At 46.5% G+C, this 60948-nt stretch overlaps 3 protein-coding genes and 1 pseudogene across 6 annotated transcripts; 3 read left to right on the forward strand and 1 right to left on the reverse strand.

The window, feature by feature from the left end:
• Window positions 1–7382: 7382 nt before the first annotated feature.
• Window positions 7383–31361, reverse strand: LOC115391394 (plasma membrane calcium-transporting ATPase 1-like). Its single transcript, XM_030095634.1, has 21 exons — window positions 31256–31361; window positions 29257–29542; window positions 24126–24323; window positions 22151–22408; window positions 21847–21972; window positions 20959–21129; window positions 20841–20861; window positions 17903–18046; window positions 16597–16811; window positions 15231–15473; window positions 14377–14618; window positions 14072–14309; window positions 13173–13352; window positions 13005–13092; window positions 12204–12310; window positions 11935–12126; window positions 10884–11097; window positions 9218–9429; window positions 8999–9106; window positions 8668–8856; window positions 7383–7787 (listed from the first exon to the last, which is right to left on the reverse strand). Exons 2-21 carry the CDS (start codon window positions 29444–29446, stop codon window positions 7398–7400), a joined length of 3726 nt encoding a protein of 1241 aa, XP_029951494.1. The 5' UTR covers window positions 29447–29542; window positions 31256–31361; the 3' UTR covers window positions 7383–7397.
• A 1908-nt stretch (window positions 31362–33269) lies between these two features.
• deaf1 (DEAF1 transcription factor) lies at window positions 33270–41626 on the forward strand. Of its 4 annotated transcripts, none has more exons than XM_030095639.1 (13): window positions 33270–33715; window positions 35040–35134; window positions 35439–35565; window positions 35816–35965; window positions 37501–37640; window positions 37757–37822; window positions 37889–37933; window positions 38008–38131; window positions 38213–38356; window positions 39708–39994; window positions 40075–40173; window positions 40600–40686; window positions 41234–41625. In XM_030095639.1, exons 1-13 carry the CDS (start codon window positions 33523–33525, stop codon window positions 41333–41335), a joined length of 1659 nt encoding a protein of 552 aa, XP_029951499.1. In that variant the 5' UTR covers window positions 33270–33522; the 3' UTR covers window positions 41336–41625. The 4 variants fall into 4 exon arrangements, with proteins under 4 accessions (XP_029951499.1, XP_029951500.1, XP_029951498.1 ...); XM_030095640.1 differs by having other exon boundaries at window positions 37757–37819; window positions 40597–40686; XM_030095638.1 differs by having other exon boundaries at window positions 40597–40686; window positions 41234–41622.
• An 8332-nt stretch (window positions 41627–49958) lies between these two features.
• On the forward strand, window positions 49959–54930 carry LOC115391508 (mitogen-activated protein kinase kinase kinase 14-like). The gene is made up of 6 exons (XM_030095782.1): window positions 49959–49983; window positions 52856–52965; window positions 53065–53203; window positions 53290–53390; window positions 53477–53552; window positions 54920–54930. The coding sequence occupies exons 1-6, from the start codon at window positions 49959–49961 to the stop codon at window positions 54928–54930; spliced, it is 462 nt and encodes a 153-aa protein (XP_029951642.1).
• A 4271-nt stretch (window positions 54931–59201) lies between these two features.
• Window positions 59202–60200, forward strand: LOC115391402 (ATP-sensitive inward rectifier potassium channel 15-like; annotated as a pseudogene).
• Window positions 60201–60948: the final 748 nt, after the last annotated feature.

Genomic DNA, 60948 nt, shown 5'->3' on the forward strand with positions numbered 1-60948 from the left:
GGTTCTGAGGGAGAACATTTAGGTCACTGACTTCTATCCCATATGTTAAGACCAGATCCAGGGTGTGCTTGTGACTATGAGTGGATTCATCAACATTTTGAGTGAAACCGATACTATCTAATACTGCAATAAACGCATTACTCAAACTATCACCAGAATCATCCACATGGATGTTAAAGTCACCTATTATAAGGATCTTGTTATGAGTCAATACTATATTGCTTAAAAACTCTGAGAACTCAGTTAAAAAGTCAGAGTAAGGACCAGGAGGTCGATACACAATAATTAATAGCACAGCTTTTTGATTCTTCCAATTTGGACAAGTAAGCGTTAGTATTAAGCTTTCAAAAGAGTTGAATTTAACATTAGTTTTGGGTTTAAGAAGAAGACTGGAGTGGGAAATCACTGCCACACCTCCACCTCGACCTGTTGATCTAGCTGTTTGGAAATTAACATAGGTTGGAGGGGTACATTCATTGAGCCTCACATAATCATCTTGCTGGAGCCAAGTTTCTGTTAGAGCAAGGAGATCAATGTTATTGTCACCGATAAGGTCATTAACTAACAGAGATTTAGTGGAGATTGCTCTAATGTTTAGTAGACCACATTTTATGTATTTCCTACTGGAAAAGTTATTTTGTCTTGTACAGATGTTAAGCTTTTTACCCATTGACTTTTTTTTAATGCTTTGAGCACTTTGGACAGACTCAGTCTCTGTTAGCCTAGGTAAACCTCCATGCTTGACTTGTAAAAATCCGGGAGCAGGATTAGTGACGGGATCAACAAGATCAACAGAGGAGTGTTCTACACGACTGCTCTGCGCCCGGGGCTCATAGCTGGATTGTCAATTTAGAGTTCGAAGCCGAAAATTACAAGGAAAGCTGTTTTCTTTAAATGCTGACGAGTCAACTAATGCAAACATGGACAAGATCCTGAATGTCTTGGTCAGACACTTTGACGAGGATATAGGTAAAGTACAAACCCAACATCTGGCCTCAAGAAAAGCCAACATTGCAGATGCAACCACACAAACACATTGACAGATATCCTCCAGTCCAAAGGATTAAAGTGGGATCAAGTTGTGTCTATTCTGCTAGATAATTGTCATGTTGTGAGAGGAAAACAGTCTGAAGTGGAGACTCAAGTAAGACAGCAAAATCCATCACTTCTGGACATCAGTGGAGACACTGTCCACATGGTGTCAAATGCTGCGAAGGCCATGTTGAGTCCATTCCAAGGATATGTGGAGACATTTTGCACAGATGTCTACTATGACATTGAAAAATTACCCAAACAAAGGTAAATCTTTGGAGAGTTCCAATCCTTGCTGCATTTTGAAAACAAGAAAAGCTTAATGCGTCCCATCAGCAGTAGGTTCCTGCAAATTCTGGAAGTGTGCAACAGATTACGTGACCTTATCGATCCACTGATTGTGCACGACTACAGCATCCTGCCTGCAGCTGATCAACATAAACACATGATTAATATTATAATATTATATATATTATAATATATAATATTATAATTTATATAATATAAGACACGCATCTGTATGCTTTTCTCAGAGTTTGACAAGCTCACAGCCATGGTGGATCTATACAGAGGTATCCTCACTTTAAGTGAAAAGAATTTTGAGAAATTACAGCCAAACATTTTCACAACCATTTTAGAATTGGTCAACAGGCCTAAGGAAGAACGAACTGGTGTATGTTTGAGACTGAGTCTAAATGACTGTCTCAAATTTTGCATTTGTATAGTGTTGTATCTATGTCGTAATACCTATTCTGACAAACACCCTTGAAACAAAACTAATAATAAAAGAAGAAAATGCGTCTTTGCTTTGTTATCAGAAGATAATTTGTTCAAAATGTTCAACCACTTTTAAATCAAGTTTTATTGTGTTCTACAGGTGTACTTCCAACTTTCCTTTTCTGAAGAGGTTGCAGGTTGAGAAGCCCATGGTCCATGCGCTGCATTCTGAGATGATGATGCTGATCCGGGAACTTTTGTCCAAGTTCATGAAGCCTGCCACCATCCCCTCCAAGGTGAAGGCCTTGTTAAGGGTTGGTGTTCAGGACAGAAGCCTGCAGTACCCTGACAAAAGGTTGTCTGTGGGGAGGTTCAGCTACTTTGCCTTGACCAAAGCCAGAGTGGAGAAGAAGCACTGGGTGCAGGGTGTCTACAATTCTCTCAGAGAAGGCTACATCAAGGCAGCAACATTTCTCCAGAAAAACCTTCCTCTCAGCAATAATATCATGTCTTTGTCTGCACTATCACCATCATTAATTGCTCACGAAACAATTCAGGATGCATCCATCACCTTGGCCAAAGCCTTGCCAAATGCCGTGACATCAGAGGAGGTGGGTCAACTTAGTGAAGAAGTGCGGGCTTACCAGGTTGACCCAGATCTAGGAGCACAGGGCAGAGGCTTTAATGACAGCACTGCCCAAAATGATGTGGACTGGTGGAGTGGGATCTTTGCGTTGAAGACAGGAGGAGGAGAGATGAGATTCCCCATCTTATCCAAGTTAGTGAAGGCTGTACTGTCATTGTTCACTGGGCCTCTTGTAGAAGGATCATTTGATATTATGGATGACATAATTGAAAAATGATAGAGCCAGACTGAATGTTGAGACCTATGAAGGCCATTCTCTGACTCTGACATTGAGATCAGATCAATGAGGAGAAGGTGCTACTCTTCATATGAGATATACAAGGCACATATGAAGGAAAAGAAAGAGCAAATTGAAAAACAAAAGGAGAGGAAATTGAGAGAAGCTGTAAAAGTCCTCTCAGCCATTAAGGTGACAAAGGTAACAAAAGCTTCCACATTTTCTGCTACTAAAGCCTCCTCCTCTGCTGGAGCCAGAGCACCAGGAGCCTCCAAAGCTTCCTCTTCAGCTGGAGTCACAGCAACACCACAGAAAACCCAGAAACGAACATCGAGTGTGCTTGAATTATTTGGTTTTACCTCCAGAAAACAAAAGAAATAATTAAAAATTTTGTTTAGTTCTGTCACTATTGCACTTTTGTTAATTGTTCTATTTATAATTGTTCTGTCCTGTTCCTGAGGAATAAAACCTGAACAGAGAAGATTTGTAGATTGTTACTTGTTTGACTACATTACAAACTGAGCCAAGCCCTGCAAAAAGCATCAGTTTAATTGAATAGAACAAAATATTTAAGTTAAAAGCAAACAGCAACAATAAATAAACCGCTCAAAAGAACTTAAATGCTGTATTAGAGAAACTGAGAGACTAGTACAGCATTTAACCTTTTTTCTTGAAATCTTTGGGAAACTATTGCGCGAAAAAGGTGTCATTCTTAAAGCGATACCTCAACATTTTGGCAAATTGGCCCATTTAGCACAATTCCTTAGTCATTTCGAACAGCATACTTACTTTTTTTGTGAGGGCGAGCTGTTGTTTATTCAGAGGTGAGTCGGGGAAGGTTTTCGGGAGGGACACAATGGAAGTGGATGGTATTTTTGTTCCCCCTAGTCAAACTCATCAAATATAAAATCCAACAACCCCAAAACACTTTGGTGGACACGTTATAATCCACACATTCACTACGCTGTGGAACACCAACAAATAATATTGTAGCGTTACGACACTGAAGCAAATACTGGGAACTACTTTTTCTTTTGAAATCACTACGCCCAGACGCCACGTTTAGTAAGTAGTTCCGTCTTAGCAATCTTCGCATAAACAACTCAATCTGGTAATTTTGCATTAATATTTCACAGCTGCCTTTTTACAAACCTATTGGTAGTATTTTTTTCAATTTTCTATTTATATCATAGTGACTGAGTCATAATGCTGCTACTGTCTGCAGTTTGTTCTGTTTAGATTATTTGTCAGGATATTTTGCTCTTATCTGGTTTTAACTAGTGCTGGGCTGACACCTAAAGATTTTCACAGTCACAGACTAAGAACTGAAAGGGCAGCATGAGGGTCCTCCCTGTAAGTCTCATCCCACTCCTAGTCATTACCTTCCGTTGTGGTTTGACACTATAATGAATAAATACTGATTTCTAGATTGCTATATGTGTCATTTTTAGTCCTGAGTTCATAGTTATGTGCTTTTATTTGTTAACTGCTGTCAAGGAATATGACTCTCTTAGTATGCATGAGAGGAAATATTGCAAGAATTGTGGACTTGTGTGTGTCTGTATTGTAGTGGGCTGGTCTGGACAGAAAATGCCAGGGCCGAATTTTTGTCCCAGTCCACCCCTGGTGAGACATGTTTCACAATTAATGTGTTTTTATTTAAATGTGGGGTTAAAATTAAGGAAGAGTTTTCACAGTATCCGCAGTCTGTAGCAGTAGCCTCATACTTATAACTTAAGCCACAAGTGTTTGTATTTCCTTTACTTGCCTCGTATTAAATGCTATTATGCTCAACATGAAAATGGCTGAATTATTGAATGTGGTGTTTTCCAGGTTTGAAAAGTGCTTGGATTTTGGAGAAAGTGCTTGAAATTATAATTTCATTGTACTCTCACATCTGGCTGAATAATTCACTTTTCAGGGTCTGAGAAAGTCAAATTCAATAAAGAAACCAGAAGATATTCAAATCTATGAAGCTGAAATTAGACAATGTTGACTTTTCCTTTTAATCCTATCAATAGGCCCAAACATTCCTGTAACAAGTGATTAATACATTGGTTCTTTGGTCCATAACATGTCAGAAAATGTTAAAAAAGTTAGTCAGTGTTTCTTAAAGTCCAACATGACGTCCTCAAAAGTCTTATTTAGTCCATAACTCAAAAGGAGAAAATATTAACTTTTGGAAACACAAATCACAGAATAAGGCTTTCTTTTTTTTTTAATGGCTCAACTCAATTATCAAAATACTTGGAGAATAATTTCATAATAAATTAATATCTGATTAATGTATTGATGTAGCTCTAATAAGACGCCAAGTCTAACTACAGACACATTCTGAAACAGCAATATTTGTTCTATTTTCCTTTAATTTGTCAATCGTTGGTATATTTCTGTGATTAAATACTTTTGGTTGTTTACAGCAAATAAATGTTGCTGCCTGTAAGTCATTCTCTCTCTCTCTCATGTGAAAAACAAAAACTCTCTTTCTGTTTGGTACCTCCTTCAATCTCTGGTCCTCCACCAGAGGCCTGGGAGTTTGTGTCAAGATGTGGGTGGAAGGCCCAAGTGCAGGCGTCCCGGTGAGGGAAACTTCTTATTAGACATTAAGATCACAAGGGGAACTGAACCGGGACAGCCGACATGAGGAACACAAGGGCTGAACTGGCGCTGGACAGAATCTGGAGACAGACGCACAAGGACAGCAGGGCATAAATGGGGAGGACACAGGTGTAACACATGAAGGTGATTGGCCAGGAGGACATGAGGAGGGGCAGACAGACAACAGGTGAAGCACATCAGACTAACGATGCTGGGATCCAGGGAGGGACACGGACGGGGTGCAAAACCAAACACAGACAACAGGAGGGGCCAAATCACACGGACACGTGCACGCAAGCGCCTGGAGGCAGATTCACAGAACGCATAGCGAAGCACCCAGAACTCACGGAGGGGAAGACATGGACACAGGGAAGAAGGGAGACCCAGCCAAAGGGGCAGGACACAGCGGGTCCTGACAGCAAGGGGGTTTTGCAGGATCTACCAGAGGCCTGGGAGCTGGAGGGTTCTGCAGGATCTCAGCTGTTCCCAGCACTGCGCTCCTCAGGACAGAGGTCTCACATGTTGTTCTCGGTATTTCCTGGAGCCATGCATCCAGCTTGGGGGTTCCTGACCCTACTGCCCCCATCACTACTGGCACCACTGAGGCCTTCACAGCCCTCATCTTCTCCAGCTGCTCTTTCAACCCTTGGTATTTCTTCCAGATGGAAATGATTACCTGTGCCTGGCCTATTTTCATAGACCAGGCACAGGTACTGTGCACCTACCCTGCACTGCGCTCTGCCACAAAATTAGAACCCACAATCATGCACAAATGTTGTGCAGTGAGTTGTTCATGGCTTGTTATTTTAGCCAATATTCTTGAGTATTGTCATACATTATGTTGATTGGTCGTCTGTCGGCTTTTCACATCTGAATTACGACTTTCCATAATCCCAGTTAGAGGTCTCTATAACATCATTTTTCCATGCCATAGTTCCATCTCTTGATATCTACACTGTTATTCTGGCTGGATAAAACTCATTTTAAGGTATCTTGAAAAACAAAGATGGATATCTTGAATTAAGGGCATTTGTAGACATCTGTAAATGGAATTAAGGATATCTGTAATTCAGATGTAGATCTCTGCTGTGTGAGTTGTGGATATCTGAAATTACGATTGTGTATAGGAAGAATGACATTGTAGATATCTGAAATGTTATTTTTGAGTGGGAAGAATTTCTAGTAGTGCTTTGAATAAATGTTAAAATGACTTTCCATCAGGCATACCACAAAGAACTGCGCTGTCCTCCGTCCTGTCCCTGCTGGGTGATAAAACGGAGACGTCTGGTGTGTTTGTCATCACAGTTTCTTCATGGACGAAAACAAAAAGAAGAGATTCCAGGGTTTTTTTTTTCAAAACTTTTAATATTTTGTGGTTTGACATCTTTCAAAACAACAGCCTAAAACTTAAAAAAAAATACTATAATACAGTCCAACATTGAACACTTATGTCAACCGTTCTGTCTACAAACAAAGAAACAAACATGTGAGTAAGTGTCACTAAACATCTGGTCTCAGATCCTCAAAGTACAACCAGAGACCTGCACTGTGAAACAGAGTTAATATCCAGGAAGTGGCTCCACTTCACCGGACAGATCATTTAGACACTGAAATCACCCGGTGGTTTACCCAGAGCCCTGATGGTCCTGAAGTCACCTGGTGGTTTACCCAGAGCCCTGATGGTCCTGAAGTCACCTGGTGGTTTACCCAGTGTGCTGATGGTCCTGAAGTCACCTGGTGGTTTACCCAGAGTGCTGATGGTCCTGAAGTCACCTGGTGGTTTACCCAGAGCGCTGACTGATGTTACTGAGCTGCATCCTGGTTTCACAGTACAGGCCTCTGGACACAAAGCTAACCCGAACTCATGGGAAACGCTGTGCCTTCCAACGAGCTCTCGCTACTTCCACATGAAAATATGTACACGTCAGGAACATTGGTCGATCACCTCACAAACACACTTATCCTAAACGACGACAGTGGAGTCCATGCCTATTGAAGCAGGAAGCGTCAGTCTGTGCGAGCCGAACAAGACGGCTAACATTTCTGCTTCCTGGATCCTAAAAAAAAAAAAAAAACCCAGCAGGGGGCGTCCTGAGGAGGCTCAGACGAGTCCACTTTGAACAAGAGTTTTTCATTCCTGGAAACAACCTCAGCAGCATTCCTCGGGAAGAGGAAGTGAGCGAGGCTTCAGAGCGAGGTCTCCAGGCTGTGCAGGGGGCTCCCCGGACACGGCGGCAGCCCCGCCGAGTTGGGGGGGATCAGGCCGGGGCGGGACGGGTCCTTGTGCAGCGGCACGACGCGGTCCAAGGTGTTGTTGTTGGGGGATGAGGGGACGTGCGGCAGGTGGGACAGCGAGGACAGGGCGGGCAGTTCGGTCAGCGGCGGCGGGACGGAGTTCCGCTTGGTGGGGGGCTCGTCCCCGCTCTCGTTCTCGTCGATCATGGGGATCTGAGGCTCAGAGTCCTCGATGCGGAACTCGGGGTGGTTCATGAAGTTGTGGATGGAGCTGCGAGACTCAGGGGTCTCCAGACCCTCGTAGGGCGACACGCTGTCTCTGAAGGCTTTCACCACACGGATCTGAGACGGAGACAGAGAGGTCAGACTCAGACACGCCAATAGAGCAGACACTTTGGATACATTTCAACATTGGGGTTAGTGGCCAATCACTTCAGACCCTGTTTACACATTTCAACTGAAAACGAATGATCATTTCAGAAAAGTTTTGCGTTTATACGCCAGTGTTTGGTCCAACTGCAGAAACACTGAAAACAGTTTTCATGTTGTGCAACGAGTGGTTGATGGGTGTTTTTGAAAACCACACATACATGCAAGTACAGTATAAATATTAACAATGGGAGACCACTAACAATTGTGTGGACAGACCACCAAGTTGGATTGTTATCACATGGACAGTCAACTAAAACTACCAAGTCCAGTAGACTATTGACTGGGACCAGGACAAGGACCAGGAGAATATGGACTTGAAGTCATGGCATTCTGGAGGCAAATATTGTTCTTATTGTCTATCCACTCAAACACATGCTGAGGGCTCTAAACTCCTGGAAAACTGCCTGAAAGAGACACTTGCAATACTGTCAGGAAAAAATCTGGCTCAGTTCTTTCTGTTTGTACCAAATTGGTCTGGGACCCAGGGAGAGCGCTGGCTGGACTACCCAGGATGTTTTTGGCCTGTCCAGTCCAACAGAAGCCACTGTGTTTGCGGTTTACTTTAGTCTGTCCTCACTCTGCCTATTGTTGCATTTGAGTGTGTAGTTTTCAGAGCCTGTAACCTTTGATGACTGTTTGAAGACAGACTAGTTCACATGTACACAACTCACAAGTCTGCAGGTGCATGTGGGACCGTTTGGTGTGAATCTGACCACCGCCCCCATAGAGAATAGGTAGCAGGGATACGATGCAATAAGAGTAATGCTCATGTGTGTCGGAGGAAGCGTACCTGGGTCTGGATGCGTCCAAGGCTGCGGCACCACAGCACCTGGCCTTTCTTCAGCTCCATCTCGGCGTGGTCGATCTCGTCCAAGTCTTTCATCTCCTCCAGCTCCTCCTCGGGGATCTCCTCCTGCTGTGTGCCGTGGCCTGCCGTGGCCAGGAACTTCAGCCATTTGGTGGGGACGGAGGACACCATCTGAGACAGAGCACCGACATCGGCATCGTCAAGCAACCTGCGACTGTTGAGGAGTGACGAGGACAAACGCAACGTGGGAGGATGGCTGTGCAGGACGCAGATTAACAGCGGATGATGGCTTCTTTTTTCTGAGTGAACTCGCCTGTCCCCACAGGAGGCTGCTGAAGCCGAAGAGGATGCACCACAGCCACTGTTCGATGGTCAGGCCCACGCAGCTGAAGGGTTTCCCTCCAAACTGTACGATCACGAACTGCAGGAGATACGGAGCGTCAACGATTTAACAGAGGGGTTTTTTTTGACTGCTCAACACTCGACGCCCCACCCTGAAGCCCCGCCCCCTGCCCCCCCTTGCTGACATTACCTGCGTGACGAGAGTTCCCAGGATGATGGAGCAGAAGATGGGGTTCCTGAAGACGCCTTCAAAGACATTTCTCTCGCCGTGGATCTTGCGGGCGTTGAACTCGTTGAAGATCTGCATGAGGACGAAGGTGTTGAAGATGATGGTGTAGTGCTCGGAGGGCGGGGCATGGAGGGGGGCGTTCCTGCCGCTGTCGATGTCGAAGATGACGTCTCCTGTGAGGGGGGAGGAGTTTTAAAATCTGTCTCAAGGATGCACTGATACAAGAATCATTACTGGGTATTGAGTCCGATACTGCACGGAGTTTGCCTTGTAAACCAGACCCGCCCACTCCTCATCCGTTTGGATTTTGGAGATGAGCTCAGTCTGGGTAGGAGCCCATAGAAGGGGATTTCACGCAGTCCCGAAACGGCCGAGCCAATCAGTGTTGCCGCTTTTTGTTTTCAATTTTTTTTGGCGAATTCCGGTGGCTAAACCGGAAGTGATGCTATCGCTGCGCGTATCGGAGATGACGGACTTTAACCTTAACCATCATTTGAAAGCTGCAATCAGTAAAGTTACAGTAAAAATACCAAGAATTACAACAATCAAGCAAGAGCAAGAGTCTGCACTTGGTCAGTTTCTAACAGGAAAAGACGTTTTTGCGTGTGTTTGCGTGTAAGGAAGCTAGAGCTAATGAGCTAATGCTAATCCTTAGAGAAGCGAATGCATTTTGATGACGTATTTGTTTTAAAGCGCTGATTGGCTGAAGTGCGCTGTCAGTCAAAGGAGTAACTGACACCCCCTTCAAGAAGTTTCAATGGGCTCCTATCCAGACTAAGCTTAACTCCAAATCCAAATGTGGATGAGGAGTGGGCGGGTCTGGTTTACGAGGCTAGCACGGAGTACTCGTACTCGTGAAGGCTGCCTAATACAACTTGGAGAGTACTACATATCATCAAGTACAAGTGGTTCCCAACAACTCATAGTTTTCACACATCATTTGAGTACTGAGTATGAATTAGGCTCTATTGGCTTTTAACAAGTACTCATATCGATACTCTGTATTGGCGAGCAGCTCATACTCACCAATAGCTCTATAGGGGACACTGGAGCAAACTCACTATTTCCCACAGTTTGGCTAATCTACTCTGTGAAAACTTTGAATATCATATATAGTGTAATATTACAATTCAAAAAGGAGTAAGAAACTTGTGTAACAGTGGATGAAAACTGTTTAAGATGTGTGAATGGATGTAACCTACATACCAAAAGGGTGGAACTTTGTGTAGTGTGTGGATTATTCTTTCCTCCAACCCTAACCCTACAGAAAGTATCAAATGCTCTGTTTTCCTCATGTCAAATCCAGCATCTTGACTGCATATTAGACTTTTTCTTGTCTGGACCTGCAACCTCACAACAGATCCACAGTCTCCCCGTTGTTTATCTAACAGCCGGCCGTGAATATCTCCGACCAGCACTTTTTCTGACATGTTGCCAGTGGTTGTGATTAGAGACGTCCCACCAGCTGGTTTCTTCAACATAAATTTGAATAGTCATCCATTCATCCATCCATCTTCCATCCATCCATCAAGGAAATCTCTTCTCTGATTGAGAATGTTCACATGTTGAGCAGGTCCACCTCTCTGTCTGTATCATCTGAGAGAAAACCTGCTGAAAGTTCACTGACCGAGAAAGAGCAGGATGAAGATGGTGGTCAGCTGGTAGATGGCGTGTCCCAGGATGTTCTTCATCATGGTGCGCGAGATGAGCGGCTTCTGGCGGCCGTACGGGCTCCTCAGCAGCAGCGCCTCGGTGGGCGGCTCGGTGGCCAGAGCCAGCGAGGCGAAGGTGTCCATAATGAGGTTGACCCACAACATCTGCACGGCCTTCAGAGGGGAGTCCTGGAAACACACAGCGACAGTGAGCGTGAGCGGTCCACTGTCTGTTCACTGACACGTCTGCCATGTGGCACATGCAGAGAATGCAGAGAACAGTAAGATGTAAGCCCATCTTCATGGTAAAGACAGACTCAGTCTCTGTATGAAGGAAATGTCTCCCTGTATGCAGATGACACAGTAAATGTTAGTAAATGTTCTCTTTGTTGGAGAAGAGCTGCTAAATTCTAAAAAAGTGGGCAAAACAAACACTTTGGATCCTCAATTGTTGTTCTCGTCACACTAGTGATTTTCAGATGAAGACGGGTGTTTTGAAAACTCTGAAAGCTTTTCCCAGTGACCCTCCATGCCATCATCGTATAAATAAACCATATCAATGCAACAAGAGTCCACTGTTTTCACCCAACTCCACTGAACTGCTGCACTCCCTGTAGATGGCAGGACTGCTGCTACTGCACAAGCCCGTGGTGAACAGAGAGGGAAGCGGCTTAAAGGGAATAGAGAGATGAGATGAACAACAAGTACAAGTGAGGGTGAAGACCTCCACCCTGCAGAGGAAAGTCATTTCAGCTGATTGTATCCTCCACGTGACGCACAGGTGAGGGTGGAGACACAGAATGGCAATAAACAGAGTCAGCTCCTCTTCACCACAACAGTCCGGTACGTTGACTTTATTCCCCTCTCAAACAGAAGGTAGCTCCTCCACCTACCCAGAGAGTCCATTCTTTGAGAGAACCATCACTTGGATGATTTTCTGAAGCGCCCTTGCTTAATGAAACCTTTTCCTCTACAGATCAGATGAAAAAGCCTCTATAAAGTAAGAATGCTCAGTCGACGCCTCACCTGGGTGATGCAGGCTCCGGTGAAGGCCACGGTGACCGCCACCACGTTGACCGTGAGCTGGAACTGCAGGAACTTGGAGATGCTGTCGTAGACGTTCCTGCCCCACATGACGGCCTTCACGATGCTGCTGAAGTTGTCGTCGGTCAGGATGATGTCGGACGCCTCCTTCGCCACGTCCGTCCCGGCGATGCCCTGCAAACAGGACAGGTCACTCCATCTGCTTCTCAAACTTCTTTCTCTGTGTTTGGTGACTTAAAGGATGTCATTACCATAGCAAAGCCAACATCTGCCTTCTTCAGGGCGGGGCCGTCATTCGTCCCGTCTCCGGTTACCGCGACGACCTGCCTCTGCTCCACCACCGTGCTGTCGATGATCCCTGAGAGGACCAGGTCAAGACATTCAGCTCAAACATTGTACAGCTGAGAATTTTCAGGTTTATATGTCTGATCCAAGAGTCATATATGCAGACTGCCACCAGAGGGCGTCAGCTTTAAAAGAGAGAACCCCCCCCCCCCAACACACACACACACACACACACACACACACACACACACACACACACGCACACTGTTTGTCAAACAGAGCAGTTGCTGTTCCTGAAGTGTTTCAGTAAGACTGAAACTGAACAGAACATTTGCATTTAAGTTTTTGGAATAAAAACTACTTTTGACAAGTCAATCAAATAAACATCGCTTCCATTTTGGCTTCTACTAAGAGACTTTTTTTACCACATGATAATTAATTGTCGTGTGGCGGTTTTTGAATAGCATTTCTTTTAAAGAAAATCTATTCCTAATATTTTTTTTGGGGTGGAAAGGGGAGAAAATCTCAATACAAAAGTGAACAACAGATGAAAAAAAGAGATACTTAAAATTAAAAACACATGATGAGGCAATGAGGACCATATAAAAACAAGTTTAAATTCTGAAAACCTGAGTGAAGGCAGGTGACCAAAATCTCCAAATTGTTTCACAAACTTTAACTGTAAATGTGAATGGGAACCTTATTCCCATTGCCTTCCTTCTACCTGGTCTACTTATGGGACCACTGTGACCTGACTTCAGTCTGACCTTTGACCAGAGTGTGTTTGTCTGTCGGAGAAGATCTGGCGAGGACTCGGAGCTTGGGCCAAATCTTATCGATGCGCTCCTGTTCTATCTGCAGAGGACAACACAGAAGGAAGTGAAGACAATGAAGACGAGGCAGGACGAGCTCCGCAGAGGCGAATTCAGTCTGACCTCGCCCAGGTCGTTACGGATCCGTCGGTTGAACTCCTTCCCATCCAGACACAGGAAGTCGCTTCCAGGATGTAGAATCCCGCATTTGGTGGCGATGGCGCGCGCGGTTTCAATGTTATCTCCAGTCACCATGCGCACGGTGATCCCGGCCCGCTGGCACTTCCTGATGGCGTCCGGGACCTGACGGGACAACAGGGAGAGAAAATCCCAGCTGAGATCTGCTGAGATTCACGAATAAGTTACAGCCAAAATATCAGTAATGAGATGTAGCATCAAATCTGCTCCATGAGGGAGAATTTATGAAAATGCACATGCTGCATGATCTTTCAACATGATCGCTGTAGATTAATCACAAAATGTGCACATTTGTTTCATTTTTAAGCATGGCAGGATTTCTTCACTTCTGCTGCACAGAGCCAAAGATGAAAAGTCATATTCAGATTGTTTTTGTGTGATCAGTCTCTGGCCCAGGTTACAAAAAGTTTCCAGTCAAAGCAGTTAGGGGTTAGGGTTAAGTTTGGGGTTTACAGTTAAAGTTAGGGGTAGCGTGTTTAGGGTTAAGGATAGCTACTAAACCTGGTCATGACACTGGAGGCAATCTTCTTGCTTGTGTGCAGAAAAACTCTTTCCTGCCTGTGGCAACATGTGTATTAGCAGTGTTTCAGGAAATTCACACTGTTCTGTGTCTTCACAGAGATGGCGTTGGTGAGCTTTTAAAAAGTTCCACCTTGGGAGCTGTTTATAAAAAATAGTATTTTCAGTGGCTCCGAACACCTTTGTCAAGTAAACAGTGTTCATCAAACTGAGAGAATTAGACTGCTGTGCTTTAAATCTGGTCCCTGGGTGGGATTAGCGATCACGGCTCTGAGCGCTGGTTCTGATGTATCTGGGTGTCTTACCTCGGGTCGGACCGGGTCCTCGATGCCGACCAAAGCGATGCAGGTGAGGCCCGTGATGATGTTCTGCTCGTCCTCCCAGTTGGGCTCTCCGTCAGCGGCGGGGAAGTCTCTGTAGGCGAGGCAGATGGTGCGCAGGCCCTCCGACGCCATGCCCGCCACCACGTTCTTCACCAGGTCGTCCCTGTCCCGAGACCTCAACACTTTGGCCTCTCCGCTGGCCGTCATGATCTTACAGCATCTGGAAGAACACCACACAGTCACAAGGCGGTAATCTGAGGGAGTAACGGCAGACTGAGACAACGTACTTCTTGAGGATGATCTCGGGGGCCCCCTTGGTGAACATTTGCAGGCTGCCGTCGTAGTTTCTCAGCACGGTGCTCATGGACTTCCTCACAGAGTTGAAGGGGTAGACCTTTTGGAATTTCTCCTCTGGAACTTCGGTGCGGATCTTCTGGTAGTCCTGGCGCAGGTCGAGGATGAGTCCCAGTAAGGCACATTCGGTCTTGTTCCCCACTTGTCCAGGCAGCCCACCCTCCTTCGTCGGAGGCTGGAGGAAACGGCAGAGAAGATGTTGCTCAGGTTTCAGCATCAGTAAGACACATTAAAGCATAAAAACAAGCAGGGAAAGTTACTTTTGACACATGCTGGGTAAAATGTGTTTTAGCCTCATCCTAGTTGTGTTAAAAGTTGCAGAACTTGAATGTAAAACCCAAAAATACAGAGAGAGTTTCATTCTGGTACCTTCAGTCTGAAATGAGGGTTTGTGGTCAACAGATTGTCACATAGTCTTCAGTGACTTAGGAAGAACATTTGATACTTACATGATACATAGCAAACATCTTATGACTATCTGAATGTCCTTTTAATGACTCCTTTGGAAATCCAGAATCTAGAATAAACCACTGTACTATAAAACTGTTATTTTCAAGCAGATCAATCATGAAAGGCCTTCAGCTAGCAATCTAAGCAGGTGGGAAGCAGAGAGCTGTTGTGTTTGAGCTGTTTGTGTCCCCTGCTCTCGCTCTGAGCTCTGGATCCAGGAGGCAGTGATCAGATGAGCCCTGAGCTGCAGTGGCAGCTCTCCAAACCGGCCCTGCCTGCTCAGGCAGACACTTAGATCACAGAGCTTCCTGAATGAACGGCTATTTTTACAGCTCACCATAATCTTGCTGGTGTAGGCGCAGTTGACCCCGATGCCCCGAACGAGCAGGTCCAGGATTTTGGGGGGGATGAGCTGCGAGTCTGGCACCTTTAGGTAGTGGCGGTCTGCGACGTAGACCTGCACCACCGTCATGCGGTTGGTGGTCAGCGTGCCCGTCTTGTCGGAGCAGATAGCCGTGGCGTTGCCCATCGTCTCGCAGGCGTCCAGGTGGCGGACCAGGTTGTTGTCCTTCATCATTTTCTGGCAAAACGTAGAAAGACAGAAAGTTACTTCAGACTCAGTTTCTGATTTACTCAGCAGGAGGAAGGGCAGAAAGACCCATTCTCTCCTTTAATCTTCCATCTGTCCATTGAACCAACAGCACAGATATTTAGAAAACATCATCATATCACATTAGTTCCATTCAGTGTTATTATATGCAGATGACACATTAGTTTACATGGCAGATGTTCAACAAACTTTTCCTCATGTCTTGAAAGTATTAAATTTTTTTTTTTTTTTTTTTTTTTGCTTTTTTTTAACCAGGACTGAAAGTTAATCATGGCTTTTAGCCCAGCTTGATGCTCTACTCTTGTTTTCATTTGTTGCCATTTGACTGTTTTATCACTCGCACCTTGTGCTTTTAGGTTTCTATTTCTATTTATGTACAGCCCTTTGTCGCAGCAGTGTTTTTTTTAAAGTGCTTTATGAATACAGTTGACTTACGTTGTCAAAATCAGCTCAGCTGTTGATTAATATTGATAAAAGTAAGAAATCTCTCCCCCCTCACATCAATGTTATTATTATATATAAGAAGTCATACTGTAAATACAGGCTTAACATCCGTATCTGAAGAAAATTGCTAATTAAAAAGAAAAAGAAGAAGACCTCAAGAGATGGAGTCATCTGCCAATGTCAGTTTCATAATTAGTTAAATGATACCACTTGCTCCTTTGGGGTTATTGGAAAAAGCTGGACTCTATTCTATGCTTCGATGACTGGAATGGTGAAAGACCCAACATAAAATGGTCATCCCTTCAGTTCAAAACCCAGATGAGAAGGTGGGCGTGTCCACATTTCAAATCTCAGCTGATGGATGGAGGAGGATGGAGTTACATCATGGAAAAGGATAGAACAGTAGTGGGTCCAATAAGGTGAAGGGATTTACTTCTTATGGATAAAGACATAAAGAAATGCAGTTTGCATTATGGTCTTAATAGAAATAAATTATTAAGAAGAGACTCAGTTTGTTATTGCCTTCACGACTCCTGTACTTCCGCTCACCATCACAGATATCACTCAGAATGATCTAGTTTTTCAACATGACAGATCAGTCAGAAGGCAGTTTTAATTTTCACTTTACCATCCAAACATACAAACAGACCTTCACAGAGTAAGCCAGAGAAATGGTGACTGCCAGCGGAAGGCCTTCGGGCACAGCCACCACCAGCACCGTCACGCCAATGATGAAAAACTTGACCATGAACTGCACGTAGATGGGAATGCACTCCGCGGTCCAGACGACCCCCTGAATCCAGAAGGTGTCTATCAGGAAGCGGGTGATGAGGATGATGACGGTGAGCGTGGACATGATGAGGCCTGAACACAGAGAGAGAGAGAGAGAGATGGAAGGATTCAGTTTAAAAGACTGTTGGATGGGAGTGTGGATGGGAGTTCGTCCGTGTGCAAAATCAGTCAACCTTTAGAGATCACCAAGGAAATTCAAGTCTTCATCACCTTAACGCTGAACATGTAACCACCAGCTGACATTATTACCACTGTTAGATTTAAACTGCACACAACAGTCCACATTAGAAGTCAACATGAAAAGATAAATTGAAAAATATACACTCCATGCACCACCAACAGCCCTGAAGGCTCCAGTATAGGACTCAACACCTGATACTGGTACCAGTCCATCTAGTTTGGTTCATCTTTTCTCTGATCTAAGCAAATACACAGACCTGCACTTCACTGCAGAGTACTGAGGACTAAAGATAAAAACAGTGCTATCAACAGGGATCACAGAGCCACTGCTGCAGTAAACTGAAGAGCCGATGTGGTCGAGGCATGACTGTTTCTGATATCTACAACTTGGCAGAAGCTGCAGTGACTTCCAGACATGGAACAGGTCTGTTTTCAGACACAGCCCCATTAACCAAACTGCATTTTAGAGTCGCAGAACACATCTGTTCAGGAGTTTCATCCAGCTGCTTGTGGGAGGAATCCCATACATTAAAACACCTCCACTCACTTCTGAAAACATCTGGATTTCACCTCTCTTCCACTTTCCAACCATCCAGCCACCAGACACTCCTCCTGCCATGCTATTGGATTCCTTCCTGAGCCAATCAATATTTGATATGGCTTGCCATGTGAAAGGCTCGTCAGCAAAAGGGCAGGGCTGGTCAATACTGGCAATCGGTAATTGACTGTGGGGTTCTGTCGTCATACACTTGAGGAGGCCAATTAAAGATCGAAAACACAAACATGCAGAACCCATGGAATGGTTTGAAAAAGACAGCAGCACAAACTGTTTTTTTGTATTCACCTGGAACACTACTTTGTCTATGAATGTGTTAATGACTCCCATCTTTGAATCATTTTACTGGTTAACATCATTCATAAAATGCTTATTTTAAGGCTGTGAGTCTTTGAGGTGGTGTCTGAATCACACCGATGGCTTTTACCTGCTTTTCCGATTTGCACGGCCAGCTTGGTGAGCTTCCCCTGGAGGACGGACTTCTCCTTCTTCGGCGCTTTCTTCTTCTTGTCTGCGTCTGCATCTTCGCTGAGCGGCTGCATCTCCACCGTGGCTCCATCCTTGTCTTTCCCTTAAACAGACAAGCCGAGCCAGTCATGAAAAGAAGCACGTGGCCTCAAATCTGTAAAGCTACAGCTGCAGTCATCTGGGTTTCCAAACACTCCCCATTCACATCACCTCTGAAATGAAAACATAAACCTGGGGAAATGTACATGATATGGAATCTAGTAGATCATCAGTTCATCAGTCTGAGTTCACAGAAGGAGCCTGGGAAGAGGAGGACGGTCTTGGTTTGGCGGTTCAGATCGTCACATCCAGTGATGTGTGGGACAGACAGGAGTGACCGGCAGCTCTGTGTCAACAGGTAGGTGGTCTAATCCCGGCGAGGGATTAAAGTGCTGCATTGGGTCACGGAGTCACGTGAAAACGTAAGCACGAGCCAGAGAAATTACAGCGTCCATTAATGAAGACCATGTCTCTGATCGTCTTTAACAAACACACAGCCAGGGACGAGGAGCATGGAAAACCGGAACAGATGGACCGAAAAAACCCATTTACACACATGGAGGTGAGGCACAGGTGACTGCAGCCAGGGGAAATCAATCAGGAGCAACAAGAAAACATGAGGACATGTAAAACATGAAGACAGGACAAAGCCAGATCAGGAAGACCTGCCCGAGACATAGAAAGAACTGGCTCGACGTCTTCTGAAGTAGAAGCAGAAGGTTCCAAAGAAATGTGGATGTTATGAATATAAGAGCCTGTTTCTAAACATCCTGTCAACATGTCCCATGACAACAGGGCTCAGCGCCACTCAAAACACAACTTTTAGAAAATGGCTCCCAAGGTGGAACTTTTTAAAAACGCTCCAACTCCAGTCCAGATTCTCCTGGTCCTGGTTCCAGTCCAGACTCTCCCGGTCCTGGTAGTTTCAGACTTGACAGTCACCATAACAACAATCTAACTTGGTGTCCAGATGAATTGTTCTGAATTGTTAATGTTTAGAGTGTATTGCTCTCTGCAGTGTGTGTGTGTTTAGTTTCATTATGAAATCACCCACAGCGCCCACTAGTGGGCAGAATCAGTTCAGATAAATCATTTCTTTTCTTCTGTGTCCATGTGAGATGTTTTTTTAACAGAGTGAATTTGCAGTCAGTCCTCTGTAGGTGATCTGTCCTGTCTCCATTCTTTCCTTTCTGGTGTCGATGAGTGTGAACGCTCGTCGTGCACAACTGGTCAGATTACACCGCTGTCTCTCCCTACCGCATGGACAATGAAGGGTCGGTTTCCACTGCTCTATGACACTGAGTGGAGGTGTGTGTGTGTGTGTGTGTGTGTGTGTGTGTGTGTGAGAGAGAGAGCATGCTGATCCTCTCTCAGTAATGAGGTTATTAGTGAGCAGGCAGGTTGCAGCAGCAGGCAGGAGAAGAAAGCATCTGCCGAGCTTAAGGCTGATAATCTGCTTGGTCCTAATCACCATCAACAGAGTCAGGAGCACCTGCTGCTGCCGCGCGACCACGGAGACGTACTACGCGCCTCACTGGACCACCCGCACCACCTGCACCACCTGGGCAGGGACCAGACCCGGTCCGCCTCCTCACCGAATCACCAGGACCAAATCCTGAATGTCAACAGAAATCTTCAAAACTCCACGACACCGAGAATCTGCCCGAGCGAAGCAGCAGCAGTGGCGGCGGCGGCGGCGGCGGCAGCAGCTTCCACATGTGGATCCAAACACAACAACACAACCTTTCAACAGATTGTTTCAGGAAAGTTTCACGTTCACATGACAACGGTTTGAAAGCGATGTCCGTTTCCACTGAGAAGGCAGAAACAGTGAAATCCCCACAGTAAGCATGATTCACCACGGTCGTGTGTTTTTGTAGTGAAACCACATTCTACTTGCGCCTGCACGGAGTCAGAATGATATAAAAACCTTGGGAGCAGTTTTCAAAAACTTTCATTGACTCTTAGCGTGGTGGAGACGGAAATCCAAAATGCATCAAAAGTCTTGTACTTTTTCCTCTTAATATGATCATATATTATGAGCATTATTGGACACTCATCCCAACAGTCATTTAGGATGAAAGAACATTCCTTCCACCTATTTTTTTGTCACACTTATGACAACACACAATTCATTGTTAACAATTTGGAAAATAAACTGACAAGAATACATTGTTTTTTACAAGTTATAGTGAATAATAAAGTTAAAATAATTCAAATAATTCTTGAAGTTCCTCAAGACAAGTACAAAACACTTGAAAGGAGTCACCAAATCACAAAAAAATCTACAAAAAATCCTACAAAAAAGAACCGAAAATGAAAACAAGCAAACAGGCTAAACCAGTCAGAATCCCAGCAGCTGGAAAGGCTCAAACTGCTACAGCAGGGCAAATGATTTGAAAAGGTTAAAAAAGGAAAAGTTCATTCTTTATCCATGCCGCCTTGTCCTTTTCAGGATCACGTTCACACCGAGGGGTCATTTAGGGTCACCAGTTAACCTGACCTGCATGTTTTTGGACAATGGGAAGAAACCAGAGTACCTGGAGGGAACCCACTCACACACAGGGAGAACATGCAAACTCCACACAGAAAAGCCTTCTCACTGTGAGGCAGGAGCGCTAAATGCTGCACCACCGTACAGCCCAAAGAGTGAAATGGGAAAAAAAAAAAACGTAAATAATGAAACTATGAAATCGACCACAGTGGCTGATGTGGCTAAAACGACTAAAAACAACTTATATAAAGGAAAAGAGATAAAACAGCTATGAATAAAGGCCACTCTTCTATACTGCAGTCATGAAACATCAGAAAGGTTCAACATTAAAAAACTGGATTTGTAAGAGAAGAGCGCCACCTACCTTTCTTGCTGTCTTTTTTGCCTGTGAAGAAGAAAAACCAAGGTTATTTTTATTTGGAGCGGAATGACCAGAGCAGCAGCTGCTTCATTCTCCGGGGTTAAAGGTCAAAGGTCCTCACCCGACTTGCTCTTTTTCTCCTTCTTCTTCTTCTTCTTCTTCTCCTCTTCCTCCTTCTTCTCCTCGCCGTCGCCCTCGCTCGCCCCGAGCAGCGTGAAGATGATCCCGGTCTGAGAGTTGACGCCGACGGCGGTGACCAGCATCTTCCCGGAGCCCTCCATCACGTGAGTCCCTGGAACGGCAGGCGGGGGACAAACCGGCGTCTCCGTCAGGTCAGTCCGGTCCGTCTGGTGGAACTTCAGCACATTCTGAAGACGGCTGAACAAAATCAACCAGACTTCGGGCATTTTAACTGTAGAACAACTAAGTGGAAACTTGCCAATCGTGTCATAATATCTTTGATTTTTGATCAATATTCTAGTTCAGGAGTGTCAAACATAAGGCCTGTGGGCCATAACTGTGCCGTAAGTGACTCCAGTCCAGTCAAACCAACAATTAGATGAGCAAATTTCAAAGAAAACTGATTTTTGGAAGACATTTGTTAACATCACAACACTGAGCTGTGTATCAGTGATGCTGCCATGGAAGCTAGCTAGCTAGCATTAGCCTCAGAGCCAGGCTGTCAGGGAAAATTTGTAAAAACACCCACAATACAACAGCTGTAGGAGGTTTTTTTTTGGACATTTCCCTATATTTTGCACCAGACGGTTTCATTAAATCGGATTTATATTGAGATTGTTGTCATTTTCAGTAGTAATAGATTGGTTTCATGACATCAAAGAGGAACTGCTACATTTAAACATTTAAACTACATTTAAAGAGAAAGACAGTTAAAAGTAAAACGTTTTCTAAGGAAAAATAAAATAACTGAATGTTCCAGAAAGGTTGAGGGAGCTGCACATCCGTCCTGCTCCTCCGTAGCGAGGGCGGCGCTGTGACCCGGCCTCACCCGACAGCATCATGGGGTCGGTGCGGGCGTTCTTCCGGACCAGGTCCGACTCTCCCGTCAGGGAGCTCTCGTCGATCTTCAGGTCGTTGCCCTGAATCAGAACTCCGTCGGTGGGGAGGAGGTCACCTGGAGGGGGAGGAGAACCGTCACTCTACGTCCGCTCCCTGCACCTCATTCGCATAAATTTAGCCGGATTCCAATTTATGCAAATGAGTTGTGAGCAGGGTGACGCTCCCAGCATGCACCGGGGTGCCCTTCACACACAGAGTGAACCCATGACTCACACGGCGCGTCGTCCTCTCACCGTATTTGACCTGGGCGATGTCGCCCACCACCATCTCGGACAGGTTGACCTGGATGACCTGCCCGCCGCGCACCACCGTGAACTTCTGCTCCTGCTCGATGCGGCTCTGCAGGCCCCGGAACTGCTTCTCCTTGCTCCAGTCGTTGAAGGCCGTCACCAGCACCACACACACCACCGACAGCAGGATGGCGGCGCCCTCGATCCAGCCGGCCTCCGCCTCGCCCTCGTCCTCCACGCCGCCCGCTGCCTTGCCGCAGTCTGAACGGAGAATATAACGTTTTCAGGAAGACGACAGTTTTGTACATTAGCTTCTTAGATTTTTTTTAAAAATCAGTCCTGCTCTACTGGAGTCCATTATCCTCAGTTTTCCACTAACATGTTCTTTAGAGAACAATATATGAATGAAGGAGCAGCGTTACTGAACAGAGAGTGAAATTATTGACCAGGAGATGTCATCAGACTGCAGCATTTCCAGAATAACATCTGTTTTAGTGGCACAGTTTCACATCATTGTCCAACAAGAAATAACAGTGTTTTATAGAATACCAGAGATGCAATAATTATGTGTGGAGGCAGCATGATGGGGATAAAACGACTATCAGACTCTTAATATTGGCTTTTCTTTGTAAACCATGTTTCAAGTCTTCATGGCTCCCAGGAGATTATTCTGAAGTGTCTCCTGTTTGAACGATGTTTTTAGATTTCATATTTAGTTGCTTCTCCCACTCCCACTGCACCTAAATTAGATAAATTAATGTTCTACAGTTCAAGCACTTTCTCCCTCTAAAGTTACTGTGATTATAAAGCACTACATCTAAACTGACACACTGACCTGAGCAGCAGCTGCAGTGTGTTACACTGCTTCATAAAAACATGTTGAAATGATTAAATTAAAAGAGAACTCCTCTTCCCCGTTCCTCCGATCCCGATGCTTCTTCTGCTGTGATCCGTTGCTGTCATTGATTCTATCGATTGTCTTTCCTCTGGTTTTTTTATGATAATTGATAATACCCAGCGCGTGTCTCTGTTACCACGGTGACCGGATTCAAACCTGTGACCCTCTAAACTCCAGAGCAACGTGTACGCTGGTGCATCACGAGGAGCAACCGCAGTATTTTAATATGTCTTCAATTCATGAGTTCATTGATCAGGGACCAACAAGGCTCTGCTCATGGAGCGGAGAGTCGTGTGTGTGTGTGTGTGTGTGTGTGTGTGTGTCTGTGTGTTAAATTAGATTTTTATTCATAGAATACAAACAAAGTTTGATTTCAATGAATGAATGAATGAATACATGAATGAATGATGTTGTGTGGCTCCAGACAAACTTAATCCAGAGGACAGAGGGGGAAACAAGGTATTTCTGTTGTATACACACACACACACACACACACACACTTACATGCAGTACACTTACACGTGCACACAAACACAGGCGCTCTCAAACACACATAGGCATGCTCATACGTGCACACCCACCTACAATACACACACAAGTTTACAGAAGCATGCACATACACACACGTGGGGGCACAAACAATACACGTAAGCACGCACACGTGCACACTCTAACACACATGCACGTGCCACACACATGCACACAGATATGCATATGCACATACAGTACACACAAACACACGCAATTACTGGAAACAAGCACACACACACACACACACACACACACACACACACACACACACACACACACACACACACAAAGGCACATACATACACACATACGTACAGTAACAACACATGACACCTTTATGAACAGAGTGTGTGTTTTGGACTACAGTCTGAAAACACACTAACAGATCAGGACCAAGACTCAAAAACACATTTCTTCAGGGTGGAACAGGTGGATCAATCAGAAGGTCACAGGTTCAACCGTGTGTGTGTGTGTGTGTGTGTGTGTGTGTGTGTGTGTGTGTGTGTGTGTGTGTGTGTGTGTGTGTGTGTGTGTGTGCGCTGCACTCACTCTGTCCCTGCGCGTCCGGCGGGTGGTAGAAGGACAGGCCTAGCGAGATGATGGCCGCCACCTCCAGGATGATGAGCGTCACGTCCTGCAGGGCTTCCCACACTAACTGCACGAAGGTTTTTGGCTTCTTGGGAGGGATGACGTTCCGTCCAAACACTTCCTGTCTCCGGCTGATGTCCTCCGATTTCCCCTCCAGGCCTGCAGCAGGAGACACAGACTTCAGTCCACACAGGCTGGGACATCAGGGACAGGACGTGTTTGGGTCCCGGAATGGACAGACGCTTAAAGAGGTATTGATCCTTCAGTTTCAGTGGACGGCCATGTTTCTCTATCTATCTATCTATCTATCTATCTATCTATCTATCTATCTATTATATCTATATATGCGTACAGTATATAGTAAATTAAATTGAATGTGCATTGGTATATTCTGTTCTTGCACTGAAAACCCTGAAAGCCCCTCCCTCCACGTCCCCATTGCCATGGTGACACTCGTCCAAATCGGGCTCCTTAGATGTTAAAGTTGTGGCACATGACCATAACGCTGCGTGAAACCATTGAGCTCGGACTAATTCGACCAGCTTTTCTGAAGCTGGAGACTGTCTGAGAGTCGATGGACTCACAGCTCAGTGTTTGTTTGAAACGGACGCCCGCTGCGTTGCTCGGTCTCCATGATGCTGTTTGTCCACTAATGATCGTCTCTGTCCTCTCTTCCTCCCTGCAGATCCCCCAGAGGGACTGAAACACTCCCTCAGGTGTCGGTAACGGCTCCCTCCGTCCTCGCCGCTAACGCCTCCGACCTGGACGAGGCTGTGATGGAAGGCGACGGACGGCGGCGGCTTTGACCATTAAAACGTGCTAAAGAGAGCACCGCTGTGGCGAGGCGCTGAAGCTGCACCGAGGAGACGTCCTGACCTTTAAGCTGTTTGTCGTGTGACAGAAAGCAGGTGTGGAAACGACAGAGAAGACGTTTCTTCACAAACCTCAGCAGCTCAGACAGGAGTGACGCTAAAATGAAAACTAGCTAACCGCTACGTCAGAACGTATCATTACAATCAGCTCTCTGTTGACACTGTGGTCATTTTCAGTAGTAATTGTTAGACTTTTGGCAAAAATATAAATATCTTCATCATATATGGTACTCTGCAAAAGCAACAGATGAAAACTTTGAAGAGGAGTATCTGGACATGCTGACGTGACTCCAGTGAGTTTCAGTTATTGTTCAAGGCTTGTTCTACGGATCAGGATTGAACTTCTTAAACAGTCTAAAGCCAGATGCTAAATGATAACCTGGCAGGATTTTAAAACAATAGATTTTCAACCTTTTAAAGATTTTTCATTTCATGTCTAACAGGAAGTACCTACTATCAACCATCACTGATGTAATCAGATTACTTATGGCTCCATGTGGGGAAACAGTTTGAGTCAACGTTCATCGAATCCTTCATTCTGTCAATCTTCATAGAATGAATGAAGGGCGGAGGAGAAGTAACTGCCCAGATTTGTCTTCACATCTATTGATTAATACCAGATGAAAAAGTACTGTAATGAAGAACAATCGATTAGTAACAGTTCTAACGTTAACTGTCTGATCAAAGTCCAGTTAATGTGACCTTAGGTTTGAAAGTTATGTTATTTTCCAGCTGATCATCACACTGTTTACACACACACACACACACACACACACACACACACACACACACACACACACACACACACACACACACACACACGCTCAGTCTCGTATTTCTATCCTTGTGGGGACCTTCCATTGACTCCCATTCATGTCTAGCCCCTAACCCTGACCCTTACCCTAACCCTAACCCACACCACAACAAAGCCTAACCCTAAAGAAATGTTTTTGCACTTTTACTTTTTTCAGTAACAACAACATGGTCAAGAAAACACTGTTTCTCCTCCTTAGGACCGGAAAAAGGTCCCCACAAGGCACGTCGTTCCACGTTTTGCTATCCTTGTGGGGACATTTGGCCCCAACAAGGATAGAAATACGAGAACACACACACACACACACACACACACACACACACACACACACACACACACAAACAACATTACTGAGCTTCAAACAAGCCGATCACATGGAGTTAAGGTAGAGATTCACTGATGCCGATGCCAATACCAGTGCCGATACCGATACCAGGTCCGATACTGCAGGCAGTATCTGGACTCATAACAGAACTCCAAAAACAACCAGGCGGGCGCTACGGGATGTTCCCCATGAGACAGGGTGACTGATCCTGAGTCTGTTCAGGTTCAGGACACAAGCTCAGACTGTCAAATTACCAGCACCAGCTATTGATAATTCAGCTGTTATATTCAAACAGCAGGATAAGACAGCCAGCATCAAGACGGGAGCTCGAACTGAGGGAAGGAATCAAAGGACAGCCTGAACACGATGCCTCGTCTACACCACCATGTTTTCCCGGAGAAATGCGAAGCTTTAATAGCATTTTGGGGTTTGTTGTCATGAGGACAGTGTTTGGAGCCACTAAGAATGACTTTTTGGAAATTACTCCTAAAATGGAATGATTGACGCTCCAACTCTGTCTTCATGTAAACAAAGACAAAACGCAACTTTCTGGAGCAGTTCAGGCTCCCTCTGGGCGGAGACGTTGTTGCTGCGCCTGAGCACCACTGCTGGAGTAACTCGCTCTTCTACTCATGCTCAGAGGACGAACAGTCAGATCAGAGTTTTCCTCCAGAGTCCTGACAAACGGCACCAGAGGACCCTCCTGAATCAGCGCCGCTGCCGCCACCGTCCTCACAAAGCGAGGATGGCGTCAAACACCGGGCGCCGTGACGCCTGGTGTTTGTGACTCGGCAGCGGTGGTGAAGCGGAGGCCGGGCCGCCGGCCCCGGAGGAGCGGGGCGGCGGGTCGGGGCATGCTGGGACGTCCTCGGGGACCCGGCAGCTGCTCCCTCTCCTCGTGTTGTCTGCAGATGGAACTGTGAGGTGAAGTGAAACTCGGCGGATCGCCCCCAGCAGAGACGTTCACAGAGCCCGGGATGGATTTTTCCGCTGATTTCAAGCTGCTGCTGACATTTGGCCCGCCTGCCAGCGGGAGGGGAAACGAAGTGTTTACCGAGCGAGCAAGACGGACCGACGGCATGAATTAATGATGAGCGGGAGAATGTCAGAGGGCAGACGGATGAGGCTCGGCCCAAGAAACACAGTGAATACAGTGTTCAGGTCAGCCCAGCGCCTGCATTCAGCCGCACAGTGTGTGAGGAATACACACTCTCCAGGGCCATCCAGTGTTTTCTAATGAATACCATCAGCAGTGGATTTCTGAGCAGAGGCGGAACCTTTGGGCCTGGTTCACCTCCCTGCACCAATTTTTATGTGTGCTGAATAAATAAACTCAAACTCAAACCATCACTTAGTGAGCTTCCTAGGAAATGATATAATGCTGTAAAACCTGCAGCCACTTCCTGAATATCAAATCTGTTCAGTCTTTATCCATCCTGGCATCAACGAGCCACCTCAGTAACAAGTATTGATACGAGGAGGATCCTTAAGCCATTAAGCCTGATTCATACTCCACATGCAAACAATACATCGAAACTCTTTAGCATGTAGCATGTAGCATAGCTCAGAGTCTCATACAGAGTAGTTGAACTACTCTATTCTAACTCTGCAGATGAAGTTTATGGTTGGATCAACTGTCTTTCTCCTTCTCTTTTGACAGAATATAGCTCACAGTCTGTCTTCCTTTTGTTTCATTTCTCCGTAACAATAAAGGATTTGCAAACTGCTGGCATCTCACTCTCGGTTCTGCTCCTCTGCTGGTCCATATGACCCCTCTGAAGAATCGGACCTGATACCTGATTCTGGGATCGGTGCATCCTTAAACTTCACCCACATCGTTTCGCAGATTGTAGCCTGTCAGTCGAAGCTGAGGAAAGAGAAACTCCACCAAAATAAACCAGCTGCAAAAGGCTGCAAGCCTGTCAATTATGAGGAAACACGCACAAGTTTAGAAACGATTTCTAGAACGAAAACAAGAAAATGATGCGTTTTCAGCTGAAACGTTGTCATGTAAACGGGGCCTTCGTCTCAGATCTCATCAGACCACAGAAGACGGCATGATTTTAAAGTAAACTTTAAAAACCATCAGATCTGTAGAATCAGTAACAAGAGAACACACTGTAACACACAGTGAAATGAAAAACCACTGCTGTGAAACATGAGGACTGAACCTGCAGGGAGAACGAGCTTCATTTGACCTTCAGCGCCGAGGCTGGAGGTCACGCTCGACCTGCGGAGCGCCTGAGTCAGCCAGCAGGTTAACAAACCACAGGACGCCACAATCCAGACAAACACACTCAAACCCTGCAGACAAACGAGGCTGGACACCAACAGCAAAGCACGATGAGCACGATTAGCACGATTAGCATGCACACGAGCTTCATCTCGCCGCAGCCAAACGGTCAAAGGGAGTTGTGCTGATTCAGGAAGCAAAAAGGCTTCTTTTCTTCCAAACTCTCGTCTTGTTTATACATTATGGTTCCTAATGCCAACGTTCACTGTCTGCCTACGGAGAAGACGTGAACCAGGAGGTCCAGGTCCATCCTCACTGGGCTGAACTGGTGAAATATTGTCATAACATCCTTTACATTTAAACTTTTTCTTTGTTGTGCTGCATGTACAAAACAGTTGTTTTCGTGGTTTTCCACTAAATAAAATTTGTATGGAGTCTGAAATCATGAAAATGATCTCAGATGAAGAAACCTAATGAAATATCTCTCCATTGTAAAAAGTGACATTCCATACATAAAGTGCCACAGCTACTCTTTTAGATATCTTCTAATAATTTACTCTTTAAACCAATTTAACGGTTTCTCTTCTTGTTTCATGGATTTTTCCCACTTTAGTCGCTTCATGTTCTAATGGTGAGGAGCCTTTTACCCACAGTGGCAATTTTAACCGTTTTCTGACCGTTTTTAATGATTTTATCATTTAAATTTTAGCTGTTAGCAACCAGGATGGCAGCCGGTCTCTGAATCTGGTTCTGCAGAAAGTCTCCTCTGAGTGTCTCTCTTCCATGCTCCTCATTAAAGACGTCTTTTCACATCATGACGGGTTCAGAGGGTTTCGGAGGGTCCGTACCTTCGACGGGTGACGTCCTGAGCCTGGCACACAGTCCGCTGACGTCCCCGTAGGACTCGGACAGCCGGGCCGTGGCCTCGGCGCCCCTCAGCTCCATGAGGGAGCGCAGCTCCTGCAGCGAGCAGCCGAACTCCATGTCGTGGTTGGCGGCCTGGCCGTGCTTGGAGCCGCTCAGAGAGTTGTTGGCCATGTCCGCTGGGCTGGGAACTCGACACGGGCCTGTTGGACGAGTGCAGACTCAGTGGCAGGCCGGAGGAGCAGACCTGGTCTGACGGGGACTCTGTGACTGTGGAGGGACGGAGAGATGGAACAAGACGTGAGGAACTATGAGCAGACGGACAGAAGGTCCTGCATCTTTTAACAGATCAAATATATGCATCTGAGTATAATTGACTGGCCCTTGCAGGCCCTTTGACCCACAGGTCAAATCTAACACTCCAGCTGTAGATTTGAACTCCTTTAACCTGTCTTTCTTCATCGTTTTGTTCTTCTTAGTATCTGTTTGTAAATGTGTCTCCACGTATGCAGACGACGCTGCAGTAAATGTTCTTGATATTGAAGAAGAGCAGTTTAATTCTAAAGACTGAACACAAAGAAAATCTGGATTCATTCAGAGTTACTGACCAACTTCTTACACATGTTTAACATGCTTTATTAGGACCGCAGTGCTCATGGGCAGTGGCAGCATTTCAGAGAACCTCCATTTACCTTCATCAAGACGGAGTCTGCTTTCCACTTAAAACTCTATTTTTTAACAAAACCAACACCTGGCGTGGAAAATCTTTAACCAAAGAAAATGATTTTGTTTTCTTTAACACCTTTGTGGTGAATTAAAGCTCGAGTTCTACACTCGTAAAAACAAAACACAATAACATGTTTAAATACATGTCCATTCATTTTAATGCAAAGGATTACAAAAACATTTCTAAAATTATTACATTTAATTAACAACTGTTTTTTCCTGAAAACTGTTTATATGAAAAATTCCAGCTTCATAACATTTACGTGTTATATGATTCCAACAGAATGGTTTTGGCTCACGAGCCTTATTTTTGACATCCTTACTTTACAGAATGTTGCTAATATGAAGACTGCAGAGCATATAATGATCTTTTTTTTAAATGGGAGGTGATTTTGAAGGACTTATGTCATGATTAACCCCTTTATAAGACATTTGTTGAAATACAATAACAGAGTGTAGATTAGAGGTAATTAAATACTCTGAAGTCATGAGAGAATAGCTTCATGAGTCATTTACATACAATCAAACATGTCTGAAGGGATTATTTTTTGACCAAAAAGACACTTCCTTCACCATTTCTGCATTGAAAGTCTCAGATTTTTGACACATTTCTGTCAAAACTGTGTAGATATGAGTTCCTGAAAGTATTTCACACAGGTTTGTAACCTTCCACTCATTTTTTTTTGATATTTCTACTTTAAAAAACAGCTATCAGGTGAATTTACTGGATAGATTATAGATTATTTTCCAGAAGAGAGAAGACAGAAGCAGTTATAGCGTGTCGTTTTAATGATGGGAATGTGAAGGACTAAAGTCAGAGCCGAATCTTAGAGTAGGCTGGAGAACAAACGCTTCATTGACTGGGCTCATGCGTAAAGTGGAGGATTTTATATTTGTTCCTCACAGGTTGCGACCTCTGCGCCTTCAGCTGTAATCTGTGTCAATCAGTCAGCCTGGGCTTTAATCTGAGAGGCGGAGGCCGCCTGTTTCAGGCTGAGCGACAAGGAAAAGACGAGCAGCACAGTACAACCAGCCGTGAGGCTCCAAGCGTTCGGTGTGTGTCCCAGCTCCATCACTGAGTCCAACACTCTCGACACACACATTCTGTCTCTTTCCGCAGCCTGCAGAGCTCTAAAAATCACATTTTAATGCAGCTTCTCAGCTGAGCTGTCTCATTCTGACAGACGAGCTCAAACTCCACAGGTTGTGGAAAACTCCCAGCATTCACTACTGATGAAGAAGAGAAGGTTGACTTACACAAACTTCCCCCATGGCCTCCTGTGAGCAGCAGCAGCAGCAGCAGCGGGTATTAGTGGCAGTCCGATTACTGAGAGCAGCTTCAGCCTCACAGCCCCAGAAACAGCCCATAACACAGCCACATCCCTCACAGACCCCCTGCACACACACCTAAACACACCCACACACACACTCACACACACAGCTCTGCCTTTCTCTGCAAAAAGAAAACTGGAGTTGACCTTCAGCGAGCTCACAAGAGGCGCTCCATCGGAAGGAAGGGAAAAACACAGGAGCTGTGGCTCAATGCTTATCTGAGGAAAGCCTCGCTTAATCTAATTAGACAATCTGTGGCTTCAGTCAACGCCAGGGAGGCTGCTGCAGCTCCTCCTGCTGCACACACACACACACACACACACACACACACACACACACACACACACACGGAGACACCTGCTGATCACACCGTCACATCATGTCTTCAGACGAAGAGATGCAGAACATCAGACAGCTGATGAGAGGAGACACAAACAAGAAGACTAATCAGGGAATCCTAACAACCCAGAGGAAACAACACACACACACACACACACACACACACACACACACACACACACACACACACACACATTTGGAGGTTTGTAGGTCAGAAATCCTTCTGCTGCGTTTCCTCTTTTTGTCTGAATCCTGCGGCTGCTCTGCGTGATTTCTAGCAGTTCATCTCTCAGAGCTTTAATATTGACAGCTATCAGGTTTACACTGATCTGCTGGCTCCTGTCTCGTCCTGGGACTGCAGTGGTGTGATTCTCAGTGAAATGTGGATTAGAAACAGCAAGGTGAAGAGAAGGTTTCACACTTTGCAAGTGCTGAGAGTTTTTACAGGTCAAATCACTGAATGATCTTCTCATCAGGAAGTCTGCAGTGTGATCAGTGAACGCTTCATTTGTGTTTTGCTTGTTTGTGCTGCCACCTACTGGTCATATTGAGTCAGCACAACTGAAACATAATATAATATAATATAATATAATATAATATAATATAATATAATATAATATAATATAATATAATATAATATAATAATGCACTTCTGCCAGTCGCATTTCACTTATCATTCCTCAGTTTCACAGGCAGCTCAGTGAACATTTTCAATTAAACAGGTTTCACTTATTCATCAAAACAATTCCACTTGACAGATGTATCAAATAAACATTTCTTATGATTAAAGCACATTTTTCCACAGCATATTTCTACCCATATTTCTACCATCACTAAAATGTCATACCTTTTTAACACATTCGCCATTATATATGTCTATTCTACCATTATATTGTTATGTTACTACTAATTAGGGCTACTGAAACAACCTATGGGACTATCATCTGTTGAATAACTTGCTAAATGGACTAAAGAAGCAGAGAGGGGACATGTGAACTTTATATTAAAGTTAATTAAAAAGAAACAAATTTGAACTCCTTACCAAGACACAGACTGTGTGTGTTTATGTGAAATTTGCAGCTTTTGTTCATTAAAAATTTCTTTTTAAATAGAATAATTCGTAAGTTTTTCTCTCTTTTTTTCCCGATTTGTCATTTTTTTTCTCCTGCCCCTTTTGAGAACCACTATACTCAGGATGAATCACGTCAGTGCTGCAAACTAATTTTTCTTTAATAAATAATTTCAATATTTCTTTAGTTAATAAAACTATAATTTTTGAAGTTCTGACTTCAAAAGGGCGTTTTTACATTAGAAGGTTTAAAAACGTGATAAAGTGATTGAATGTCTTTATGGAGATGTTTTTAAACTCATATCATATTTTAGATTAAAATATGAAGTTGTTATAAAAGTAATAAATCGATAAGAAACGGTGTAGTTAACATGTGGTCACGTGACCACAGCCGTGTGTGTGTGTGTGTGTGTGTGTGTGTGTGTGTGTGTGTGTGTGTGTGTGTGTGTGTGTGTGTGTGTGTGTGTGTGTGTGTGTGGCTTCGGCTACTCTCGCGTTCTTTCGGCCTTTTCCGGAAAGCGCCTCTTCCGAGACTTCGGTTAAAAACAAACAACGGGAGGCCCTCTTCGGTCGGGCTCTCTTCGTCTTCGCTTCAGTTCTCTGCGCTTCTAAAACGTCTCGGCTACTTTCAGGATTTAATATCGCTGATTTCCCACTTTGGCTCGACACGCTCTCCCATCCTCGGCGCTTCCTCGCCGGTTCGTGCAGGGTTCGGCTTTTCTCGGATCCCGCTCTGCCCCGCGGCTGCTCGGCCATATTCGGCTATTGTCGTTCGGCTCGGGGTATGGACGAAGCGGACTCGGCCACGAAGGCGCTCGGGCTGGATGAACCGCCCATCGGCGGGCCGTCGGTGGAGGGCTCGGATACCGAGTCGGAGGCCGAAGTCACAACGATGGCGGTGATGGGAGAACCGGGAAACATCGACATGGGAGCCGAGTCCCTGCCGAACCCGGACGAGGCCGAGGCGGCATTCGCGGGTAACTCGGGCTTCTGGAGCCGAAGGAGGCCGAAGGAGGCCGAGGCTCTTCGGGTGGCGCCAAAACACAAAATACCAAGCAGGAGATGAAAGTTCAACAGGGACGAGTTTTATCACACAGCTCTGCTGGAGGAAGAGAACCTTTCACAGACACAGCGCAACACCAAGTCTAAATATCAGGCACATGCAAGAAACATTTTTCAGTGTCATAAACAAAGCTGTTTTAGTGTTTCTGTCTGAAAATGTATTCAAATAATGAAAGTCTCAGCTGAATTTAAACTATTACAACTGCTCCACAAAAAGGTAATACACTGATAACAAATGAAACCTAACAAAAAAGAGGCAGTACACTTAGAGTAGGGCAGAATGGGTGAGAAATGGCTTTTAAAGATGTCAAACATATGATCCATGGGCCAAAACCAGTCACCAGAAGGTTCAGAAGTGTAAAACCCTGTTTAAAAGGTCTTTCTTTAGAAGAAAAGAACAGCAGTTTGTGGTTTCTTCGCTTGTGCTGACCTTGTTTTTAGAAGAACAGCAGATAGCACTGAGCTCTGTGGACTGAGGCGCCAGGGATCCAGCGTTTGAAGCTCATTAAAGCCATGTTGTGGACAAGAGCTGCAGAAAACCTGCAGTGAGGAGGAATTCTGCAGCAGATGAGACGAGAATAAACCCAGAGCATAGTCCTAGGCTTTACTTCTTATTGTCTATGCTAGCTGTTGCCAAAGCTGTCCGTCCCTGGGAGAGGGATCCCTCCATACTGTGGTTCTACCCAAGATTTCTTCTTTTCCCACTGGGTTTTTGGAGTTTTTTCTTGCCGGATGTGAGGGTCGAAGGCGGTGGTTGCTTCGTTCTGTCTCGTTACTGTAAATATTGACATATTACCATTATGCTTATTCACTGTTTTTACTTTTACCGACAAATGTAACATCTTGAAGCCCTCTGAGGCAACTGTTGTTGTGATACTGGGCTATACAAAAATAAATTGATTGATTGATTGATTGGCTACGTTCTGTATCAAGAGACAACTTTCAGAGTGTTAGAATGTTGAAAATACATTTATTTGACTTTAAAAATATTGACTTTAGGTGGACTTTTCCCATCTTATCTTCATCATTTTGACAGACAAGAGTTCTGCTTACTGGTATTTAAATGTTATTATTATGCAGTCGGTGATGAGTGTCCTCTAAAAAAATATCTCAAAAAGACATTTAAATGAGGCAGCAAATTAAGACAGGAAAAAAAAAGTAAAGCACATAAATAAAACCTACATGTTCTCACATGTGATGTATGAGTCAGAACACACATTTCCTGTCTTTGTTGATCAGAGGTGGCGGTGACGGTGGGAGACGTGCACGGCCCCGAGGACAACGTCTTCACCACCACGGTCGCCACTTCAGGAAGTCTCCCCGAGCACGTTCTGGTAAAACACTCACAGAGTCATGCACTCTCTCATGCACACACCTCCGTTTATTCATATACCTTAACCATCCAGATCAGGTTTTTTTTATACATGCCTTTATTGTTATTTTTTTTAAAGTTATGATGCAACTCAGAAAAACTTCCGTCCTCTTCCTCCCTTAATACTTAAGTACAAGAAGAACATGTTTAAAAATAACTCCAAAATTAGATGAAAATAAAGCACAGCAACAAATAAATGCGAGAACAAAAGTAAATCAATGAAACGTGAAGTAGTGCTGTAATGACGGCATGTGCTGCTGTTGCAGAGCGGCCGGACCACCCTGCAGCTGGGAGAAGGCCTCAACTCCCAGAAGGCCACTCTGATCGTGGTTCACACTGACGGCAGCATCGTGGAAGCAGCCGGACTCAAGTCGGCCACCGCCATCGCTTCAGGTGTGTTGATGAGAGGAACCAGAGTGAAAGCTGAGCAGACATGTGAATTCAAGATGATGGAGATATTATTATTATTATTATTATTATTATTATTATTATTATTATTATTATTATTATTATTATTATTATTTTACTGATTGTTTGTACTGATTGTTTGTACGTAGGAATTAAAGACACAAGAGCTTCAAATAGAAGGCAAAGATGATCAATGGAATGTCTGATTGCTCTGTCTCTATGCCCCGCCCCCCAGGCCCACAGACTCCTCCCACCCCGATGACCCCCCCTCAGGACAAGGAGTCCTGCTCCAAGTACAACTGGGACCCGTCGGTGTACAACAGCGAGCTGCCGGTGCGCTGCCGGAACACCAGTGGAGTCCTCTACAAGAACCGTCTGGGATCAGGCCAGTGCCCTCACAGGCTGTGCAACATGAGGCCCGCGACCCAAACCGGGCCTGTCGGACGATCCGCTTTAGACTCCTAAAACCACACACTCATGCACAGAGTTGCACACTCACATACACATCAGTGTTGTTTTCGTTAACGATGACGACGACGAAAATATTTCGTCAACGCCCCTTTTTTCCGTGACTAAAACGAGACGTGACGAGCTAAAAATATCTCTTTAAAAGACGGAAAAGTGACGAGACGTATCTGTTGTTTTCGTTAACGAGACGAGACGAGACGAAAATGTCGGTATTTTGACTTTCAAAATAAATGAAAACAAATGCGATTCCCCCAGCCAGTTCACGCAGATCGGCTGCTTTACTCTGAAAATATCAGCAATTCTCGAGCTGCTTCCTGCATGCCTGCACTGCATGCGCCGGCGCACTAGAGAGCGTGACAGCAACTTTCGCCCGGGCTCGGCGGGAGGAAAAGATGCAGCGATTTATGGATGTACTTTAATCAGAATCCAGCAGAAAATAAAACAGAACGCCTCGTAGTGGGAGACGGAGGATCTAATCCAACTGTTGACTGTTTGTTCTTACTGCGAAACTGCAATAGGAGCCCACCACTAATTAGTGAAGATTTTTCCCCAAGTACCTAATAAATCTTTGCTTTTTCTTGTTCTTTTCTTTTTTTAAAATAATCCAGGTGTTGTCTTATTTTGAAGAAATGTATTTTCACTCTTGTTTAAAATTAGTATAAAGAAAATTCAGGTAAGGAATACTTACAAAGTTTATTAAACTGTCATTTCAGTTTGGAAGACTTCCAAGTGTTTCATACCATCAAGTTTACCCAAGGAATTAATTTAGTTTATTTCAGTTGTTTTAATGGTAGTATTTTCCTCATAACCATCTTAATATTGGTGTTATCTCTCCTCCAAAAGTAATAACAGGCAGTTACTCTGACCAGTTCAAATCAGTAACATAGAAACATAACAGACCAGTTTTAATAAAAGATCTCAGCCTTTATATCAGTATGGACATTATAAAAATAGCCTGAAAGTATCAGCAAAACTCCTATTAGTCCTCTCATTCTGTCTGCAGCGCTCATATAAGCACTGCATTGAGGTTGTAAAGTATCAAACTAGTCCAGTTATTATTTAATTCACAAGGAATCAATGTGTTATGATGGTTTTGTGCCATTTAAGTATATTTTATTATGTTTGTTTGGTTTAGAATTTCCTTTGTCTGTCTTTTTTCTCATGTACTATTGTTTCAGCCTTTTTTTAATGACTAAAACTTGACTAAAACCCGTTTGGTTTTCGTCGACTAAAACTAGACTAAAACTATGAAGTGTTGAAATGACTAAAACTAGACTAAAACTAATGAGCATTTCGTCCAAAAGACTAAGACTAAAACTAAATCAAAGCAGGCTGCCAAAAACAACACTGATACACATACACACACACGCTCTGAGTTAGTTAAAGCTGTGTGACTGTTGTAGAGGGATCACCCCGCCGTTGCCTGTGCTGACGGCCCTGTCTGATCGACAGGGGGTAAAGGTCGCTGCATCAAACACAACCAGCAGTGGTTCACGCCCACCGAGTTTGAAGGGTTGGCAGGACGAGCGAGCAGCAAAGACTGGAAGAGGAGCATCAGGTACGCAGGGAGACCTCTGCTCTGCCTCATCCAGGTACCAGCCCCGCCACGCCCTGCTGTCGTCTCGCTGCCGCGCTGTCTTTCCACTTCGGATCAGTTGGTGTTGAAGCTGATTTTTGAAGCTGAAGTTTGGCTTGGTGTGTGTTTTAGGAGCGCATCCTGAACCCTCACGCTGCCTCCTGCACCTGTGCCGCCTGCTGTGACGACCTGACCGTGGTGAGAACGGCGCAGCGTCGTTTCAGGAAACTCGCATTCTCTAAACAAACGTTTGATTCTCTGCAGTGTCCGAAGGAGGGCGGGTGCGTGGCGCCGGAGACCATCAGCATGGTAACGTAGAAAAGCGCTGTCAGAACACCGGCCAGTGTTTGCAGTCCTCCTGAGACGTGTCGTTCCCCGTTCAGACCGGACCGGTGCGACTCTTCGTCCCGTACAAGAGACGGAAGAAGGACAGCGACCCGCCTGTCATCCCCGCCAAGAAGGAGCTGCCGGGCCCCAAAAACATCACGCTGGCTCCGGCCGCCACCTGTAAGACGCCCGGCGTGCGATCGGCTCGGAGAGGTTTGTTCTACTGAAACGTGTCTGACTCGTCTGTCCCTCCTCCTGCAGTCACCGTGTCTCCGTCAGGACAGTTCACCACTTCGGGCGCCTTGACGTTTGACCGAGCCCCGGCAGGGGACGCCGCCGCCGCCGCGGCTGCCGCCATCATCTCCGAGGGCTCGCTGCAGAGCGAAGTGTTTGCCAGCACTGCAGGTAGGAACCGCTCTAACGTTTAACCTGTGGTGGAGGAGGAGAGTCCCCTCCCCCGCACGCCGCCATCCATCATTCTCTCAGAGAACCCCGCGGACGCGGCGCCGGCGCTCCGATCGGCGGCTGTGTCGGGGTAATGAGCTCCCGGGAGGCGGCGGCTCGGCGGACTCCCATGTTTGACTAATGAGGCGCCGTCAGCGCGTTGACCTCGAGACGCCGAGCCGGAGGCAGAGAAACACCGACGAATGTTCTGGAGCAAACTTTACAGCCCAAAATCAAGACAACTCAGCTTTCAGACCTGGGAAAGAAAAACTGTTCAAAAGATGAAGCGTCCAGCAGTTTGTGGCCCGTTGATCCGGCTTCCTGAGGACGAGTCTCCGTCCTTCACCCCGAGGTGAAGGAACTCGGGGCCTCGGTGCTCCAGGGATAAAGCACTGAATAGGGGGAAAAAAAACCAGGTCAAAACTTCTCAATCCAGCTGACATCTTTGCATTTGGCTCAGTTGTTAAAGAACAGGAAGTCCTGCAGGTGATATTATAGCTTCAACAGGTAGTGAGAGGAACCTGGATGTTATAGGAAGAATTTTAATCTTATGGTGTGCTGGTTTCATTCTGTTTGTCATTTTAAATCTTCTTCTTTTTGTTGTTGTTAATAGCGTATATATTTGTAATGTTAAATTTTGTTAAAGTTGTGCCTTATTTTATCAATTGACTGACAAATAAACAAATATCATCTGTGACCTCAAGATGTCACTGTATGACAACAGAAAGCTGCTACAGTAGCAAAAAAAAAAAATCTCTATTACTTCTATTTTTAGCAGTCAGTGCAAGAAAAATGTCACCAAAAGAACAAGATACGTAAAAATGCTAACATGTGCATCAGAAACCAGAGAGGGAGGACCTGGAGCAGGGAGTTCTGCGGAAAGTTGTGACAAACTGCAGAAAAGCAGAGAAGCTGTGAAGGCGATGAATAAAACAAAGAAAGTTCTGGATCAGCAGCGGCTGGACCTGGACTATTATTAACAGTTACATCTGGACATGAGGAATAAATGTGTCTTTCATCTATGGTTATATATGTTTGGAATATCAGAGAGTGGCTGTAATTCCCCTTTGTACCACAAGAGGGTGTCGTGAGTCATGCAGCAGCTTGTTGTGTCTGAGCCCAGCTTACACATCGCCGGGTTTTTACAAAACCTGATATTTTCCCCTGTTTTCAAAGAGATCTTAATTTACACGCCGTCTGCTCAGGGTTTATAGATATGATCGCTTCGCCCAGACGTAAACGAAACACCTGCTGAAATATCATCTTCGCTGCTGTGTGAACGGCGCCTGAGTTGAATCCGTCTCCTCTGCAGTGCTCGCTGCCTTGCCAGCGTTGGCCATGACGCCTCAGCCGGTCCAGGCCAAGGTGGCGGTGGCTTCGACGGCGGTGGCGTCGCCGCCCCCGCCGGCAGCGGCGGCGCTGGTCACGGGGCTGGAGGCGGGCCCGGCCGTGGGCGGCCAGAAGAATACCTGGCTGTACCTGGAGGAGATGGCCAACACGCTGCTGAGCAACGTCCAGCAGCTCAAGAGCCTGATCGAGCAGGCCAAGCACGCCGCGGGAGAGCCTGCAGGGGTCAAAGGTCAGGCCGGGAGGAAGGAGGTGAGAGAGCGTGCGATCACTGGTCATGGATTCTGTTTCCTCGGTTCTTCACCTTAACTGGATCCATGTGAACCTTTCAGTGCGGTCTCAGTCAGTCCTTCCAGAACCAGATCACCTTTCAGCCCACGGACCAATCAGACTCCAAGAGGAGCTCTGACATCACCGAGATCATCATCAATGTGAGACACACACACAAACACACACACACACACACACACACACAGTTGAGAACTGGATGCTAACTGTGGCGGCTGTGGCTCGGTTGGTAGAGTGGTTATTTTACAATCAGCAGCTCGATTCCCCTTCTCCCCCTTCCCACACGTTGAAGTGTCCTTGAGCAAGTCACTGAACACCAAACTGCAGCCATTCCATTGGATGGACAGTGAGTGTTGCACGGCAGCTGCCTCCATTGATTTAAAGAGTTTTAACAGAGTATAAACTCACAGACTGGAAGATGATCACGTTTGTTCTTCAGATCAGTCAAACCATCACCCTTCAGGAGTTCACGGGCCCAGAATTCTCCACTACAGGTTTTCTAGGATGTAGAAAGGCCTGCTGCTGCTTCGCTTCCTGTGGGTTCATGTTTCCTGTCCTCCCTGCAGCAGATGTGTGTGAACTGCGGTCGGATGGCCATGAGCGAGTGCACGGGCTGCCACAAGGTCAACTACTGCTCCGCCTTCTGTCAGAGGAAGGTAAGACTCGGCTGAGGGCACGTTCCTCCTCATCCTCAGGCTTGTAAAGGTGTGTGTGGAGTCAAACGTCTCAGCTGCAGGGGTGCAGAGCAGGACGCACAACCGGATAATGGTGGGAGGCACAAACCAGGAAGGTTCAGATGAACCGCCACAGATCCAGCAGTCAGTCTGAACCTGCAGCAGCCGAGACTACATTTGTATCAGTAGAGTTGTGTATCATCTGCATAGCAGTGGAAGTTAATGGAGTGATTCCTGATGATGTTTCCTACAGGAAGCATGTATAATGTAAAGTATAGGTCCTAGAACAGAACCCTGAGGAACTCCATGTTTAACTTTAGTCTGAGCTGAAGAGTCATTAACATGAATGAAGTGGAACCTGTCTATCAGTCTGACTGAAGCCAGTTTAATGCCGTCCCTTTAATCCCGATCATCTGTTCCAGTCTCTGCAGCCGAATGTTCCGATCAATAGTACCAAATTCAGAATAAAAACTTTATCTTTTGATGTAATCTGAGGGAATGGTTTAAAACTCTCGGTCTTTCCCTGCAGGACTGGAAGGAGCACCAGCACTCCTGCTGCCAGACAGCAGGGGGCGTGGCAGGTCAGGAGGAGGAGCCAATCACAACTATAGACATGGACAAAGTGAAGTGAAGATGAAGGACGGCTGTGTGAAACGCGCTCCTCATCCTCAGAGAGACGGGAAAACATCTCCTGAGACACAAAGCATCGCGTCAGCTTCAGAGGAGCTGCTGGTCTCAACAGCAGCAATAACTTATTCATTACAAACAGCTGAACTCTCGGATCGGCCCGGTCCGACGCCTCACACAGGATCAGGTTCCTCCGCTGGTTTTAGTTTTTTTTTTTTTTTTTGGTTTATCTTCAGCCTCAGTCATGCTTTTTTACTTTCGGTCTTCCCTCAGGGACGGTTTGTCTCTTCATGAAGAGATTCCTCAACAATGGTAATAAAGTTCAACTATTTTCATAAAACTGTTTCAACATTTTTGTTTTCTCTCCGATCTCAGACTGTTCTTCTCAGCTGCTGGCCGTACAGGTAACCTGAGAATTCCAGCATAACAGAGAAAACCCTCAATGTGACGCCACAGGCCAGGCGGGCCTGACGTGCTCGCTGAATGAAGGATCTGTGCTGGTTTCTGCTGCTTCATTCTCACCAAATCTTCAATACACAACAAAATTCTGATTTCTTTTTTTAAGTTGTTAAAAACTCAGACGGTAGTCTCTCTTTTTGTTTCTTGCTGTTGCTGCTCCGCCTGTCAGCTGACGAGCTCCTCCTGATGAATCCTTTCAGACACTCTGACATTTGCCGAGTCCCAGCGACGCTCAGGTGCCCCCCCGTCCCCCGTCCCGTCCCCCCACGAGGAGCTTTTAAAGCCCGTCTGTTTGTCATCGTCAGACTTTAGCGTCCTTCACATGACCTTGTGGGTAACTTCTCCATCTTGTCTGAGTCCAGGAATCAGTCGTCTCCAGGTTCCTGAGTGGCGTCCAGTCTGTCCTCAGTCCACCTATCAGAGCTTCATTCGTTTCATATTTTATCGAAGTTCCTGTTTACACGGTGACGTTTTCAGCTGAAAACACAACACTTGAAACATATCGTGTAAGCAGAGCCTGTGGATTTAGATGCTTTTTCCAGAAATTTCTCCTCAGAGTCCGAAATATTCAAACGTCTTTAACAAACTCTCATTTCAAAGGAGCTGACTCACACAATCTCACTTAAACATGACAGCATCCTGCACATTAACATAAATGCATACTTTCTCAGGCCTGTTCTGGATTTTATACCAGGGGTGTCAAACATAAGGCCCATGGGCCAAACCCGGCCCACAGGATGGTCCAATTTGGCCAAACTAACGAGAAAATGGTGAAAAGGTCCGTGTACCTTAAGGCCATTCGTTTTCCGGATTGATATGGGTAAACGAAAAAAGGAAAACCATTCGATTTCCGATTTCCGTTTGGATTAAGGTAAACAAAAAACGGAAAACGAGCCGTCTCCCGTTTTTCGTTTGGAAATCGAAAATCAAAAAACGGAAAACGAGCATTTATCTGATTGCTTATTATGTGTTTATATGCTGCTGCTGCCAGTAGCTGTCGCTGTAAAACTGCAGTAAAATCACTGAAAAGCAGCGATTTTAATCATACATATAAATTAACGAGGTTTGTCGCTACTTACCTCGGCAGACGCTGAGGTGACTTCGGCCTGGAGTTGGTCATCCAACACAAAAGTGGGAGAAGCCGCACTCGGAGGTCCATCTTCAGACATTTCTGTCTGAAAACCCCCGGATCGGGCGAAACTGACTGCACAGGTGTGCAGAGATTTCACCTGCAGTCATGCCGCTGACATTCATGTCCACCATATTGTGGGTATAATCGTAGACATTTCCAAAGAAAATGCGCGTTTTTTTAATAGTTCGGTGTCGAGAGTGGAGGACCAAAAGCAAAGAGGATGCAGCAGCAGCAGCAGCAGCAGCAGCAGCAGCAGCAGCAGCAGAAGAAGAAGAAGAGAAAGCTCGACTTCCGGTTTTCCAGCAGCGCAAACTTGAGAAATGGTTGAATTAAAAAACGGCCGTATTTTATTTCCCGACTTTCGTTTGATAAACACATAATAAGCAATCAGATAAATGCTCGTTTTCCGTTTTTTGTTTACCTTAATCCAAACGGAAATCGGAAATCGAATAGTTTTCCGTTTTTCGTTTACCCATATCAATCCGGAAAACGAATGGCCTTAAGGTACACGGACCGTTGACGCTGCTCAAGGAGGATTTATTCAGGGTTGTAGAGGAAGCACACACAAACCAGCTGATGAGGAGGAACCACTGAAAGAGCTGTTTTTGTTTTTTTATTTTTCAGTTTACTTTGGAGGGTTTAAAATAAGCTGAAAATTCCTGAACTCTTTCATGTCATTTTAAAACAGATACCATGCAGGTTAACATTAAAAAAAAAAAATAGATTGCCTTGCAAATACAGGTTGTCTGATTTCTTTAACCCTGAATAATCATCCTCAGGGTTTTGCTCAAACCTGTCAATGGCTCCAGCAGTGACCTCTGACCCTGCACGCAGCTGGCAGTCTTGGGGAAATCAGTTTTCTCATACAGGCCTGAATCACATGCATTGCAGCATTATCCAGGAAACGGTTGACAGGTGGATCTTCTGGCCACTGCTCAACGACTGAAGACAGAAAAATAGAAATTTATTTTGACAAACTTCCAGAGGTGGAAAGAGTTCTGAAAATTTAGTAGTGAAGTACAAATACTGCTACACTGATTAACGTTTCTAGATAAACTGCTGAGAGTATTATTTCTTTTAACCAATGGACGCTTTGCTGTGTTGTCAGTAGCAGCCATCTTATTTGATTCGTCTGATACAATGCTACGTTGAAAGCCTTTTCTCAGATGAACAATGGGAAAACTCTGCCAAGACAGTTTGTCTTGTGACCAAATGTCAATATAATCAGGAATTTATTTTTATTAAATGAATTCCCCCTTTTAAAAACATTCATTGTTTTGCTTTAGTTTGGTTTTAATTTTTTAAATCAATATAATTTCTAGATAATTTAAAGTTTTTGATTGCAGAGTGAAGCCCTCCCAGGGAATCAATCACATCAAAACCCCTTCTCCTTGGTTAAAAACCTGCTTATTTTTCCTGAACTCCCTGATCTTCCTCCATATGAACAAACTCTTCTCTCGCAGTGCATGCTGGGAGTGATTGGTAGACAGTGATGGAGGACACTCATAGTGACTTTAATAATGAGGCTGAGTGGAGGAGGGAGTGGAATTTACTTCATGCCAATAAAACTCTTGTCATCAGGCCAGTTCGTGTCCACCGCTGCTCAAACATTCCACTGCTGTTCCAGCTAAACGCATTTCAGATGGACAGAAGGAGTCTGAAACACTCGGCTTGTATTTGGTTTTATTGAAGAAGAGAGATGTGATCGCCTTTTTTTAAGGCACCTCCAAAATCTACAACAAAAGCTGAACCATTTATTTATTCAGAATACAAAAATACACATCTCAGTGACTCCAAATCGTAATAAAAAGTTAACCATGAATTCTAACCATAAAAAGGCACAGAAAACAGTCACTTAGTAGTCATAAAAATGATCAACTACTTTATCAAAAATCATCCAGAGAGTAATACAGGTGACGACCGTAACATTACATTCCAAATGTGAGAACACAAAACACGTCATATCATTTAGCCTTTGGCAATAAATATGCAAATATTTGTTTATACCTACATATATATCCTTAAAAATGAAAACTGTGCCATTGTAAACGTAGTGTAAACAAATCAAACTCACTTTTCTCCCATAATTTCAGGACTCCATGCCAGCTGGCCTGTCTTCTTAAAGGTCGTTGCATGGGTTCTCCCGGGGTTCTGGAGGACCAGGCGGTTTGCAGCATCATGTACAGTCCACTGAAAAGACACGCCGGACGGGAGAACGAGTTGAATTTGGCCCGTTTATTGGAATGTGATCATGTCAATTTAACAGAAAATCAAACTGACAAAAGGCACCTCGTCCCTTCAGGATGGAGACATTGTTCTCTCCACCAGCACACCTCACAGAGCAGTGTTCGATGCGGCTATTATTATACAATACAGCCATTGTAATGAGAAGCTTGGACGCTGCTGTATGTGTTGCATGATATTTTATTCCAACAGTGGTAAAAAAAATAATTAAAGAAATCACATTTATTACAGCCCTGGAGGGAGGAAGTGAATAAAACCTGTTGAAAGAGCGTCCGCCCGTATGCGACGCTCCTCAGAAACAGCGAACGCACCCGTATACAAACAGGGATCATCTGATTGGTCAGAGCGAGCCGGCTTTCTATTGGTTGACAGCGTTGATACACGAAAAATCCGAGAGCAGAGCAGAGATCCGTGAGCACAAGTTCCGTGAGAGCAAGAGGAGGAGTTTGAGTGCGAGCGCAGAAAATCTGCGCGAGCAGCGTCGTAACCGAGCGCGAGGACACAGTTTGAGCGCGCGCAGAGCAAATTTGAGCGCGAGAGCAGAGTTCTGAGAGACAATATCATGAAATCCGAGAATGAAATCAATAAATGCTGCTCTCAAATCAATTTAAAATGCTCTTGAATTTTGATAGGGATTTCATTCCATACGAAACAGTGGGAGAATGGGTCGGGGAGGGTGGTGCACTCTGAGGAGCTGTCTCAACTGCAGGTGCTGAAGTGCCAGTCCCCGTCCGCTTTGGCACATATGGGGGGGAAGGTGGGCGAAAAGGCAAAGCCCCTGAAAGAGCAGTAATGGGAGGGACTGCTGAAGGGGTATTGTCCAGTCCAGGTGAAAACGTCTCCTTTGGAATATTTTCCAAGTTACCTTTGAAGGATTTGAGTCTGTTGTGGTGCACAACCCATGTTCGTGAAGGTGATTTTCTCGGATCTGTAATCATATAGGTAACATCCAGGATGTCCATCTTTTGACATGCACTTCACAATGACAAAAGGCCCTTTCCATCTAGGAGCAAGTTTGTTCATCTTCTGAGCCGGATCATCCAGGAGGACAAGGTCTCCTGGTTTGTGTGGATGAAAAATGACCTTTTTGTCGTATTGTGCTTTGTGACGCATCTTACTCAGTGCTGAATTTTTGGCTGCATCAGCAAATGCATGTGACAGACGTGACATCAGGAAAGTCACATAAGCTGCTGGTGTACCTGGAGTGGGTGAGGTTACAGACGGGCTGCAGTTGAGAATAACATCCACTGGCAAGTTAGGTTCCCTGCCATGCACCAAGAAAAATGGGGAAAATCCTGTACTGGAATGCACACTGGAATTATAAGCAAGTTCCACTTGGGGAAGAAACTGATCCCATTCACCACCAGTTTGTGCAATGTATTTTCCCAGTTGGTCCTTCAGGGTCCTGTTCAATCTCTCCACCATGCCATCTGACTGTGCATGGTAGGGCGTGGTGCGTGTTTTTGTTATCCCCAGCAACTGACACAAATGCTTGACAAGATGAGATTCAAACTGTCTCCCCTGGTCTGTGTGAATAGATTCTGGCACACCATGCTGTTTGACATAATCTTCAAAAATGATCTTTGCTACAGTGATGGCACGTTGGTCTTTCATTGGAAACACATTAGCATAACGTATGAAATAATCTGAAATGACCAGAGCATACCAATTGCCCTGGAATGTAACAGGCAACTCAGTGATATCAGCAGCAATCTTTTGAAATGGTCTGTCTGCTTGAATAGGCTGAAGTGGAGCACGTTCATGGGGCACAGGAGAACCACGTTTTTGACAAGGGAGGCACTCAGTACAAAAAGTGTGCACATCCCGAGTGATGTAAGGCCAATAACAAATACCTCTGGCTCTCTGAAGTGTGCGCTCCACATTTAAATGTCCACTTAACTTATTCCCATGCATTGCAGCTCAAGCTGTGGGGATGAGTACTTTTGGTAGAACAACCTGGAAGTTCACAGGTGAATGGGGACTGCGTTTAGTTTTTCTGCAAAGAATTCCATGCCAAATGGTAAGGTTGGAATATTCGTGCCACAATTTTCTCAGCGAAGGGGAGGACTCCCTCAGTTTACCAATAGGGGGCCTACTTGCACTGTCTTTCACCCATGAAATGACTGTACTGAGGCATTCATCATCCTGTTGCTGTTGCTTTAAAACTTCAGAGTCAATGGACAGTGTGTTTTCAACATCCTGAGTGAGACTGTCGTTTGTGGCCGTGTCTGCAGTAGGTTGTGTGTCAGTGACAGCTACAGTAACACACTGCTTGGGTCTGTCAATGTTGTCTGTGCTGGGGCGCCTGGACAAGGCATCAGCGTTGGCGTGCTGTTTACCTTCCCAATGTGTGATTCTGTAGTCAAAGACATCCAGTTCAAGAACCCATCTACTGCGTCTGCCTGTGGGGTCGTTGTCCACCGGGGTTTTCTTCAGGCTGAGTAGGGGCTTATGATCTGTGATCACAATGAAGGAACTTCCTGAAAGACATTGCTTAAAATGTCTCACAGACCAAACAACTGCAAACAGTTCACGATCAAAAGTTGACCATTTCCTTTCTGAGGGACTTAGGGTGTGGCTCGCATAGGCAATAACATGTTCCTTATTGTCCTGTCTCTGTGCTAACACTGACCCAATGCCCTCAAGTGACGCATCCGTGTACAGTAAGAAAGGTTGTGAAAAAATGGGATGTGCCACAACTGGTGGGTGGGTGAGAGCATGTTTTAGTGACTGAAAAGCATCCTCACACTCTACTGTCTATCTGAAAGTAGCACCTTTGTGAGTCAGTGAGTGGAGTGGAGCAGCAATGACAGAAAAGTTCTTAACAAATCTGCGATAGTAGGAGCACAGTCCAACAAATGCTCTCACTTCTGTGACAGTCCTGGGAGTAGGCCACTTCTGTACCTTTTCCAAGTTCATTGCATCTGGCTGGAGGCCATGTTTGGAGACAACATGTCTGAGAAAAGTCACTTCAGTTTGGGCCAGGTGACATTTTGTGGCTTTAAGTTTCAGATGAGCAGCCCTGAACCGGTCAAAAACGTCACCTAGGGTCTTGAGGTGGTCACTGAATGTTCGGCTGAAGACGAGCACATCATCTAAATAGATTAAACAGTCTTTCCAGTGCAAGCCATGAAGAACCAATTCCATTAGTCTCTGGAAGGTCGGAGGAGCATTTGTCAATCCCATGGGCATAACTTTGAATTGATAAAGACCGCTTCCAGTGTTGAATGCTGTCTTCTCTCTGTCCTGTGGTTCGAGCTCAACCTGCCAATATCCACTGGACAAGTCCATGGTGCTGAACCAACAGGAACCTGACAGGCTGTCAAGTGCGTCTGCTGGACGTGGTAGGGGGTATGAGTCTTTGATAGTGGCTGCATTCAACTTTCTGTAGTCAATGCAAAATTGGTACGTGCCGTCTTTCTTACGTACCAGAACAACCGGGGAGGACCATGGGCTGTAGCTCTCTTCGATGATGTCCTGGTCCAGGAGTTGTTGAACTTGCCTGTCGATTTCAGCCCGGATGTTTGGGGACGCCCGGTATGCTCTTTGCTTGATTGGAGGAGCATCACCCGTCCGGATGCTGTGCTTAACCAGGTCTGTTCGTCCAAAGTCATGGTCATGTGCACTAAACACGTCACAGTAGGATGAAAGTAAAGCCTGAAGCTTCTGTCTCTGATCAGCTGTTAAAGCAGAGTCATTGAGATGAACGTCTGGCAACACCTGTTGAGTAGACTCAGTGTGGGTAGTAACTGCATCAACGGTAGGCTCAACTGTGCAGTATTCATCATCATCATCCTGTCCTAGGGGATAAAAATCACCTAGTTTAGTGTCACCGGGTATGTGTAAGTCAGAGGTCGTTGGGTTCATCACTCTAACATACGTAAAACCCGCCTGAACGTTAGCAACAGTCCGTGCGGCCAGTAAGCCATGGGGACTGGGTGGTCCTGGTTCAACAATACCAGTGTAGTCAATGTTGAAGTCAGGTACACCAATGGTGGGTTGTACTTGAGCGAGAACAGTCATTTGTGACATAGCAGGCACCAACAGTGGGGTCACAGTAATGGCACTGCAACTTAAAGGGGCTGTCGGTGTAGCACACAGCAGTGGAACTTTGGCTCGGTTACCCAGCTTAAGGACACCTTCTTTCAGATCCAAAACGGCAAAATGTGCAAGTAAGAAGTCCCAGCCTAATATGACAGGCTGTGTAACATTCCTGACTACTTGGACTGTGTGTGTAAACATCTCACTACCTAGTGTCACATTCACAGAGAGAGTACCTAGGTTGTCTAAGTAGTCACCAGTCACTGCTCTCGGGACAACTTGAGGTCGCTGTAGTGGTTTTGTTCTGAAAGAGGGGATGGACAATCTAAAGGCTTCGCTTATTAGTGAAATGTCTGAGCCAGAATCAATGTACACTTTTGTAGCAACATTTTCAATAATGGCTAATACATTCCGTGTGAATGCTCTACCTTTGGATTGCTGCACTGATGTGGTCGGGGCCTCTTCCCTAGAAGCAAACACTTGGCCCTCAGCGTCTGCTACCATCCGTTTCCCTGTTTGTCGTAGCTGTCGCTAAAGGTCACACGTTGATCCCTGTCGTACTGTCGTTCTCTTTCCCTGCCTGAACGCGCAGAGGGGGACCTGTGCCTACCTGAGTCGTGAGTAGAGTCATGGTCGTAGTCACGGTATGGTGAGGACCTGTCATCTCGACGTGGACGGTGCCATCTCTCTGGGCTGCGGGGACGGGAGCACCTCTCGTAGCTGTAGAGATGGTCCTGGCGGTGAGGCGATGATGATGGCCCACGAGGACGTCGGCTGTAGGAGGGGTCCGGTGAACGTCTGGAAAAGCTGTAGTCACTGTGCGACCTGCTGGATCGGTGGTAGGTTGGTGTGGAGGAGCGGGCATGTCGAACAGGAGACACCGGTGGACTGTGTCGATCCCTCTCTCTGCCGCGATCATCTCTGGAGTAGTTGTCGTGTCTGGAGTGGCTCACATGATGTCCTTGTGACGCAACATGCAGCTTCAGAGCCTGAACATCTTTGGAAAGCTTTGTTATTGCATCAAAAAGTTCATCAGAGCGGTCTGCTCAGCTCTTTTCATCTTTAGTGGACACCATAGCAGACAGCGGCTCTTCTCTGGGCACAGGAGGTGTAGCATATGGTGTGGTACTCACTGTGGATGGAGGTGGAAGGAATCTTAAAGCCTCTTGAGCACGTTCACATTTGCATGCCACTGCCAAAGCCTCTTCGAGTGTAGCTGCACCATGTTCATGACATTTGGATTGCAGCACAGGGTCAAGTCCCGCAACAAATCTTCTGAAGCGGTCCATGGCAATGGCTGCCTCTCCATAGTTGGGAAATGCTTCCAGTACCAGTCTTGTCACTTCTGCAGCAAAAACTTCCAATGGTTCTTTGGGCAGTCGCTGTCTTGCATTCACAAAAGTTTGAAAATGAAGCAAAAACTCCTTTCTGCCAAAAACATCATTGAGTTTTGCCACGCACTGATCATAGTCCTGTTGTGTTCTTGGTGACAGTGAAAGCCAGTATGCTAAAGCATCTCCACTAAGGCGAGTGGGAAGTACTGTAGCAATATCTAGCTGCTGTCCATCTGCACATGCTTTAAAGCTAGGGCTGGCGATTTGAATGAGATACATTTTTTAAATACTGGTTAAAATGATCTTTATGACCCGATGGGAAGCAATTCATGGCGTGTTCTTAAAGTAGTTTGGAAAATATCCGCTATCTTTAGCAGGAGTAAAACGGGAAAAACAGCAACCAACCAAGGATAGAAATACGAGTACACACACACACACACACACACACACACACACACACACACACACACACACACACACACACACACACACACACACAGCCCCCCCTTTTGTGCTGCCTTCACTGCACTAATACTGTAGGAGTAATGAAAGTCATACTGACCAATTAACAAATAGCAGAGCTGTTTTAGTATATTCTCTGCTTCAGTTTGATCTGATGTAGTTTATTCTTATTGGCGATGCACTGCTATAACTTTTTATTTTATCTATTTATTTAATTTATTTTATTTTGGATTTTTTTTTATTTCAAATGACCGTGCATATGTTTAATTAGTAATAATTAAAAAAAAAAGATGCTCCAATCCAGTGCCTGAACTGACATCCAATTGAAATACCTCTGCTACAATGAAGAGCTATAAGAATATTTCAGAGGTTAAGAGTCAAGTGAACCTCTGTTCAGATGTTTTCGTCTTAAAAACATTTTTTTAAAGGTCCCACTGCTTGTTCCTTGGAGGCAGCAGCACGAGGCTCGCAGCAGCTCGCCCCGCACCTCCAGCCCCGCCGTGAGCCGCCGCCGCAGCGCCGTCGCTCCGCGGACCAGCGGCGTCCCGCTCCTTGGAGCACCCCGGCACCTGGACAGACCGGAGCGTCTTCCCGCCGATCCTCCCGGGGCGCCGATCAGCCCAGACGGTCCCGCGCTCCCGAGACACGGAGCGCCCCGTCCGCTCGACCCGCACCTGCCAGCAAACATGCAAATAAAGGCCGTCAGGCCCGTTACATCTTCCAGAGAGCAGCAGTCCCTCCTCTCCCCCGTTTCAGCGCCCCGCAAACGCTCCAGGCTGCACTCTCCACCGGCTTCGGCTCGAGTGAGCATTTCTCTCCGTCCCGGCCCGGCTCCCCGCCGTGGGGTGTCCCGGCCCCGGCCGCACCCATAGCGCTCTCAGCAGCGTTTGTCCGCCGACCTCCGCTCTGTTAGCATGACGAGGCGTCAGAGCGGCGGTGCCGTTACGCCCCGGGCTGCCGACATGCAGCGCCCCAGCCCCGGCGCCACTCATGCCGCTCCCAGCGGAGTTTCTCCGCCGAGCGGCGGACTCACGCCGGCCCGGGTGTCCGCCGTAAAGCGTCCCGATCCCGGCCTTATTCGTGTTGCTCCCGGCAGCGCTCCCTCGGCTTCCCCGTGTGTTGTCACGGCGGAGCCTCGGAGCAGCGGAGCTCTGCCGTCCCGGGCTCCCGCTATTGAGCGTCCCGGCTCCGGCTTCAGCACCACGGCCAGCGACCCGGACTCCGACATCAGCACCGAGGACCGCGACCCGGAAAACTCCGGGATCGCGCTGCCTCTGCTCGGGTTGTCCCCAGCAAAGCGCCGGTCCGCGGCCCCCTGGCGGCCGCCCGCACTCATTCAGGGGACGCCCGCTCCACAACCCTTTCGCCGGGGCCCCCGTCTCCCGAGGCCGGGAGGACAGGTGGGCCGTCCCCTCAGGCCGTGGTACAGCCACTCACGCTCCGGTTTCACGCGTGGCGTGTTATGTTGGGACCGCTTTCTCCCTGGCTGTCCAGGACACTGAGAAACGGTTATGCCCTGCAGTTCACCGGTCGTCCGCCTCTCTTCAACGGCATCCTTCGTACGCGGCTCGCATGCCCTGCGGGGGCGGCCGCTCTCGAGGCAGAAGTAGCCTCACTCCTCCGCCGGGGTGCGGTCCCGGAGCTGAGCGCGACAGAGGCGCACTCGGGTTTTTATTCCCCCTACTTCTTAGTCCCCAAGAAAAACGGGGGGGGACCATTCTGGACCTGAGGGTCCTCAACACTCACATAGCCACCAGGAGGTTCTGCATGCTGACGATCAAACACAAATTCTACATATTGACGTGGGGTGAAGGTGAGTCGTATTTTGAACCCGCTCACCGCTCTCCTGCAGATTTCTACCTGAGCAGTCTGTCGCAGCTTCACTCGGCGGAGATGCAGGAGCAGCTCCTGTCCTGTCTCAGCAGCGGTCCGTATTCCAACTGGGAGCCATGGGACAAGAAGGTACTGAGAGCATCACGTGAATCCACGGCACGGGAAAAATAATCAGCTGTTAGGTCTGACCGTAACCAGTCTGGTGTTTGGTTTTGTCCCCGCCCGCAGGACTCCGGCCGCTGGTCCCTGAGCCTCGGAGACGACCTCAGCTCCGGCGTCTTCTCCTCCAACAGTCAGCCGGACGTGCCGGTGTTCAGCGTGGATCTGCTGGGCCACGCTCAAGTGCCGCCGCCCTGCTGCTTTGAAGGTGCCATGTCAGACATGACCACACATCAAACTGTGTTCCCAAACGGTGGATCTCTGACGTGTCTGCTGTGTGTCTCGGCGGCTCAGGTGTGGACGTCTGCATCCCAGACTTCAGCCGGAGGAGCATTCGCATCAGAGAGGCCCGGCGGGTGAAGGTGGGCCACATCGCCACAGGAATCAGCGATCAGGTGAGGACTGGCAACGTCACGCAACTCGCGTCTCGCCGAATCAGTCAGCAGAGGTCAGAGGTCACACGTGCGTTTCTCCCGTTCAGATCTCGGAGAGGGTGTTCACGCTGCAGACCCCGCACGGCTGGCACGTGGCGCACGACGACGAGGTGCAGGACTCCGGTCTGGAGCCAGACCCGTTGCCAGACATTCGTCTCAGGGGGGTCATATCAAGTGTATGGGGGGGCACAAATGTGCGTTCAGCGGGGGTGGGGGGGCTCTTGCCCCTACGTAGACCCGGCCCTGTTTGAAGCGCTGATTGGCTGAAGTGCGCTGTTAGTCAAAGGAGTAACCAACACCCCCTGCAAGAAGTTTCAATGGGCTCCTATCCAGACTGAGCTTAACTCCAAATCCAAATGTGGATGAGGAGTAAGTGGGTCTGGTTGACGAGGCAAATGACAATAACCCAGACTCTTTCTTTCTCCCTTTACTGCCCAGACCGGTCGATACTTGAGTTCCTTTTATTTATTTCTTTACAGTTGTGTTGAAACTTAAACAACTTCTGTAACGGATGGTGTTGTGAGTGCATGAAATGTAATTTAAAATCCAACAGGTGGCGGTGTTGCACTGTATGTAATTTTATCTTGCGTTTATTTGTATGTTGTATTTATAAAGAGTCACGGTAAATATTGTTTGTTTTTGCATATTAATTGAAGTATTTTGATAAGAAGTAAATTTATACTTTATTTATTTATATGAAAGGGGGAAAAATTGTATTTAACCGTTCAGTTTCACTTCCGGGTGATGATGGAGTGTCCGCATCTGATCAGCTGATGGCAGAAGGTTTCCTGGTAGAAAGTTTCTTATAAAGCCAAGATGTGAACAGAAGAAGACTCAGCCTTAGCCATAAGCAGGCCAAAGCGGTATGTGCGTTTTCCGTTGTAAATATGTGTATATGCTGGTTTTTGGGTTAATCGCTTTATGTTTTGTGTTTTATGTTTTGTGATTAGTTCTACGGTGTTTGGTGTTTGGTGTGGTGTTGATCAAGCCAATAAACATCTGTGACGGAACATCACGTCTTCGCATTCTGACTGAGGCTGCAAAACCTTCTTCTCTTCTTCAGCTGAAATGATTTCCTCTTTGGAGATGGCGGACGCTGGCGCGCGTTGGCTGCCGCTCCGTCTGTGTTGCCACTAATTTAACACTGTCATCTCTACCCTGGTTCCTGATCACGCTCTATCTGCCTCGTTTTTGATGCCCAACAAACTTGGATAAGGACTTTTTACGATCATCAGGATATATCACTTCCAACAACTGGCTTACCGCTTCTGCTCCTGTCCCGCGCCGGTTCCTGTCCCACCAGCTCCTGTCCGGTGGCTGTTCCACACAGCTGTTCCATCTAACGGTGTCTGGCCTGTATTCTATCATCCGGAGTGGTGTCCCTCGCTGTCACGTCAGTCTGGCCTCTGTCCCACTGACTGTCCACCAGGATCTAACGATCCCGGTGCGTTCGGTCCGGTGGGAGCACGAGTGCCCCGCTGGTCCCACAGCCTTGCAGTGAGACACACTCCCATGCAGACAGCCCGTCCTCACACTGGACCCCAGGCTTCGGCCTTCCACCGGACTCCTTGCTGGGCGATGACTTGCATCCTGTGGACTCTTGTCAGCTCTCTTTGCCTCTCTGGATTTAATCATCAGCCTCATCCCGCCAGTATCCAGCTCCGCCGGTCTGAAGCTAATGCTAGCTCCCTGCTAGCATCTGCCACTCGGAGCATGCCGCCGCTGCAGTCCTCCGCCTCTGCGCTCCGTGGGCTCAACAACAGCCGTCGTCCGGCCTGCGCCGCCTCTCTCCAGCACCTCGGACTCCTCCGCAGCTCCCGTCCTCCTCATCGGGGATCTGGGCGCTCATTCTCCCGCCACATCGCCTCTGAAAACGCCATTCCCTCCATCTGGTCTCATCGTTCAGCCACTTCCGCATTACGTCATCACAACAATCCACACGTGAGTCGGACCAATCTCCGCCCTCTCCCCCGGGACCCATAGCACACAACCAACACACGTCACCTCAGTTTCTCCCTCCTCAACACCCGCTCACTCAATAATAAGGGACTCATTCTAAATGAATACATCACTGACAATAAACTGGATTTTCTCTGTTTGACTGAAACCTGGCACAAACCCGTGGACATTAAATTAACTCCCATATCCCTCACAAACACCCACTCCTTCGAACACACTGCCTTCAAACTGTCCGGTCCCTCTCCACTTGTCACTGCTGTCATCTACCGTCCCCCAAAGCCCAACACCTCCTTCCTATCAGAACTCACAGACTTTTTGACCCAGTTAAGTTCCATCTCCTCATCCATCCTCCTGCTCGGTGACTTCAATTTTCACATTGACAATCCAAACTCCAAACCTGCTGCTGAATTCCTGGACCTTCTCATCTGCTTCAATATCACTCAGTATGTCAATTTTCCCACACACAATCACGGCCATTTTCTCGATCTCATCTGCTCCACTGGTCCCACTATACACAACCTTTCCAGCCATAACCTCAACATATCGGATCACTGAGCCATCACATTCAGCAGACACATTCCTCTCACAGCCCCCAAAATAAAACGTGAAATAACCTTCAGAAACCTCAAATCCATCGATCCACCTGCACTTTCAGCCCTCCTCACCACCAAACTGACCACCTCCCCTCCACCACCGTCTGATAACCCCTCTGATCTGGTCTCTCATTACAACAACACTCTCTCCTCCTGCCTCCATGAACTTGCCCCCACCAAAACTAAGACAGTCTCTCAGGTCTTACTGTGCATTTACAGATCTACACAGAATACATTCAGCAAGACAAAGATGCACTCAACTCTGCTCGGTCCTGTTATTACTCCAACCTTATCCACTCCGGCTCCAATAACCCCAAGGCACTCTTCACTACCATAAACACACTTCTCAAGCCCCGTAATAACACTTCATCCTCATTCACTACTGACAAATGCAATAGTTTTCAGTCTTTCTTTCAGTCCAAAATTGACACCATTTCCATTTCCATTGACCTCTCTGCCGCCCCCATTGCTGCACCTGACTCTCCTCCCCCTGCTTCCTGTCCACAGTTCTCTCACTTCTCACCCATTTCCTCTGCTCAGTTAACACAAATTTTATCTGGCATTAAAACTCCAACATGCTCCCTGGATCCCATTCCCTCCTCACTCATTAAAACCTGTCTTCCCATAATCTCTCCGCTCATCACTCAAATCATAAACTCCTCACTCTCATCCGGATCTGTCCCACAGTCTCTCAAGCTGGCTGCCATCACCCCCATTCTCAAAAAACCTGGTCTCGACCCCGACAACCCTGCAAACTTCCAGCCCATTTCCAACCTTCCCTTTCTGTCCAAAGTCCTCGAACGAGTCATTGCTTCTCAACTCCAAACCCACCTCAGCTCAAACAGTCTCTATGAACCCTTCCAGTCCGGCTTCCGTTCAAAACACAGCACTGAAACAGCTCTATGAAAAATCACTCATGATCTCCTCCTCTCTTCTGATTCTGGCCATCTTAACATCCTCATCCTCCTGGACCTCACAGCAGCTTTCGTCACCATCAGCCACTCCATCCTCCTGTCTCGCCTCAAATCCACCCTCAACATCGCCGGCTCCGCTCTGTCCTGGTTTCAGTCATACCTCTCCGATTGTCAACAGTTCGTCCACATCAACCGCTGCTCCTCCTCCATAGCCCCCCTGCCACAGGGCGTTCCCCAAGGTTCGGTGCTTGGTCCTCTCCTCTTCATCCTCTACCTCCTCCCCCTCGGCAACATCATCCGTCGTCACGGTCTCCGCTTCCACTGCTACGCTGACGACATACAACTTTACATCTCCACCACATCCATACACCCCAACATCCACCCCCCCTCACCCAGTGCCTCACAGACATCAAAACATGGATGAATCACAACTTTCTCAAACTAAACAGTGACAAAACAGACATCATCATCATCATCGGTCCTCACAACATCACCAAATCCGCACAACAGTTCACCTTAAATTTTGATAACTCTACACTCACTCCATCCCCGCTGATCCGCAACCTCGGTGTTCTCCTCGACCCCACTCTATCATTTGACCCCCACATCAAACGCATAACCCGGACTGCATTCTTCCACCTCAAAAATACAGCTCGACTCCGCCCATCACTCTCCTTCTCTGCTGCTGAAACTTTAGTCCATGCTTTCATCACTTCCAGAATCGACGACTGCAACAACATTCTTTACGGTACACCATCCAAAACTCTCAATAAACTACAGTACATTCAAAACTCCGCTGCCCGCCTCCTCACCCACACCCGCTTCTGTGAACACATCACCCCTGTCCTCCACCAGCTCCACTGGCTCCCCGTCCCTCAGCGCTCCACTTCAAACTCCTCCTGATCACCTTCAAAGCTCTCCATAATCTGGCCCCTCCATCCCTCACAGACCTGCTCCACCTCCACACTCCATCTCGCTCCCTCCGCTCCTCCACCTCCAACCTGCTGTCCCTGCCGTGTAGGACCAGGCTCCCAACCTGGGGAGACAGAGCCTTCTCCATCGCCGCCCCCACCCTCTGGAACTCACTGCCCCAACCTCTCCGTGACTGCTCCGACCTCCCCACCTTCAAGAAAAAACTCAAAACCCACCTGTTCAGAATTGCATTTGATGTTGTTTTTTTTCTTTTGTTGATTTTATGCTGCTGTGTTTTATTTATCTTTTTGTATTGTGAAGCGACTTTGAGTGTCTTGAAAAGCACTATACAAATAAAATGTATTATTATTATTATTATTATTATTATTATTATTATTCCTTTCTGGCTGGTTTTCTTGCTGCTTTCTGACTTTGTTTCTCAGTGTTTCATTGAATGTCTGCTCATCCTGGACTTCATGTGTCTGTGACACAGAAAGAGAGCTGTGTCAAGAGTCGCTTTGTCCTGTCGGGATGTGGACGCCGTGACGGCTCTGTGCAAAAATTAATCCACCAATTCTGTATTTTCATACAACAACTTCATTCAACTCTTCATATTTCCAGAAGATCTGAAGGTAGTCCTAGTTTCAAGGTGAACTGCAGTCAGTATACACTTTGGTCTTCCTTGATTGTGCAATTTTGGCATACTAACAAACAACGTAACAGTAATAAAGACTAATGTGTGATAAAACGGTCATTAAATCAGATTATCAGTGGAAAATTCAACTCTCAGGGTTGGAGGACGTCTTTTCCTGTCAGAACTTCTTGTTATTTAATTACTGATTAATGATCAGGATCAAAAAAAGATCATTTTGTTAAAAAACACATTTTAGAACAGAATTCCCTGTGATTGCAGTGGAAACAAACTAAATGGAGAAAATATGCTTCAGGGTTACAATAAACACTAATATTAAAGCATCTGAAAAACATTTGATTATTTGGCACGAGACAGAGCAGGTGTGGAGTTGGTCAAGCTGTTTGAGGGTGGAGGAACTTCCTCCCGAAGACCCTCGATTAGATCGTCTCTGTAACACCCAGCTCATGAGATCAGTGTAAAAGACGGAAACACTGTCCAAATGGTGACCTTCACATTTACTTGAATGCATTTTATAGAAACAATATTTCTTTGTAGCTTTGTAACTGAGACGTGCCTTTCATATTAAATTCAACAGCTTGGTGAGGAATTCTAAACCTATTCCTGTTCAGATTTTAAGCTTGTGTGCATCATTCAAACGAAGGTCCAACGCTCCTCCTCCTCTTCTTGCTCCGTCAGCTCGTCTGTGGCTGAAGCCGAAGCCAAACCTCCGTTCATTCATCTTCCTCTGACTGGGAGCAGCATGGCAGGCAGGAAGTCGGCGGTCCTGAGGAGGATCGTCAACAAGGACGGCCACAACAACGTGCGCATCGACAACGTGGAGGGCATGGTGAAGCTGTACCTGCACGACATCTGGACCACGGCGGTGGACATGAAGTGGCGCTACAAGCTCACCCTGTTCGCCTCCACCTTCATCATGACCTGGTTCATCTTCGGGGTCATCTTCTACTTCATCGGCATGGGGAACGGCGACTTCGAGCCGGGCCTGAGCTCCAACCACACGCCCTGCGTTCTGAACGTGGAGACGCTGACGGGGGCCTTCCTCTTCTCGCTGGAGTCTCAGACCGCCATCGGCTACGGTTTCCGCTGCATCTCCGAGGAGTGCCCGCTGGCCATCTTCACCCCGGTGGCCCAGCTCGTCATCACCGGCCTGGCCGAGATCTTCGTCACCGGCGCCTTCCTGGCCAAGCTGGCGCGGCCCAAGAAGCGGGCGGAGGCCATCAAGTTCAGCCAGTCGGCGGTGGTGTGCCGGCGCCGGGGCCAGCTGTGCCTGATGCTGAGGGTGGCCAACATGAGTTAGAGCCTGCTCATCCAGTGCCAGCTGACGGGGAAGCTGTTCCAGTCCAACGTGACGGAGGAGGAGAGCTCGGTGGACTTCCACATGGACTCCAGCGGCGAGAGCCCGTTCCTCATCCTGCCTCTCACCTTCTACCACGTCCTGGACGAGCGCAGCCCCCTGTCCGGCCTGACGGCGGAGAACCTGCTCACCCGCGACTTCGAGCTGCTCGTCACCCTCAACGCCACCATGGAGCCCACGGCGGCCACGTGTCAGAGCCGCACCTCCTACGTCCCGCAGGAGATCCTGTGAGGCTACGAGTTCAAGCCGGTGCTGTTCAGCACGCCCAGCGGCCGCTACGTGGCCAACTTCAAGTTCTTCGACAAAGTGCAGGCGAGCAACGGCCCGGCGTTCATCAGCAACAACACGGAGAAGCTGAAACTGGAGGACTACAAGAAGGAGTAAACTGTTTATCAGAAATATCAGGCAATGAAATGTTTTTTAGGTAACAAAGAGACTGAATAGAAAACGTAAAATACAGGAGAAATTCGTAGCAGCTTGACCAGTGAAATGTGATTTGTAGTTGAAAGGGATATATGAGACAAAGTGATCTAAAACTACAAAACAGCGTCAGTGGAGTTCACAGAACAGCATCCCGTTGGACGTTTCTCTGCAGAAGAAGACATAGATGTGAAAGGGAATGTATTTAATGTGTTCAGCAACTTTAATCATTGCAAAAACCACAAAAATGTACACACCTTTACCACAAAATGTCACGCCCTGTGCCCCTGCACCCATGTGGGGGCGCTCGGGTCCTGTTTTGTGTTGGTCTGCCCTCATGTTCTCCTGCCTGGTCACCTGCCTGCTCCTCTTGTTCTCCCTCTGGTCTGTCTCGTTATCTCCCTAATGTGCTCCACCTGTCCTGCCCCCCTATTTTAAGTCCTGCTCTCCTGGTGCGTCTTGTCGGCTCCTTGTGCGTCTGTCTTCCTGCGTCCGTGTCCCTGCCTGCACCTCAGCTCTGTTTGCCTTTTCCTGAGTTCCTGACCTCCTGAGTTTTCGGAATAAAAGACCCTTTCCAACCATGCCTGCTGCCTGCGTCCTTCCACCCTTGCACCCATGACACAAAAATGCGTGAGAATTAGAAAAGTTTAAGCTAATCCACCAGAGTTCACGTCTTAAATTTAAATCTCTGCATTTGTGTTTTTTTCTACCT

This window comes from Salarias fasciatus, chromosome 7, assembly GCF_902148845.1.
Source record: "Salarias fasciatus chromosome 7, fSalaFa1.1, whole genome shotgun sequence".
Lineage (NCBI taxonomy): Eukaryota > Metazoa > Chordata > Actinopteri > Blenniiformes > Blenniidae > Salarias > Salarias fasciatus.

What these genes read in the sequence shown, in the direction of transcription:
- LOC115391394 (XM_030095634.1), bottom strand. Translation starts at nt 29,446, where the DNA reads ATGGCCAACAACTCTCTGAGCGGCTCCAAGCACGGCCAGGCCGCCAAC. An exon ending in CAAAAAAGACAGCAAGAAAG is followed by an intron (nt 18,047 to 20,840) that starts GTAGGTGGCGCT and finishes TGTCTGTTTAAG; the next exon opens with GGAAAGACAAGGATGGAGCC. An exon ending in TCCGTAACGACCTGGGCGAG is followed by an intron (nt 13,093 to 13,172) that starts GTCAGACTGAAT and finishes TGTCCTCTGCAG; the next exon opens with ATAGAACAGGAGCGCATCGA.
- deaf1 (XM_030095637.1), top strand. Translation starts at nt 33,523, where the DNA reads ATGGACGAAGCGGACTCGGCCACGAAGGCGCTCGGGCTGGATGAACCG. An exon ending in GGCCACCGCCATCGCTTCAG is followed by an intron (nt 35,566 to 35,815) that starts GTGTGTTGATGA and finishes CCCGCCCCCCAG; the next exon opens with GCCCACAGACTCCTCCCACC. An exon ending in AGTGTTTGCCAGCACTGCAG is followed by an intron (nt 38,357 to 39,707) that starts GTAGGAACCGCT and finishes TCTCCTCTGCAG; the next exon opens with TGCTCGCTGCCTTGCCAGCG.
- LOC115391508 (XM_030095782.1), top strand. Translation starts at nt 49,959, where the DNA reads ATGATGGCCCACGAGGACGTCGGCT. An exon ending in GGGAGCCATGGGACAAGAAG is followed by an intron (nt 52,966 to 53,064) that starts GTACTGAGAGCA and finishes CCCCGCCCGCAG; the next exon opens with GACTCCGGCCGCTGGTCCCT. An exon ending in GCCGCCCTGCTGCTTTGAAG is followed by an intron (nt 53,204 to 53,289) that starts GTGCCATGTCAG and finishes TCGGCGGCTCAG; the next exon opens with GTGTGGACGTCTGCATCCCA.